This window comes from Scleropages formosus, chromosome 22 (genome assembly GCF_900964775.1).
Source record: "Scleropages formosus chromosome 22, fSclFor1.1, whole genome shotgun sequence".
NCBI classification, from domain to species: Eukaryota; Metazoa; Chordata; class Actinopteri; order Osteoglossiformes; family Osteoglossidae; genus Scleropages; species Scleropages formosus.
The window spans coordinates 22,707,575-22,763,278 of record NC_041827.1 but is presented as its reverse complement, the minus strand read 5'-3'; the positions used below and the strand labels follow the sequence as shown (position 1 = coordinate 22,763,278).

Below are 55,704 nucleotides of genomic sequence, written 5' to 3'. Positions count from 1 at the left end.
GAACTACGCAGAGAAGATAACGCGCTTTATCTTCCGTTATCAAAACTCCACTAAGAACTTGGCGATTGGTTTAGAGGTTTTTCACGCCCCCTTTTATTCATATCAAGTAATTGTAAACCTTTCACAAGTAGCATGTCGTTATCAAAGTTCAACAGAGAGCTTGTTGATTGGTGTTCGTATGTTTTCACCACGCCCTTTCATCGGCACTCGGAAAAAGCAGACCTATCACAAATCGCGCATTCGTTGCCAATGCTCCACAAAGCGGTCTCCCATTGGCTTAGACGCCACGAGCCCCGCCCCTGTTCGTTGCTTCGGGCCTCCTCTGCCGGTTAGCGTGACGTCAGGAAGGGGCTGGTCGGCTGGAGCCAGTTTTCCGCGGAGGGACGGGGCGGAGAGCGGAGACGCGCGGAGGGACGAGGACGGATCACAGCTCCAGCGTTGTGCAGGTAGGGACGCTCTGGGCTTCTTCGCGTGCATGCGATGAAACTGCACTTTGCTCTTTATAATGCAGAAACGTGTAATATTTACGCAGAGAGATGAGTAGTTTGCGTGATAATTAACGGGACTCGTGCTGTCGCTGAACGCCGGGCGCGGGAGCGCGCACTCGCAGCGCGGATGCGTGGCTGTATCCACATACTGATACACAGTGAGTAACCGGAGCAGAGGCGGTGTGGTCCGCAGGTCGTAATACTGTCACTAGACAGGGCGATCGGTGGGGAAATGAAATATAGCAACATGATCATGATGATGATTTCGGTGCGGTATTTCGGCTAAATATGAACGAGCGAGCCGGACCCATCCCTCCCCGCGCCACTCCGTTTTTGGCATCAATAATTGATCGATTGATCGGATACCGTTTTGGTGCCCGCGGTTAACCAGTCTAGTCACAACGTGGGTGGTAGTTGCAGCGCGCGAGCCATGCAGCGAAATAAAGATGTGCCAGTTAGTAGTAGGTTCAGTACAATGAGCTAAAATTGAATCTTTCGGGGTGGCAGTGGTGCTTGAGGGCGTCGAACCCTTTCCCGATGCCCGACGAGCACATCCACTCACTGTGCCGCGCTGTCTATCCAGGTGGCGGCGCTGTGTGCGGGTGTCGCGTGCGCGTGGAGGGACGATGAGCGGTCGTCCGCGGGTCCGAGTCGCGCCGCGGCGCAGTCCTTCCTTTTTTGTGCCATTCATTGTTGCTGTTTTCGCTGTAAGAGCCGATATAGCGCGCCTTCTTGTTATAAATAAACAAATAAAATAGCGAGCAGGGATCGGATTTATTGGGCGCGTGGAGACAGAAGGACAATAAACACATCCATGATGTCCTGCTGTATGACATGCATGCGGCGTGGATACATGTCAAGGGGCAGTAGGGGGGGAATCGAACGTGGCGTGCGCACACAGTGACAGTCTCATTCCCACCAGTCCCAATCCACTCCCCCAGTGCCGGTCCAGGTGTCATTATGAAGACAGGTGTAAGACAGGTCCTGCTCCTGTCCAGTGATGCTGAAACCGACGGCCCTTCCCGACTGGCTCCGAGGGGCTCGGCGTCAGCGAGGGGCCCGTCGAGCTCTTATCGGTGCCCCATGGTGACCCCATGGTGGCCGGGTGGTCAGTTCACCTCACAGGAAGATCTCCAGTGGATGTGTCCAGCGCGTTCCGAGCCGCAGCCCCGGGGACACCTCTTCAGCCTCCTTAATACCTGGAGCAACAAACACATCACTAGACAGAAAGACCTGTATTACAATGAAAAGCACAGCTATTCCCTTAGCTCCCCTTTAAATGTGTTGTATTTGTAGTAACGGGCACATCGTTGCTTCGTGTCCTGCAGCGGAGCGTCGCTCTCTTTGTAACCCTCCTCTTCGGTGTTCGACCATCTTAATAAATCTTCTTTCTCCAAGTTTTGACTATCAAGGCACCGCGGTAAAACGAAAGTATATGTTGGCTGCATCTTGTAAGACATTGTATTTGTAGTCCTTTCCAGGTGCCTGTGTTTTCCTCCTCATTTCTGCTGCCTGAGTTTTGGAAGGGAACATGTTAATTTTTCTCAATGAATTATGCAGGAGCACTTCAGTGCTTACAGTTACAAGCGCAGAGATGTTCATAATGGGGGGGGGGAGGGGGCTGCTGATGACACGCACCGCATTTTATTGGGATTTGCCACAGTTTATCATCATCATTGGTGTTTCAGTATTATTGTTTAAAATATTGCGACAGGTCGCCTTGCGGGACTCCTGTAAAGAATACCGAGGCTTCCTCCTCCTCCTCATCAGTGGCTCTCCTTGCTAAATGTTCCATGTTGCCCGTTGTTGTCAGTGTCCATCACAGGCGGAGATCAATGTCAGCCTTGGCAATATTGATTGATTGAGTGAGTGAGTGAGTGAGAGTGATTTTTACCCGTGTGTGACTGTGACAGTGTGCCCCGCACACACAGGTAAGAGGCGAATGCCCTAGTGACACATGCTGCATACGTGTTGTTGCTGTCACATGTTGTCCACTTGTGCCAGGGACTGCTGGGGAGAGCTTTAAGAGCTCCGCCCACCCCTTTGATGGGCTCGGGTGGGGGCTGGGGGGGGGGCAGGGACCAGGCAGGACTGAAGCTGAACTGTCGCTGTCGCAAAGTAGGGTGTGTCGGTGCGCCGGAACCTCCCGTAGCTAGAAGAGGTGGCTGTGATGTCACAGTGTGTGTGTTTCTTCTGTCCACTGTGCAGCGATGGGAAACCAGTGAGTACACCTGTTTTCAAACGTTTCATTCTGCGCATTATGCCTTGCCAAGTACATGTTGCATGTGAAATACATACCCGTATCGTATGTGTGTATGAACACATCGTTCAGCTGCAGCTGTGTGTGTTTATTTCCTCAGTACATGTGGCCCCTTTTCTGCGTGGTACTTAGCGTTTCCCCCAAGTGCGGGAACACTAGACGCACCTCTTTCCTTTCCACTTTCTCAGCCTTGTCCACCTGCATGCGCTCCATCTTTAATTTTTATTTTTGGCGAACTGTGGGCTGCGTGCCGGACCCGTCTTAGCGCCGGAGGGTTTTATTTCCGAGACGTGAAGCCGCTGTTCCTGCAAATAGAATCTCCCCACATCAGCCTTGTATGTTGTACTTGACTTAAATTATGGTGCCATCATAAAGAGATCAGGGTAAAATTAATAAAGGTTGCTGCTGGCCTTCCTGTGCATGAGACATGCATACAAACACGAATATGGAACAAGTGCATTCGTATGCTGTCACGCACGTAAGAGGCTTTTTCTCTTTCCTTTTTTAAACATCGGTGGTTCCTCTGTTTAATGTTTTATTTCCTTCATGTTGCGACACCGGCATTTTCATGCTCTTGGAGCCCTCTAGTGAAATTGTCATCAGTCTGAGATGAGGAAGCGCTCAGTGCTGCGAACACATGGTGCTGCATTCAGACACACGGTTGCTCTTTGCCATCCTGATACAATTTACTAAGAGGGGCTTCATCGCATTTCCAAGTGAGCGATGGGCTCGATATGTGCAAGTGGTCGTTATAATTCATTTGTCTACTTTTCCTTTCAAACCCGGGGTCGCCGTGCTGTTTGCGGAGGCCCATCCGGGACGAGCGGAGCGCCCGACGCTCCGGTACGATTTTCGGAGACGAGTCCTTCGCAGGAACCTCGAAAAACGAGAACAAGCGCTCAGGGTTTTAATGGCACGTCGGGAAAAGGTCGGTATCCCTAATAAAGTGGAGAAACGCTCGATCTGGTAGCCTTAAGAAAAGTTGAGTGCAGCAAATGAAACGGGTGCTCCTGGCTGCGGGTTGCCTTGGATACAAGATTGCGCCCAGGAGTCGCTTCCTTAAGCACTTCCACAATTTTTCCAACATTTATTTTCAATTCCCTTGTGCTTCTAATAACACAACGTACCAGAACATTCTCGAAAGTAGCAAGGCATCAGATCCTAAAAGGTACTGAAATATTCGGTGCTTGGAACCCGGTGCCAAAATTTACTCATTTCCAGGATGTGGAATATTTTTCTCAACCCTGACATATAGTTCAAATTACTCTCAAAAGTGTAATTAATCTAACAAAACGGAGTGGGAAATGCAGAAAAACCCCCATAATAAAACTTGTTGCGCTGTGTAATCGGCCCAGACTTTTTCGTGGCCGAGAGGATCTCGCTGCTGCTGCATTTCACTTTCTGTGGCTCTGAAGGTCAGATTAGAATAACTGTCTGAGTATTTCGCTCTTAAGAGGGAACTTTTTTTTTCTTTTGACATGTTTCTCTGTTTCCTCTTTGCCTCGTTGCTCTGATGGCCCGAACCCACGGACGTGCATGAGCCGCCGTTGAGGTTTTACGGAAGCGACCCGCCAGCCTCCGCCTAAGCGCCCGTGCAGTGTCGCTGGGCTATTTCGGTTGCATGGCCTCCCGTGAGGAGCATACGTGCGTTTACCGCCAACAAAGCGACCAAAATAAACATTGCTGCTGCAGCCTTTATGCAGCAGCCATAATTCCCATTGGGTTTCCATGGAAACGTGCGCAGCGCCAACTACAGACAAAAGGAAGGCAGCAGACCTCCAAGGACGAGCAGCCGGCGGCAGCATCAGTACCCTTGTATTAGCGGTCGCCATGACGAGGGTGCGCTCCACTTCAGATCTGCGGCGGCGGGGGGACGGGGGACGGGGGGGTTTCATTTCTGAGTGGTCCAATTTAGGGAAAAATTGCAATTGACAAAGTCATCAATATGGTGTCCTGTTTCTGGCAGGAGCCAGTTGTGCACCACACTCAGAGGAGTCCTGTGCGTGTATGCATATATAAATGTATATAAAGCATGTTTTATATATATAATATATGAATGTTGAGTGCTGATGAGGGGGTTGACTTTGACCTCACTGCTATCATAAGCTCCAGCTCGCTGCATGTTCTCAAATAGTATGATGTCAGCTGAGACGTGCTGCTTGGAAATGTGGACGCCGCTCGTTCCGGCTAGGGAGGCCGAGTCGCCGTTGTGGCTCACGTTACCGTAGCAACAGCAGAGCAGCAGCGGGACCCGTGCCGAGACAGCCCGTGTCCCCCTCCTTCGAGCGGAGAGCCCGTGGCGTAAACCCGGGTCGCCCAAGTCGGCCTCGGCGTCACGTCCCTGCCGCGGGGTCGTCCGCGTGGCGCCTTTGTGAGCCGTAAAGGATGAGGACAGTAACTCCGGATCTTTCCCGGGTCCAGTTGGGTCCGTCGCTGAAACGTGGAAAGCGAGTTGGGCTGAAGTGTAGGACTCGGCAAGTTAAATCCTATCGGCTGTAACACGTCTTTTTTTTTTTTCTTCTTAATCAGTCAGAAATAACGTAAGTAATACGGAGAGTAATAATGGAGAAAAGTGTCTGCTAAACGAATAAATGTAAATGTAATGTGACGTTATTTGTAAACCTAATTTACTGCTGGGAATCAGGCGATGAACTCAGTTTACTGACCGAGGAACTTTTTAAGAAGTTCCTAACAGACAAGTCACGAGCTGTGTGTTGTAATCCTATAGCTGTCCTACAGCGGAGACTTCCGGCAACACGAGCCAAGCCTAAAAGACAGTGGACAAAATCCACTTCGTCCCACAGAAAGGCAAACTTTGCTAATTGCAATCGGCAGTTTTATTTTGGGACGAAACTGAGAATAAACATCCCCGTTTCCCACGTAATTTCACGTCGTTTTCTGCTCTCTGCTCTATTTAGTCTTCAGGCCACATGACTACTGGAGTAGCAGGTAGCGCAGGGCTTGGAGCGCCTTCCTTATACCGCGAAGGCCTTCGGTTCGAAACCCACCTCCTGCTCTAGTACCCTGAATTGATACGGTAAGAATACCGTGGTGTTCACATGGGTAAATAACTTAATTCTCTAACAATGTGAATCACCTAAAGCAAAGTTTTCTGCTGAATCGATAAATGAATAGATATTACGGCAGCAGGAGGCGTAGCGGTTAGAGCACTCGCCTGGCTCTTAAAGGACTCGGGTTTGAATCCCCCCTCCAGGTGTAGTACTCATGAGCAGGGCACTTACCCTGAAATGATACGGTAAAAATGACCCATCCGTGTAAATGGGTGAATAACTGTAGGCAGCTCAACATTGTCTTTTTGGAGGGAAAATTCAAATAAGTGTAAATGCGTAATAATATTCTTTCTAGCATGTAATATAGATATATTACTGTGCCACGGTGCTTTTTGGGTGCACTTGTATGGTTCCAGAGGAAAATGTGATGCTGTCTTTACTCTCCACACAGAACAGCTTCGTATCACCGTGGATGGGTGTGCGCTTGTCGCGAACGTTTTTATTTAAAACGTTCACTTTCGTTACGTGACGCTACGTCTGCTGGCGATCGAGGCGCTTTAGTACCCCCTGGACAGTTGAAAGGTCGTCCTCGTCGGCGCGGTGCCGCCGTCTCGCCGAACGCTCGTTATTTTGCACTAATAACGTTCGGCGAATGCGACTTCTTCTTTTTGTGTTTTTAAGACGGCCGCACATTCGGAAACACTTTTTATTTGTTCCATTTTAAACAGTTTGATACAGATATGCCTGTATCTGTAAAGTATGCTGTAGACACGCTGCCCATGCTTTCTGCATTTATTTATGGCCTAATACAGCTGGCGTCGTGCCGCCGAGAAGAGCTGTGGTTGATACGAGCTCCTGGGATCCTTCACGTTCTCTCAACAGCACTAGATTTTCCCCCTTCTGCTAGGGTTTGCCCAGTGCAAATTCCCGTGCGCTTTACCGGAGGTAAGTCTTTTTTTGCTCAGATCTCTTTTTAATGTCCTACCGCTGGCTCCTTCTGGTCGCTTCCTGAGTTCCGGGCTCCGTAGCGCCGGCGCTCTGCCGTGCCGCGTGGATGAACGTACCCGCCAGGTGTGACCAAAGTCAGTCACGTTTTCTCGATCGCAACCCGAAAAACCAATCGGACACCGGGTGCGGCAAAAGGCGGCACGCGGCGTCCACATTTTTCTCTTATTCAGCGACACGTGTCGCGCAAAACCGCCTCGGACCAGGTGCTCGTGGGCTGATGCAGCAGAGAGCGGCGCCGTACCGCTCGCTCCCGGACGCTGCTGGACACCACGCTCGGTGTCCCTGTCACGGCAGCTCGTCTCTAACGTGTCCTTCACGAGAGACTGGCCTCGCGGCACACGTCGGTGCGCTCTCCTGCCGGCGCCCGCGTGCTGCCCTCACCTCTTGGCCGCCCGGGGTCGTTTTGGGGGTCGTTCTCCTGGTGGAGACAAAGTGGTTCTCTGCGACTCCGAGTGTTCACGTGCATCCCCCTCCCCCGCTTCTGCCCTCTCTCTCTCCCAGCTTTCCCGTGGGCGACCGCAGCAGTAGCAAGATGCCTCTGGGTGAGGATGGAAACGCCTGGAAGAAGAAAACGTCCGACATTAAAGAAATGTACGACTTCAAGGAAGTTCTGGGCACGTAAGTACCTGCGCCGACAGGACAGGTGTGTGAAGTGCGCTGCTGGGCCTCGACGCGTCACGGTCACGTCGTACCCTGAAATGCATAAAAGGGTTCTCTCTCCTTCGCACGACACCCGTTTACGTAACCGGTGCGTGTCGCCGGGTTGCCGTCCTCGACCGTTCCGTTTGGACCGCTTTGTCATGCCTCGCAAACCCCCTGGTTCCGCGTTATATAAACCGTAAGGATGTATAAACAACATGCATTAATGTGACATTGTATAAGGGCTTTTTTATTCCTTTTTGTTAATTTCACACGTTGTTCACATCGATGTAATACTAATAAAGAGAAATACGGGCAGTATCGTAATTATATTTTCATCCTGCATGTCTGTTTTTACTAAATCTGTTTTTCCCCCGCCCCACCGAAACAACAAACAGTCACTTTTTCACTTGCGGGACATTGCTGTTAAAAAGCGACTGGGGCGGAACCACTAATGAAACGTTTTGTACGTGGAACGCGGTCACTGAGAGACGCACTGACTGATTCGGTAAGTCATCGGTCGACGTTCTCTAGCGGCAGGTGGAGGAGCGGAGCCCCCCGAACGCCGGGACTCGGAAACAATATAACAACGTTAGGGGCAGGCGTTGTAACTCTGCGTGTTCGTAAGTGGCATGTGTTGTAAGTTGGGGATCAGCTGCGTTTACTCTACTGGTTTTGTAACTGCAGTGTTTCCCACCCTTTAAACATTTGTCATAGAACCGCATATATCGGTCGCGTGGTCGTCGGCTGCAGGGAGACCCCTCCTCCGGTCACTATTACCCTGCGGCGTGGGGGTAGGGGCCCATCTGGAAGTCGTTAATGAGTTGTGCAGACCGGCGCTCCACTTTCCATCATGACAGCTCCCCGGGGCGTCTCTCCCGCAACCTTGCGTGCGCAGCAACGCAAACAAATGGCCGAGCGTGGAAGAGGAATTCGATGACGGTGCTGATGAAGGGGGTCGTGGGTCACGTGATCAGACCGATGGCGAGACGGAGATCGCAGAAAGCTGCTCGTGTGCTTTCGAAGTCCGGGTGCCGTGGTTGTCGGAGCCGCCGCCTTTGGACTCGACGAATCCAGGTTCGAATCCCACTCCTGCTGTAAGGTGCTAATTTGATTTTGCTCCTGTCTGTTCCTTGAAAGAAAACTTGCAGAAGGTTTTGTTGTCGAAGTCGTTTCCGTGTGGGAGCACGTGACGCACGGCTTAATATCTCGCTTAATATCGCAAATAATTTTGCGCTCCGTTACATCGCGGCCGCAGTTGTGCTGATCTTTAGGGTTTATCGAAGCTGTGAGGATTTGGGGCTGTAGGGCGGAAACTGCGTGACAAACATTTATTTGGTCTCTCGCTCTGATTTCATTCATTTGTTATTTTAATTCTTTAATTCCTTTCTATTTACGTACACATTTTCTGAACAGCTTCTCCCATTCGGGGTCACGGGGAACCGGAGCCTACCCGGCAACACAGGGCGTAAGGCCGGAGGGGGAGGGGACGCACCCAGGACTGGACGCCAGTCCGTCGCAAGGCACCCCAAGCGGGACTCGAACCCCAGACCCACCGGAGAGCAGGACCCGGTCCAACCCACTAAGCCACTGCGCCCCCCTCCTCTCTATTTTTTTTTCAAATTAAATCGGACGGTTTCATTCCCGATTCCACACTCCCGCTTTGCCCGAGCGAAGATCGGCTGACCCGGCTCACGCTTCCTTTTCCGAGGCTTCGGGGTTCCCAGGAGGCGATACCATCAGCAGATCGGCGCCTCGATCTGGACTTGTGCCGAAAGGCCTTTCCAGAGAAAAGGTTCTGCACAATAATTGCTCTTGTTGTTCGGGGGGTTGCTGCCTGCGCAGGTCCCAACAACTCGAATCGCAAGTTGCGTTTGTGGCCATCGCCTAAAACTTGTGGCTTCTATAATTAAATATCTTCGTTCCTTGTAACGAAGTGCCGGGGAAGATGGTGCACGCTTGTGCCGTGCCCCGAATCGGAGCCCTTGTTCCTTTTCTCGGTGCGACGCGCTCAGTGCGTTCTTCTCTCACTTGTGCGTCGCTGTGGAGGGAAGCGTCTGCTAAATGAATACATGTGCGTGTCAGGTTACTGCGCTGAAGTGTGTGTGTGTGTGTGTGTGTGTGTGTGTGTGTGTGTGTGTGAGAGATCATACTGTCCCTGTAATATAGTTCATTGTGAGGTCCTCACAGCTCAGCCCACAGACACCCACCTGCACCAGGGTGTAACCTGTTCTGATTTGAATATATCTCCTTTGAATATTATTATTTTTTTTTTCTGTCACCCTTGATGCCTTGTTAATAGAATCTGCTTAAGCCCATTATCCAGCGCAGGCGTTTAAAGGGCTTACATGCATCACTACCTTTCTGAAGAGTGCAGGGCTGAGCTTCGCGTGACTGGAAATACGTGTCTTAACTCATTCCGTTGAATCTTCCCCCTTGTGCGTCCCCGTCATCGCATGGCCCCGGGGGGGATACGAATGAGACGCTTCTTTTAGCGCTCAAGGAATTAGTTTGAATGAGTGTGAATTTGCTTTTGCTGCAAAATGTGCTGTGTAGTTCTCTTCTGTGGGTGACGTGGAATTAACAAAAAAAAAAAATCGACTCTGGGCTGCGTTTGACTGGTTATGTGAGCAGCTTTGTGTTGCAAGTTGTTTGCGGCTCTGCGTTTATTTGCAAGCAGCAGGTGGCGCAGTGGTTAGAGGCCTCGCTCTGCAGTTGAATGACCCAGGTTCCAATCCCTGCTCTTGGCCTCAAGAATAAATACATTTGAGCTAAAGGAGCAAGTAACAAAAATAATTTTAACCGTCTGCATTACATCTGCAAAATCTGCCCTTACCTCACAACTGACTCTGCGCAGCTACTTGTCCGGGCCGCGGTGACGTCCCGTTTGGATACCGCAACTCTGTCCCGTGTGGCCTTCCTGCTACTGCCATCAAACCTATACTGCGGTACAAGTTGTTTGACTTGCCGAAGCGTTCTCGTGTATCTCCTCTACTCGTTTCCCTGCACTGGCTTCCCGTAGCTGCCCGGATCAAATTTAAGACCCTAGTAATTGCCTACAAATGCATCAATAGAACTGCTCCTAGCTATTTACAAGACTTGATCAACCGCTACACCCCAACCAGACCGCTTCGCTCATCTACCTCTGCCCGCTTGGTGGTCCCGCGCACGAAAGGTAAAGCACGGAGGTTCTCGGTTCTGGCTCCGTTGTGGTGGAACGACCTCCCCCTCTCACTCAGAACTGCTGAATCTCTGCCCACATTTAAAAAGGGTCTGAAAACTGACCTCTTCCACACTCACTTTGCCCATCATCTCTTAAGTTCACGTAAGGTATAAATGTTCTTGATGATGCTCGGATCAGTCCTTTACAGAGCCACTCCTGCAATGTAACGTAAATGTTAATATGTATCTCCAAAAAAAAAAAAAAAAAAAAAAAACTACTAGGAAGGTGATTAGGAATCGACGATATTCTGGTAAAGTTTTATGCAGCTACTAGTGTGATGAACATTGGTTCATATGGTGAACGAAACTAACTGTACTTAAGAGTCACATGTCTGCAGCTATGTCTCGTTCTAATGTAATGAACGCATTTTCTATGAGATGTGCGTCACTTTGGAGAAAAGGCTGATAAATGAATCCATGTAAATGTAAATTTTTGCTCTGATCCACTCAACTTCGTACAGTGAGTTACCAGCTCTGTACAGTGCTGCTTGTGAAAGTATGTGAACCTTACAGGGATTGTCTTGTTCAAAATATAAAAATACATTTGTGAAATTGAAATGTTAAATCTTAAATATGATGATAATAAGATTGATTTACACCCCTGACTCTCTACTCTCCTACTTGGTTTATCCAGCTCAACTTCACTTATTTTTACACCTTTACTTGTGTGTTTCCACTACACATGCGATTTCCTCTAAAAAAACATATAGAATTGATCGTTACACACCTCTTATGTCACATGAGAAACACTGATTCTCAGTAAATACCCATTTTATGGTAAAAGTAAGGGACACAAGAGCTTCACATACTTTAAAACAGTGCTGTGTATGGTAAATCAGGGTGGCACGGTGGAGCGAGAGGACATGGGTTCGATCCCTGCTCAGCCTGTGTGGAGTTTGCATCGGTTTCCTCTGGGTGCTCTGGTTTCCTCCCACAGTCCAAAGATATGCTGCTCAGGTTCCCCCATAGTGTGTGTGTGTGTGTGTGTGTGTTCCACTGATGTATGGATGAGTGAGCCATTCTAAGTAGTGTATCTAGCAGTGTAAGTCACTGCAGTGAATAAGGAGTGTGAGCTGATAACGCTACAGAGAGTTCATTGAAAGTTGCTTTGGGCAAAAGCGTCTGATAAATGAATGTAAATTGGTAAAGTAGGGAACAAACCTGACATGAGTAGCCTTGGGGAAACGGCTTAATGAAAATACTTCAGTAATAATGTTTAGGCAGTAGTTAGATGGAGTTAGGGTTAGTGAGAATGGGTGTCTGCTTCCAGCTTAGAAAGCCAGTTTGCTTCAGGGTGAGCTAACGGAAAGCGCGGTGTTCGGGTCTCCGTCCTGCCCCTGCAGAGCTCGGGCTCCGCAGCACCGCACGCGCTCCGCCCTCCTTCCTGATGACTGCTCTCATGCTCTGCTCCAGCGGCAGCCCCCTCCCCGGACACGCCGAGGCAGAGCCGTCCGCCTGGCCCGTCCTCCCCCGGCCCTTTACCGTAAACCTTTGTTCGCAAGGAATGCCGTCTCAGCTCTCCATCGCTGTTCAGGTTTAATGGAGCGCATCTTCGGCGCTCCCTTTTCCCTCCAAGCTGTGTTTAACTCCAGCTTTACATTCATGCCGCATGAGCTCTAATTCTACAAAGCGTTAGAAACATTTACTGTAAAAGTTGTATTGCAGTTTACATTGTGTGCCTGTCAATATGAGCGATGTCAGAAGGGTCATTTTAATTTTAAATTGCCTGCACTTCATATTCAGGGCTGTGCGACATGATGGTGCAGCGGGTTGCACTGCCACCTCATAGATGTGGGCTGTGGGGTCAAATCTGACTTGACCTGGGTGCAGTTTGCATTTTTCACCCATGTTCATGTGGCTTTCCTCCAGATGCCCTGGTTTCCTCCCACACTTCAAAGATGTGTTTCTGGTGCATTGGTGACTCCAAACTGCCTGTAGTGTGTGAGATTGCGATTCAATGGCTTTCCATGTAGCGTGTGACCAGCCTAAGTGTCGCACCTTGCGCTTCCAGGATAGGCTCTGGGACTCACTGGACAAGCAGTTTTTGGTAATTTATGGGCTAATAAATATTCAGGCTTTCGTTCGACCAAACGATTGATTTACATTTAATTATCTGGCACTTTTTTTTTTTCCCAAAGCAACTTACACTGTTAAGCTACTTACGATTATTTACCTATTTATACAGCTGGGTAGTTTTTATCGAAGCGGCTTTAGGGTAAACGCCTTGTTCAAGGGTACTACAGCTCAAGGCGAGACTCGAACCTGCGACCTATGAGTCCAAGGGCAGCAGTTCTAACCGTAACGCTACCAGCTGATTTGTTGTTTCCCTGGACATTATTGCTATGCTGACTCAGGTTCGAGTGTTACCTCCATGCCCTGAGCTACTTGCAGTGATTTACCTTGTATAAAACAGGTAATTTTTACTGGACCAGTTCAGAGTGTGGACCTTGTTCAAGGGTACTACAGAAAGAGTGTGGAGTCGAACCCCAGTCATTCTGATTGTAGGACCACTACGCTGCCTTCTCCCCGCTGCAGTGTACATGAATACACCAATTTCCTCTGTAGGATCGAAGTGCCTTGAGATACTGTCGGTTGCTTTACTTTGGGTGAAGTCTGGAATTTGGCTGCTGCATAAGGACACCCGCCTACTTTCGCAGCCGTCCCGATCGCTGAAAGCTCTCTGTTGTGCTGCGAGGGGTGTTGTGGAAGAACCTGCGTTTTCTGGAGCCCCACTGAGTTGGTGTCCGAGATAAAGGCCCTTATTTCACAGTCCTATTTATTCCAGCCAATTGGTCGTCCGGGCTCGTTTATGGAACGGTCGCGGCTCGTACGTTCGCAGTTGCTGGTTGTCGTGGCGACCGGAGGAGACACTGTCCATATGGATTGTATCAGTTGCTATGGAAACAATTAAAAAAAAAAAAAAAAAGGGGGGGAAAAATTCTATTAATAATTTGGTTCTGGAATGTTTAAGCCTCGGTGCGGCTCTCAAGTCCCTCTCGTGTTGTGCTAGGTTTCCAGCGGCAGTCTGGACATTTGGGCTTGTTTGAATTCCTGGAATAGCTCCTCCTCCTCCTGTTGTGCTCCCCAAGGAGAAGCGGGCTGAGGAGGCGTGAGGATATACAAGTGTGTCTTCCAGGGTGATGTAGTTGTCATGACGAGGAGCCCACCTCCGACCCCGAACCTCCTCCGCGCTCTTCAGCGTCCAAGGCGACGCCGCCGCCTTACGTCACCACAGGATTTCCTCACGGCTCCTTCTCCGTGACCATGGGCTCAGATCTCCTACAGCTCAGCGACTGGCTGATCGCATGGAGCGGTAGCAGCGACTCCTTCCCGCTCCCCCACCGCGTGACGCCGGCTCGTTTCCTCCTTCCTTTGCGCTCTCTTCATTTTCTTTTCCGGAAGCTTCGGCTGCGTTTAATCCTGATTTATCGTCCCCGTGACGGTGCGTCTTCCTTCGCCGCTTTGCAGCCGACTGGCAAGTTGACCAGGAAGTGAACCGTGTCCTGCCCGGTCCGGTCCGGTCCCAGTGGTCGGGGCACAGGCCCGGTGGAGAATTAATGGCTTTGTCCCGTTTCCGTTTACTGAAGTGTTTATATGGGCCAGCAGGTGGCGCAGTGGTTAGAGCTGCATCCTTGTACTTCAGATCCCGCCTCCAACTGCTGTGCCCTTGATCAAGACACTTACCATGTAAAAAAGTAAAAATTACCCAGCTGTGGAAACAGTTGTCATTTTAAGTACCTTAACATAGCAAGTCCCTTTTGCAGAAAATGAGCAGCTAAAAAAAAAAAATAGATATAAACAGGTTTATTCACTTATTTGCTTTCATACCTATTGTTTTAGTTCTACTTCTTGCTGTAGTACGAAAAGTATTTAAAGTACTTTTCTACATTTACTTTCAGTTCTGTAGCTCATGCTTTTCTCTGAAAGGAAGTCGCATCGTAAACCTCCTTACAAGTATTTACCTGTTTATGGCGTGGGGTAATTTTTCTAAGTGGAGCAATTCAGGTCGAGTACCTTGCTGATGGGCACCGTAGCAGGAGGTGGGCTTTGAACCTACAAAGGCTGCAGCTTTGACTTCTGTGCCGGGGTCACCTGTTTCGAACTTCCCGACGGAGAGCTGTATGAGAACGAATACTACGGTACAGTATGGTATCATGCACCGGGTCCTCCTTTTGAAATGCAGTGTGTGGAGGTGGGATGTGGGGTCTGAGTCCATGGTGTTCAGAACATATGAGTTCAGAGGATGTGAGCAGGCAGTTGAGATCATGTGTTATTTAAGGCGTTTATCAGCATAGGCTGATGAGTGGTACGGTCCTTCTCCGGGGTCTCTCTCTCTCTCACACTCGCACGCACGCACGCACACGGTGCGGGGTGAACGAGCCAAGTTTTCAAGTCATCCCCAATGAACGCCGACTTAACGAGGACATATTTATCAGCCCTCGAGTGTGTGCGTTTGCCAAGGATCTAACGAGTCAAAAAAGTAAATATTTGCTCTGCACACAACCGTTTACACTCCAGCATGTGAATCACACTTCCTGAATGAGCTTCTTGAGCGGAGCCGCTTCAGAACGACGCTGCGACTCCACGTTGAAAATTGCAGAACGAGCTTCAAGAATGTTCCGTGGAAGTAGTTTTGAGAATTATTTCCTGGGGTGCGTGTGCGTGTGTGCGTGTGCGTGTGCGCGCATGCCTCTTGGCTAAATGACAGATTGTTGTGTTATTTCTGCAGGTAATTAGAACTTTCTGCAGGACGGCACAAATGCTGGGAGTTTTGCTCTAATTAAAACGGAATATTAAAGGAGCGAGGCCAGAACAGCAGCTGCGCTCCCACGGGGGGCGACACAAGCTATCGCTCGCTCGCCGTTCCAGTCCGCACGCTCCTCGTTTTCTTCTTCGCTCGTCTGGCAGATGTGTTCGCCCAAACTAGATCGGATAACCAAGCTCGGTAAATTTTCACGTTCGCCCGTTTTACCCGGAGCCAGTAGGTGGCGTAGCGGTTATAGCTGCTGCCGCCTTAGAGTCCTTGGTTTGAATCCCACCTCCTGCTGTGTTGCTTGTGCGTAAGGTACTTACCCTGAACTGATAGAGTAAAAACTCCTGAGAAGTCATTGTAAGTAGCTCAGCTTATAAAGCTAACAATATAAGTTCTCTTGGAAAAGGCGTCAGATAAATTTATGAATATCAATTTTTACACAGCACAGTGTGTATTGATCTCCCTTCCTGATTTTTGTCTTTGAAATCTTAATGACTGCGCCGCCTGCTGCCCTTTTGCTGCCGCGCCGAGGAGCCACTTTAGCGGAAACGGAAGTTCGCCGATCGATCAGGTGTGTAACCTGTCGGCGGAACTCGGCAAGAAAACCGGAGAGCGGCAAACGCACGTCGACATCGAACGCGAGGACGCGGGCTGCTTCGTCCAAGGGCGGTTCCGAAGCAAGCCCTGGAAGATGAACCTATCCCCTGTTACTCAGTCATAATTTGTTCTCGAAAATGAAGTGAATATTAAAAAGGCAGAAAAAGAAATTGCATTATTTTTCAAAGGGGAAAAAGAATTAGTTTTCTCCAAGCCTTCCAAAGTTCGTGTCAAAATCACCCGAAATGATGCCCAAAGTCATAAGTAAAAAGTTGTGTAACACATTAAAATAGAATTGCTATTTATAACGTCATATTGAAAATATATTTTTTTTAAATGATTTAATAGAGAAGGTAAAGACGTGTTTAACTGACGAATTAGAAAATTAACGCACGGTGGTGCAAAACGGAGGATGCCGACTCAGACGCGAGCGCGCGAGACCACGGAATGTTAGATTGTAGCCGAGAGCGTGGGTACGTGGTTCCCACAATGCAATGCGTCTCGGCCTCTCTCGCTCAGACTCCTGGCGCAAGTTTCAAATGCGCTTTCGGTTTATTGTGCTCGGTGAAACATCTGAGCCGGAACTCCTGAAACTCGGGACGGATTGGCGGTCGGCGTTCTTGATAACGGTGGGCTGGATAACCGAGAAACGGAGTAGCGGTAGTGCGAATCGTGGCGACGAGTGTATTTGGAATGGGTCCGGATGAGCGTCTCCTGGGGCGACCCGAAAACGATTAACGTTTGCCGACTTTCGTTTTCCCAGCAGCGCAGCGTGCTCACGCTGTAACGCCCCCACCGCACCGCGCCGTCAACGTCGACTCCTTGCTCATCGCGGCTGTCGATTTGCGGCTGTCGATTTACTGCTGTCGGTGTCGGTCAGCGGAACCAACAGGCCGCTCTCTGTCCGCGATCGAACGAGAGTCCGCTCCGGATTGCCTTTCCCTCTTGCGACGCCGCAGCTCAGCGAACCGGTCTGAGGTTCCAGAAAGGGTCGCTTGGGGTAACCTGTAATGGCAACGAGGACGATGTTTGGTAAACGAACATGAGGAGCTCAGCGTCCGCCGTGTTTCCTGAGATGATTGAGTGTGCGCTGGTGGAGGACTTGTGGAACTGTATGGTGCTGCAGGTGCGTGTGTGTGTGTGTGTGTGCGTGTGTGTGTGTGTATATATTTGTGTGTCTGTGTTCACGCCCGCATGCCCTGTGGAGGCTCCCGAGAAGCACTTCTCCCAGAAATGCAGACCAGACCTCAGGAAGCTGAGCTGAGTGTCACTCCCTCCCGTTTCCACCCCGTCTGTCTCAGCCAAGCAGCTCCTGTTGGCTTCACTGTTGTTCCCTGTAAGTAGATAAAAGTATGATATATGGAAACCTGCCATTATAATGAGTCACCTTGGAGATTGGCTCATCTCGATGAAAAACAACATTTGTGATGATGAATACGAACGCCGCCATCCCGGAGCAGCGAGTGGGCCTGCGGTCGCTTCCTCCAGCTGCCCGGTCGGTCCTTTTGTTCGCAGCCCCTCGTTTTATTTGCTCGTGTGGCTTCGTCCGTAAATTCGGCCATAAATGGAACGTGCAGATCGAACGTTGATATTCGCGCTGTACGGGGGAGGATCTCGTCTGGATTCCTGCTCCATCCTGAGGTTCTGCGCTCGGTCGGGGTCCTATGATGCGATGCGAGGCCCTTGAAGACGGGGAAAGGAGCCCGGGAACCGTGGCAAATCGATGGAGGTTATGGATCGCCGAACCTGCCGCGGTTTTTCAACGGCGGCACCGCGATGCGAGCGCAGAGCCTGGTTCTGGTGACTGATGCCGCCAAGAACTCCTGGGCGAAAAAAACATCCGTAGCATTTCATATTTGCTGGCTCGGCGGTCAGTCCGCAGTCTATAAAACATCCCGGAACCGAGTCTCTCGGCAGCTTTGTCTTTGGTGTGTCGGTTGGAGATGAAGATGGAAAGAAACCTCTCGCTCCTCTGCGCTCGTGTGAGTGGTATTTCCTGCCCTCGACATTCTGTTCTTCTTCCCGTATCGCCGGGTGCTTTTTTTAATCGATGTAGATGTCAGCAAAGAAAGAGCAGTTAAGCAGCACAAATTGCATTCCTTTGTCAATGAAGATCTTGGTAGCATGACCAAAACTGTCAGGTTCCTGTGCGTAAATTCCAGTTAAATACTGGACGCCCCACCCAATCATTCACCCCTTTTTCCTCGAACCGGTGGGATTAAAAGGAGTCGAACGGCTGTTAAAGCGCACTCCGCTGTGAGGGCGCTCACCTAGAGAGCCTCGAGGATGTCAATTCCTCCCTTCGCAATCTGGGTTGTAGGGAAGATGCCCTGCAAACATAGATCTTGGTGTACTAGATCTGCTGCGAGGTTGAGCTTTGTGCTGTGTACTGCTGCGTCAAACTCCGTGGGCAACGTAGGTAGAAGCGAAATGGGCCGAAGGGCCGACGCACTGAGCTCGTGAGAACATTTAGAGCTGATGCAGGACTGCGTCGTGATTTTAGGAGAAGCTTATTGCTACAGCTCCCCTTGTACACATTCCATGGTTTATTTGCAGAACAAACCGCTCTAGTTCCTGCTTCCGTTCCCGAACACGTTCTGCTCCACGGATGTCGTTTGTGTGCCGGTGGCTCCGTCAGGATGCCTTGGCGGAGGAGGGAGGCGAGGAAGCAGCTGTCTCTCCCAGCGTGGCGAAGACGAGGGGACGCGTCTCTCCCCATCAATTATTCAGCTTCCGCCGTTCACATCCAACGCGCCGTATCGACCGCGGCGGCCGGGCGCGAGGCGCGTGTCGTTTCCGCCGCTTTGAGCGGCACGCCGTGTCGGAAGGATGTTGCGGCCCGGAGAGGCGCGCCTTGGAACGTGTCGGCCGGCAGAGCCGCGGGCGGAGAAACGGGACTCTCCGACCAGGTTGCCGAGAGATTTTGCCTTTTCGCTTCCCTCGGCGCTCTGTAACGATGAACTGAACGGAATCGCGGGTGTGCACATGCAGTACGCAGGGGGGTTTATTCAAAGGTGTGCCAAGCTACAAACCACAGCAATCTGCAGACCCACCACCTGCTGCGGTGGGGGAAAAAACATACATTCTAACAATTGGACTCCAAACTTTTGACTGTAAGCTAAATATGTTTGAATTAAAGAAGCTTATGTGTGTATTTGGGATTCTGCTTGAAGGTACACATGCATGCATGCATGCATACATACATCCTTCCATCCATCCATTTTAACTGCTTTGTCAGGGTCATGGGGGTCTGGAGCCTATCCCAAAAACACAGGGTGCAATGCTACATGTGTGTGCGTGTATATATACTGTATATGTATACATATGCGAAACAATTTTTTGCTATAGATATACATTGTGCAGATCATGAAAGAGGGGAAATATATATATGACCAAATTTAATCTTTATATATATATATATATATATATATATATATATTTTTTTTTTTTTAAATGTATAAGACATATGTGAACATTATAAATGCATAGAATGCAAATATACACTCTAATGACTGGCAATGGCCCGAAACACTAAACTTACTTTCAAGACTGAAGTTGGTTAAGGGAACAAATAGATATATGACTATATTTACTGTGTAGAGCAAAAGCTCTTAATAGAAAATATTAACTGCAACATTTCAGTGGGACGTGATGTATCGTACTATATTTATGTAATACTGCATATAAGGCAGGAGATCTTATTTAGTTTTTTCATAAAAATGATTCTTTATTACTATGTAGTTTTATCTAAATGTTCCCTTTAATTTTTATTTTTAGTGGCAGCATTTGGTTCCCACAAATTTTGGTATCAGTAGGTGATTTCCTGGCTTTACAGGCCATGCATGCAGCAGATCCAATAGATGCTGCACAACCCTAAAACTGCAAATGATTCGAGGGAAAACCCTGACTTGTGTTGGTGCAGAACACGGCGGTTCACATGATCAGGACCGTGGCGAACCGCACTTTGCGGGTGGGTGCGCGAGCTGAACGAAAAGCCCAGTTCGCCTTGGGGTCCCGGTGACCGAAGCGCTGAACTTCAGCCCCTTGTTTGCAGAACCGCGCAGTCCTTTGACCGTGTTGGTCCGAGGCTTTGTGACACGCTTTGGGACACACCGTAAATACGGAAGGATGTTGTTTTGCAACAGCTGATGCAACTCTGCTGGTAAATGGACTTTCGGAGTCCAGTGTGACTAGACAATGCCCATGTGCTGCCGGGGCGGCGTTTGGTGTGTTTTGCTGGGACGACCATCTAAGTTGTCTTGCTTTGTGAGAGAGAGAGAGAGAGAGAGAGAGAGAGAGAGAGAGAGGGAGAGAGGGAGAGAGAGAGAGAGAGAGAGAGAGAGAGAGAGAGAGAGAGAGAGAGAGAGAGAGAGAGAGAGAGAGAGAGAGAGAGAGAGAGAGAGAGAGAGAGAGAGAGAGAGAGAGAGAGAGAGAGAGAGAGAGAGAGAGAGAGAGAGGCAATGTGTATGCAAGGGTTGTATGTGGAGACACACAAGCAGCAACTTCTGTTTTGGTAACAAGTCGATCCTGGGGGACTTGGCCTGCTCAGTGTGTTTCCAAGAATAAGTGTGTGTGTGAGAAGCCAGTGCCATTACTAATAACTATACGAAGCTGCTGCCTCATGCGAGTCGTCCAACGTGCTGAACAGGCCCTGCTTTGGTTTTTTAAAAAGAGAAAAAACACTCTCTGTGGTTTCAAAGTGTTTCTTCTGCGGAAGCAAAGCATCCAGTGCGATGTGAGTAATGAAGATGTCGCATGTTTTGAAATGCCTTTAAAATGACACCTTTTTTTTTTTTGGGGGGGGGGGGGGGGCAACTGGCCTGAAAGATATTAGTCAGTGTGTGACATTTAAAGATGCAGCACCTGCACACATTACAACTCTTACTTATTTTAAAGTCAGTCCATACATGAACTGAGGCCCTGAGCTACAACTGGAGCAAAGAGGATTAAAGAAGAGATACATGAACTAGATGCACATTTTGACACTGTTGCCTGCATTTACATTTATCCATTTAACTGACATGTTTTCCTTGCGCTGCAAAGGGGGATTCAAACCTGCGACCTTTGGGTCCAAAGGCAGCAGCGCTAACCGCTACACTGCTGGCTGTTATTAACTTACTAATGTTAATTTTATCAAATATCACCGGAGGTCATTGGTACGGTTTTGTGCGTTTTAGGGTTTGGCTGCCAGTGCTTCCCCCTTGGTGCTCAGTCAGGCCCTGGGGATTGTAAAGGGACTAAATGTGACTGCTCCGATAGCCTCCCTGGTGGGTGGGGATTCATCGCTGACCATCTCGAACCCTGGCTGGGCGGTGCCTTCACACCATTTAACTCATTCTGTCTGAGTAAACATTGAGGAACGCCCGAGACCCATGGGAAAATGGTAACTAGCGCCCCCCCCAACCCACGGTGTCCCGGCGGGGGGGCCGAGCGGCGAGGAAATGTAAACCCCACCCCTCTCTTTTTTTAGCCACTCCCCCCCCCCCCCTTCTGGCTGTGAAGTGAAGGGTCGTTTCCATGGCGACGCCTGGACGCAGGGAGCCAGCGAGCCAAACGCCCCACAGGTTTTCCATCATTTTATTTGTTTACTTGACAGCCGTGTTTAACCGCCCCGGGAGGTCTGCGCTTGGAGGACGTGGGCTGTCGGCGAGCGCAGACGCTCGTGTGGACAACGCAAACAGACGCACGAGAGCGCGGCGGAAACCCGCTCTGTTTTCCATCCAGGCGTACCTGCTGTGCCCTCGAAAGGGGCCACTTTGCCGAATTCTTTCCGAATGAACGTAGCGCTAGATGTTTGTAGGCTCGGGTTCGAAACCCACAACTCCCGCGATCCGCGTGGAGTTTGCGTGTTCCCCTCTGTGTTCATCTGGGTTTCCTCCAGGTGCTCAGGGGAAATGGTGACTCTGAAGTGCCCGTAGTGTGTGTGATTGCGATTCGCTGGCATCCCATCTTGGGCATACCCTGCCTCACGCCCTATGCTTCTGGGATAAGCTCTGGACCACCATGACCCTACACTGGACAAGCAGTTTTTCATACTGAATGGATGACGAAATATTCAGGCTACTGTTTCCTCTCATGGTTCTGTGTAAGGGTTTCGACCAAATGACTACTGGTTTGTTGATGTTTTCACCTGATGTCGTTCTTAACCACTGAAATCGTTGTTGGCTGTTGTGTAACTCATGCCTGTGCTCAAGGCGACTTACAGTGTTGGGTTTGGGCATTTGGCTACTTAAGTGACTTACCCATGTAGAACATGGTGTTTTTTTACTGGAGCACTTCAGAGCAGGGAGCTTTCTCCAGATGTCAGCTCAACACTAGTTAATGAATAAATGCAAAGTAAACTTGCACCTATACAGCAGCCAGACGTGGTTTGGCTTTAAAATTGTATTTTATGCTCCTCTAGAGAGTTGGATTAATGGAGGCTGAATGTTATGGGCTGAGAGGTTTATGGTGACGTTGCTGTGTGTGTGTGTGTGTGTGTGTGTGTGTGTGTGTGTTTGAGGCTGTCCAAACAGGAAGTGGGTCACAACCTCAGCATGTTCGCCGTCTGGTCCGAGTCCCGCTCCGACCGGGTCTGTGTTTGATCCGCAAGGCTGTGAGGCTAAACGTCGCTGTTCCTTAGGAATTTGAGACATGCGCCTCTCGTACCGTGTTCCGCTGTTTGGATCCGAGGAGACGAGACGGCTGCAAAGTCATTTATCTCCCTCCAGTCTTAAGTCCTAAATGGGGGGTTAAGGAGAGAGTAGGAATGTTTGTGCCCTTTTCTTGTTTTTGCCGCTTCTAAAAGTCTTGGAACGGTCCTGGAAGTGACAGTATGTGCCATCTTGTGTACCCTAGTTTTTTTTTTTTTTTTTTTTTTTTTCCTTCTTCCTTCCCTTCCCACGGTGCTCTGTTCTAGGTGGTGTCGCTTTTCCGGTCACTTACTGCGCCCAACCATCTGTCTTTGGCGCACAAGACCATCCCATACCGGCCTCTTTTCTTGTTGCTCTTCGTTGCCGTGGCAACGGGGTCCCGGTGGGGCAGAACCCGAAAAGTGATGTTTTTGCTGGACTGTTGTTGAACAAATAAACAGGAAGTAGGAGGTAAAGAGTGTACGCCGAGCTGTAGAAGTTTCAACAGAGATTCCAACAGCCTTGGCGATCGGTGGTCAGGGCTCTCCGAGTGATACACTCAGCACCCCACCTTCTGGCCGTGGACCGCTTTTACACCTCAGCTTCGAACCCCTGGGGCCCTTGATGGCCCCTTTGTGAGGGTGATTCTAATGATTTTGGCACTTTTTTTTTTTTTCTGCTTCTGCTCAGTGAAGAGCAACTTCATCAAAGTACTTAATTCAGTACGTGGTCACGACAGGCTCTGTGTCTGTCTGTCTGTCTGTCTGTCTGTCTGTCTGTCTGTCTGTCTGTCTGTCTGTCTGTCTGTCTGTCTGTCTGTTTCGGAGGCCTGTAAGAAAATGTGCAGCAGATTCACTGACACAATCTAATTATGAAAGCAGGGTAAAGGATCAGTGGGTTTCTTCACTTTGTCTGTTTTTCAGAACATGAACTTACTCATCAGAGTGATTTCTTTCTCATTCACTCTTTCACCAAACAAACATTTCTGTGATGCTTTTTTCCAAAGCGACTTATGGTGTTAAGCTACTTATAATTATTTATTCATTTATACAGCTGGCTAATTTTACAGAACCAATTTAGGGTTAGTACTTTCCTCAGTGGTGCAAGAGCTTGGGGTGGGATTCAAACTTGTGACCTTCGGGTTCAAAGGCAGCAGCTTATCCGCTACGCTCCCAGCTCCCCCTGTGTGTTTTGGCACTTGGCATAGAGCCAAAAAAAAAAGTGTCGGCCTTTACGTAACACACACGCATTTACTCGAAAGTGTTTTTCCTGCTTCGAAACTGCATCCGCGTCTCCAAAATGGGACTATTCACTTTTTCCGACTTTCCACGCCACGTTCCCGCGACCCTCGCGGCGAGACCTTCGGCTCGCAGGCCGCCGAGAGCGGAAAACAAGATCGGCGAGCCCCCTTTCCGCAGGCCTTTTCGTTCCGAGGGGAAGCGTAGGCCCGCGCCTTCGCTGGCCTGTCCGATGGAATCAGTCGGCGCTTCCGTCGGCAGCCTTGGCCAGCGCTGCGCTCGCTCCTTCTCCTGCATCCTCATGTCACCCCTCGCAGTGCGCCCCCTAGCTGGAGCTTCCTGTCAAAATCCCGCCTTCCGTGACTCCTTGAACCGGGCCTTCCAGCAGCGCAGTGGTCCGGGGGGGGGCGAAAAAAACAATCCAAGGGCACACTTGATGCCTCCTCAGCCATGCTGTATGTTATAAATAAGGCCTTGGACTTAATGTGACCAGATGGTTGTGAGTTTGAATGTTGGGTTCCTGCAGCCCGAATGCAGCTTTGTAGACCTGAAAGGCTCCAGCCTTATAGGAGGAGACCACGTAAAGCCCGCGTTTCGTTTCTGGAGCCGCTGCAGTACCCCCGTTCAAGGCACTTATCCTGTATTGATGCAGTGAGAATTACCCTCTTATGTAAATGGGGAAATAATTGTACCTTCGTGTTCAAACTTCACATTGTAAGTCACGTGTATTAATTTTGCTGGTCTTTTTTCAAATGACTTGCACCGTTAAGCTGCATATGATTATTGACCAATTTATGTAACTTTTTTTTTTTTGAGTAATTCAGTGTAAGTACCTTGCTCTCAACGGTGCTACAGCATGAGGTGGGGTTTGAACCTATAACCTCTGAGGCCAAAGGCAGCAGTGCTAATCACTTTGCCACATGCTGCCACCTTTCTGGAAAAGCAGGGAGTGCGAGGGCCAAATGGTGGGCGGCTGGTGGCTGGAGTACGAAGAGGGGCTGGGTGGGGTCCAGACCCACAGGCTCCCCTGGCACCGGTGGAGCCGGAGAGGAAGTAGAACTTCCGTAATGGGTCTCGAATTATGGAAGGAAACCGACCACATTTGGCACAGCTTTGGCACAGTCTGTTTCAATTAACTGTGAGCTGCTGCAGAAATTGATTTGTGAGATATAAAATATTTTCTTCCTCTACTGGAAAGTCTCCTTCAGATTATGCACCAGGGCATGACCTCCTGAACACATCTCTGTTTGGAGACTAAAAGCCCTGCTTGTCTTTATCAGGAAAATCTTTCACTTCATTTGCAAATGTGTCAGCAGTCCATGGGTGTGCTCATCACTCAGTATTTTGTCTTTGTTTTAAATCTTAATAATGTTTTTGGAATTTAAAACCTTAAATGGCACCGGTAGTTGTTAAACACCTTTTTTTTTTTTTTTTTTTTTTTTTCCTTTTTCCTTCCCCCCCCCCCCCACATCTAGGGGAACCTTCACCAGAATGTGCCGGAAGAAGGTCGGATCGTGTCCGTGCCCGTTTGTTTTCATTCTATGGCACGGTTGCAGAATTGAACCATAAATACTGGAGTGCAATTCATATTCAGTGCAGACCTATAGATATTGTTTGCAATATGTGTTACTTATTCATTTATTTGATGCTTTTCTCCAAAGCAACTTCCAGTGCTAATCTACTTAGTTAGTTGTCTGCTTCAGCAGCCAGGTACTTTTTACTGGATCAATTCAAGGTAAGTACCCTGATGAGGAGTACTACACCAGGAGGTGGGATTCAAACCTGCGACTTCTGAGCCAAAGGCGGCAGCAAGGACCCCCGAGCTGTGGGCCTCAGTTTGTGATCCTTCTGATTCTACATTATTATGTATAATATTCTTACAACTGTACTTTTGGTAAGAATTAATTGAATTGCAGTAAATTGTAGAGAGTATTTAAAAAGTCCCATCTTCACCGAGCTCATAACTGAAGTGTTAATGTTTGAGCAAATATTTGGATATTCAAATGCGCCCCATCAATGGATCCTTCCAGAAGGATCGGCTGCGGTCGGCCGCGTGTATGCGGGACGTTCGCCGTCTTCCGCGCAAAAAAAAATCGATGACCGGACAGTGAAAGTAAATAAGGCGGGGGATGAGAACTACTCTGTAACAGAGTTGTGTTTTCGGCGCGCGCTCTCGCGGGGGTCCCTGCGGACACGCGCAGGCGGAACAAAAGTGAACATTGGCGTCGTGGAGGGCCCCCCCAGCCTTTGTCACCCACTTTAATAAATTCACTGCAGATCCATGAGCATTGAGAACCTTCATCTTGGCACCTGACCTTTATTTCCAGCGAAAGACGAGTCTCATTAGCGCCGAAAGCCCCCACCCCACCAGCCCCGGGGTTATTTTGAATTCTTTTGATGAACGGTACAGTTATTAAAAACAGGAGGGAGCACGAGGCGACCTTCTTGGTGGGGGTTGGGGGAGGGGGGCGTTGCCATTGGCGACGGAAGCCAAGCAACGCGCAAGGTTCCCCCCACAAGGGCCGTTTTACATCCGAAACGACGAGGGGTTGAAGATGATCACGAGTGCGGTGAAAGTGCGTCTGTGCCCACACGCACACGGTCTCCGAAATGCGATGATGGCAAGCCCGAGAACAGTGCGGCCTGGCCGCCTTCAGGTGCGGTACAGGATTGGGGGACAGTGTATAAGTGTAGTATTGTATGCGGACGCTTTATTATCCACACGTAGCCTGTTTTACTAGAGTATCTCGGTCATCCTTCACATTGTGCGACGAGGTGATCTTCTTATGTTGCGATTTTTCTTTATTTTTATTTTTATTTTTTTTGGGACACGATCGTGGGATTGGAAAGCACTGTTCTGGGTGGTGGTGGGGGGGGGGTGCAGCCCGGAGGTGCTCTGAGCGCAGGGAAATGATGTGAAATGTGCTCAGACAGAGCCGGGCTTGGATTCCAACCTGCTGCCCACTGTCTTGTCATCAGAACACTGTAATTGCTGCACAACAATAATCCACATTTAATAACCTTTAAGACCATGTTGCGCTTTATGTTGTATTATATTGTTTTTAAAAAAAAAAAAAAAGAAAAAAAACACTGGCTTCATATGGGGGCTTCTCGACTGGCGACGGACTTCCAGTAACCTCGTCGTAAGTCGCAAACCCCCTTATACTTGTTTTATAAAGCAGATATAAAGAATGAACTGAAACATTAACGTTTGATCATAGGGTTAGTTTTTTAAGCCAATTTAGCACATTAAAATAATGATATGACACATGCAATGAATGCAGTATTTTCGCGATGCGATATTGTTTTTTGTTTTCTAAAGATTTTCTACTTTCTAAAGTCGTTTTCTTTCACGTTTTCTTTTCCGCACCACCAGAAATACTTGGTTTTCCCCACTTTGTAGACACTGTAAAGGACGGGAAGTTGAATGGAATCGTAAAGAAGGCGTTCTGTGAACGAGGCGCGGCGATCGATCCATGTGATCGAACGGGTGGAGGAGGAGGAGGAGCCGTCGGGACTCGAACGCGGTATAATGAGGAGGTCGGTGGGGCGGCCGTCGTAAGTGGCATTAGCGGTAAGTCGAGGAGCGTTTTCCGCTTTGTCACCTCACCCTGCCTGTCCGCGTTCGTGGGTCGGAGCGGTACGCGCTCGTCGTTGATACTTGTTCGCTGAATTTATGCGAGAAAAGGGGGCGGGGCGGCACATGAGTGGGAGCGAGCGCGTGACACACGCAGACTGTCCCTCCCTTCGTTTACGGGCCGATTGGCCGCGTTGTGCCCACGCGGACTGGACCGGACTGGATTGGATCTCCCCCCCCCCTTTATTTCTTTTATTAAACGGCCGGGGCTCTGCCATCCCCACAGGTTAAGGACACAGGGACGGTGCGGGTTATGCGCGTCATCAGCTTTTATTATATGAGACTTTTGGCACATCATTCAATAAAAAAAAAAAAAAAAAAAGGTGTCAAAGTAGCGTGCGGACCTTGGGAATGAACATTCGTTCATTTAGCTGATGCCAAAGTTCCTGACAGTGTTAAACTACACACAGCTATTTACCCGTTTACACAGCTGGGCAATTTTACTGGACTCATTTACCGTAAGTACCTTGCTCAAGGGTAGTACAGCTGGCGGTTGGATTCGAACCTATAACTTTTTGGGTCCGTAGGCAGCGGCGCCAACCCCTGCGCTGCCCGCTTCCCGAAGCCTCCCCGTTACCGCTCCATCTTCGCCGTACAAGGCCCCGTTGACGGGCCGTCCTCGAGGCCCGAGTTCGCCCGCGCGTCACCGGACGAGGACCGTTTACTCGGGATTTACTCCCGTGTGACCACAGCAAGATTCTCGCGGCACGCTGGCCCGGATCCGGCCTTTCGCGCTTATTGGTTGTGCGCGCTCTGTCGACAGCTGCCGTTGTACTCCTTTTGCAGGCAATTGTACAGGGTTGCATGCAGCCACGTACGGATGATGATGATTTCCCTTTCGTGCTCAGTGTCGTCTTTGTCCTTGTTTTCTTCTTCCTGGATGAGTGAACGTTTTCCTTTATCTTCAGCTGATCTCTTGGCTTCGGGGCGTGATGTTGGCATTTGAATGTGCCTTTTGATTCGTGGGCTGAGTGAATTATTTTTATTTTTTAAATGATTTTGGTGTGTGTGTGTTCCACTGATGTATGGATGAGTGAGCCAGTGTAAGTAGTGTATCTAGCAGCGTAAGTCACCGCGGTGAATAAGGTGTTTGGGCTCATAACGCTACATGGAGTTCATTGGAAGTCCTTTTAGAGAAAAGCGTCTGATAAATGTAAATATTACAGTGACATTTACTCTTTCAGCTGACTGTTTTCTTCAAAGCAACTTATGTTTTACCCATTTTTACAACTGGGTAATTTTTACTGTATCAGTTCAGAGTAAGTACCTTCATGAAGGGTGTTATGGCAGGAAATGGGAATCGAATCTGCAACCTCCAGGTCCAACTCTAACCACCAAAAAAAAAAAAAAGTTGTTTTCCATTTAATGCCACAGCTAAACAATCACTCCTTCACTAATGCTTCTCTAACTGAAATGCTGGATTTGCGTGCGTGAGTCTGGGTGTGTCAGTGTGTGTGTGTCTCTTCTGCTCTGCTCTCTGCACTGCCTTTGGCATGAGCCACACTGGAGATATAATCTCGTTTTACAGCTGTCCCATACAGGCCAGAACATGAAGTACTTATACTTTCGTGTGTGTGTGTGTGTCTGTGTGTGCACGCGCATGCAGATGGTGGGTCTCTGTTTCAAACCATTTCCAAATGGTTCTGTATTTCCCATCAATCCTGCTGCGTCTTGGGTTCGGCGGGGGGGCCTCGGGTGCCGCGGTTCTCAGACACACTCTACCATGTCACACGCACGTTGGCGGCTCCACCTTCCCTCGCGTTGATTTGCATCCCGCTTTTGACACGTGCCAGGCTCTTACAGCACAGCGTTTTGAAGAAACAGAAGAAATTCCACTTTATGTATAAAAGAGTAATAAATCACTTTCACTGACAAGTTACCAGGCTTTTTATCACTAATTGATGTGGCACCTTTGTCCAAGTGAACTGGCAGTTAGATGATGAATTTCACATTGGTTTATACACCTGGGTGTTTTTACTGTATCAATTCACTGTAAGCACCTCCATCAAGGGTCCTGCAGCACGAGTGGGATTTGAACCTGTGATCTCTGAGTACAAGAGCAGCAGCAGCAGCAGAAGCCACTGCACCACCTGCCTTACGGGCTGTTGCTCATTACAGTATGTGTTATGTAATGAGCGCTCGCACTGCCGGGGTAGTGACCTCTCGGCGGCCGACTGCTACTGAACTGCGTGCAGCGTACCGTACCGCAGTATTTCACATCCCTTTCTGTCTCCGAATGCTTCCGTACTTGTTTATGTCTCCCTGCTGGGTGTATAAGTGCTGTATGCTGCCTCAAAACGGCTTGGTTTCCTTTTGCGGGCTTCATTCATTCATTCATTTTTCATAGTACAGGGTGACTGCGCCAATTCCACATATTTAAAGTTAGCGTCTCATTTATTTTAACATTTAATTCAGCCAAATTGCTCTCCGGTGCACCGCTTTAAGGTCGTCCAACTGCTGTTCTCCGCCATCCACCGCACCTTTCGTAGCGCGTCACCGTCACTGCTGGTTTATCCGGCTTTTCTGGGTTACGGTGTTTTTCTCACCCGCTGCCACCTCCTTTCTGATGGTGATTGACAGCGAAAGGAACGGGGTTTCTTTGCTATGTTCCTAGAGGTCACGTGGCCGGTCTTGGTCAGAATGTCCACTTGGACCGCATCACCAAGCACCATCAGAGGGGATGGATGGATGGATGGATGGATGAAACAAGACTATTACTCACAGAGGGAAATTCAGTTCTGTTGCAGCAGCAGTGTACCATACACATACACACACGCGACATACGTGTACACACATAGATGTGCAAAGAGAGCAACCAGATTAGTTATTACTTGAATAAACAAACATATTTTGTAGACAGAGGAAATGATGGAAGGAAATGTGGTGGTGCAGGTTATGGTGGAATACAGGACAATACCAATGTAGCATCTCTACCCGTATGTCAGTGAGCAAAAGCTGTGTGTGCGTTTTGTGTCCTTATAATATCCATTTTTTTAACGTGTGTGGACAGTGAGAGGCGTAGTGGTTAGAGATTTTATTTTCCAATAAAAAGACAAGGGTTTGAAATCCCACCTCCTGATTTAATTCTGTTGGTCAAGGTACTTACTCTGAATTAATAAGTAAAAATTTGTAAAGTAATTATAAAGTTCGTCACGTTGTAATATCGTACGTCACTTTGGATACAGGTGTCTGCTAATATACATGTAGAGCTGTCTTGCACTTGAAGGATGTAGGTTTGAATCCCACCTTGGGTTCTTGTACCCTTGATCAAGGGACTTGGCCTCAACTGATATAGTAAAACGTACTCTGCTATGTAAACGGGTAAATAATCCAAAGAAATTTAGTGTACAAACCTAAAGGAGGCATGTGCCTGTATGATGTTGTTATGATGAACATAGTTTGTGTCTCGTCTGTGGTCGAGGATTTTCTCTTGTTCCCAGCACCATATTTGGGCAAAGAGCCATTTTCCAGTGTTACTCAACACACGCGCAGTCTGTAAGCTGCTTGTGCATCTCGGTGTCGTCCACACACAGGTGTGTGTGTGTGTGTGTGTGTGTGTGTGTGTGTGTGTGTGTGTGTGTGTGTGTGAGAGAGGTGGCACATGGTCTCCCCTCTGAGGATTTGCACCCGCTGCCCTCGACTGCGACCTGCCCAAGAGGACCGCCCTCGTCTCCATCCCCACCTGAATACCGCTGCTCTCTCCATGTGCTCCAGGAAACTGTGACCGTGTCCCTCCTGACCGTGTGTGTCCTCTCGCACACTCATCTGCCCGCACGCGCTGCTCTCCATTCGCGGAGCCACGTCGGCTTTCCTAAAAGTGCATCCGCATCGAACGTTTATAACAATAAAGCTGTCCTTTAGAAATCAAGTGAAACCTTCTGGAAGGTTCCTGTGGTCTCTCCCGTTCCTCCCTTTCCTTTCTCTTCCTCGGTCTCACTGGGTCTTGCTCGCAAGCTTCCGATCTCGTTTTCCCGGCTGGTCTCCAGCGCTCTTCTCCGTGTGTCAGTCGCTGCACTCAAGTAGCTCATTGAAAATCAGCCGCTTAATTACATCTTGCTTCAAACCTGGACCCCCTGGGATGTATTTTAGTCACGCTCCTCCACCTTTGGCAGCTTGGTGGTCCCGCTAACAAGAGGTCCCAAAATCAAAAGCTGGAAGGTTCTCCCTTCAGTGTGATGCAACGAGCTCCCTCTGTCCCTCAGAGCTGCTGAATCCCTCCCAACATTCATGAAGGGGAGCAACATCTGAGGACCACTTCTGTTCTGATTTCCTGTCTGTTCCATAAGCTTATTTACATTAAACACTGACGAAAATAACAACCTTGTATTCATGTCGTGTGTGGGTTCAAATCTCAGTCTGTCGGACTCGGTGACTGTACTTGGAGAACCGTATTTCTGCGTCTGTATCGTAGTCTGTTGCTGAAGCGCATTTTTGTTTCCTCTGAGTTTTTCGTCGTTTTCTAGAAAATCGTTCGCCAAATGAATACCTGAGTAAATGTCCTACTTTCGGCTTGGTCAGGTTTCGGTTTGAGGGAGGAGACCGTTTCACGAGTCCTATATTGACGTCCTGCGTTGGAGACGATTCTCCGGCTGCACGAACAACTCTGTTTATGCAAAAAAAAAAAAAAAAAAGAAGGATTTTGTTTGTTCAAAGAGGGCGCGTTAAAGCCTGAATTTCAGGGAATTCTGTTTTCGTTTTTGCTGATTACCAGGAACCGCGAGTGATTGAAAGGTGACTTAAATTCCACTTTTAGTTGGTCGGAATGGGCATGTCCTTGCGCGACACACAGACTTAACTGAGATCTTTTTGATCTGTGATATCAGATTCTTCTGTGGACAAAGGGTGATTTGTGTGGGAGAAACGGACAGCGGGTCTCACACACACACACATGGCCTGAAGGAGATAGTAAAGCCATTACAGATGGAAATAAGGGCCATTGTTGGCTCGCATGTGGTATCACTTCAGCTGCTTTCCCTAAAGTGTGTGTGTGTGTGTGTGTGTGTGTGTGTGTGTGTGTGTGTGAGAATCCATTCAGCTGAGGCCGTTGTCCAAGGCAACATCAGCTTTGCACAATAAACCTCCTACAGTTATTTTCCCATGTCCACACCGTATTTTACTGTACCGCTTCAGGGTTGGTACCTCGATCCAGGCTGCTGCAGCAGGAGGTGGGATCCGAACCCGGATCCTTCATCCGCAGCGTGACGTTCCTAACCCCTACGCCACCTGCTGGCCTCTCCTTCCGTAATCTTAGCGTTTGGATGCGGCTCTCGCCGCTCAAGTGGCACATGCGATACGGTCGTTAATAAACGCGTGTCATGGCGACCCCGCGAGCGCGTCGCTCGTGTCGTGGTGCGCGGCCTTTATCCGTCCGTCACGTCGAGTGTTTAGCGCGTGGGCGCCTCTCTCTGTGTTTGGGTGCCTGTTTTCTTGATCCCCCGCTTTGGTTGCCAAGGCGTTCGCCCACCGTTGCCCCCCCCCCCCCCCCCTCCCCAGTTACCTACCCAACGAAAGTGACTTTTAAAGAATTTGAATATATTGTTTGTTGCTGCTGCTCCGGGGGTGTTTGTTTACATCCTCGTCCCGTGTGTACCGTTGTCGTGAGAGGCTGCTTTTACACAGTTACGAGGCTGACGTATCCCACTTGCATCACCTAAAAATGTTGTATTTCGGGCTAACGTTTACTTTTCTCTGTGTTTCTTCTGATGGGTCAGGTAGATGTTCTAAGGGTCCTCATCGCAGGAAGTGCCTCGGGGGCCGTGACCTGCACCCGCACTCCAGACCCCACCTGATCGCATTTGTTTTTGCGCGCGCGCAGGGGAGCGTTCTCCGAGGTCGTCCTGGCGGAGGAGAAGCGAACCCAGAAGCTGGTTGCCATCAAGTGCATCCCCAAGAAGGCGCTGGAGGGGAAGGAGAACAGCATCGAGAACGAGATCGCCGTCCTCCACAAGTAAGCGGCAGCACGCACGCACGCACGCACACACACACACGTGCTCAAAAGCATAAGCACACATGACCCCTGCCCCGTCTCGCACGGTCTCGTGCGATCGGGGGTGAAGCCGGCGCCCCCGCGAGGCGAGACGCTGTAACTGCAGCCAGGGCAACAGTGAATCGCCTAAAGTATCTTTTGTTAAAATCTCTGGAATTATGTAGCGGAAATGTCAAAAGGAAAGGAGCCACTTCTATTTTTAGTGTCCCTGTTGCCAGGGTTACCGCAGACATTGAGGGCGGAGGGCTGGCGGAGGGCTGGCGGTTGCACGGGGTTCCCTACAGCGCTGCGGAGGGGGAGACGGGGGTCGGGGGGGATGTGGCTTGACTGCCTTTCTGCACTTCGAATGTGGATGTGTTTCCTCTGAGGCCCCCCCCCCCCCAAAGCCCTGGACAGCGCTCGGCGTGCGATTATTGCTGTCAGACCGACCCACCGACCGAACATTGAGTATTTATTATTTTATTATTAAGTATTAATTATCGCGGGGCACTTGGTCCTATAAGAACAATTTCGGGCTCCTCTTTTCCAAGGTGACCGGCAGCGATACGTAATCAGCTTAACGCGATTAAGCTATTTGCACATTTAGGGTCATTTTCACTGTACCAGTTTGCTCTAAAGGGCAGCACGGTGTTACACGCTCCTGGGCTACGGGTTCAGGCGTGGGTTCGAATCCAGCCCAGATTCTGTAGCGTTTGCATGTTCTCCATATTCGTGCGGGTTTCCTCTGGGTGCTCTGGTTTCCTCCCACACTCAAGACATGTTTCAGGCGAACTGGCGACTCCGAAGTGCTGTTTGTGTGTGAGCGTGAGAGACGGAGTGTGAATCGCTGTATTTGATGCACTGCCCTCCTGTCCATGGTTTACCCGCCTCGTGCCCTATGGACCCCATGTTACTGTAAAGGACCATTTGTTGCCAAATTTATTGTTTCTGATGATTTATAGTGTAACTCTTCTAAGAGATTATATTGCTGCGGAGCTCCCCTATGATGATCCTACTAGTACTTACCTTGTTTTTACACTGGTTACTTTGTTATGTGAAGCAAGGAAATAGTTCATTGACCGTCTGTCTGTATGTTAATTTTATTATGACACATTTTTATTGCACATTATGACAAAAAAAAAATATTTGGGAAAAATGTGCTTTGTAAAGTGAGGAGTGTCACTTGAGAATGGATGTGGAGTTACGGTAATAAATGTTGGGAAAGCGGATGGGTCTGAGGTGCTGTTTGCGTGTCCCGATGGGCGCAGTCGAGCTCCTCCCTTTGTTTCCCTTCCGTTTGCGTCTTTTTACTCCTTAATTAATGTGCGCAGCATCTGTTCAACAACACGGCAGCGATGCTTGCGAGGCATTGCTGGAGGGGGGGGGCTTCATCACTGTGGTTACACCACACAGGCAGTGTACACACACACACACACACACACACACACACACATGCATGAGGGGATGGGGTTTCTCTCTGCTGGGGGCACTTGGTGTGAAAGATGTGAGCACCCTATGAGAACCCCCCCCACCCACACACATACAAACCCACCCACGGATCCCCCCCTCCCAGGTAGCTGGTTCTGTCTCCTGTCTCACACTCCTTCATCACCTCCACACACTACCCCCCCTACCCCCACCACCTTGTGGAACTCAATTAAAAAGCTTTTGATTTTTCAAACGTCCTTCTTGTGCTGTGAATGATTGGCGTGCTGCCAGGGGTAAAGCAACACCTCTTCTGTGTGAGCCCAGTGACTCAGCGCAGGCGCACACACACACACACACACACACACACACACTTCATACTGCAGACATACCCCTGAATCAGATGGTACTGTGGGCTGAACATCTTTGACCTTCTGTTCTCCCAGCGTGAACATCTATACAACGTTTCTCACTGTCCGTCTCTCCATCTGTACATCTCTCATTATTTATTCTTTACTCATTTAGCTCCTGTTTTTTTTTTTTTTTTTTTTTTTTTTGTGTGCTGAGCCGCTTACACTGATTTACTTTTTCATATAGCTGGGTAATTTTATGAATTCATGGCAGGTACCTTGATCAGGGGTTCTGCAGCAGGAGTTGGAGATTCGAATCCAAGCTTCTGCAGCTTTGATCATCATGAGACCCACTACTCTGTGCTGTGTTGACTGTCCACCCCCCCCCCCCCGCCATGTACACCCCCGTTCCCGGCTCTCCGTCGATCAATAATAGAGTATTAAAATGGGTTAAAATCCTGCTTTCTCCCACCGTTCCTGGCGGGTCGGTCGCTGGAATGTGGAGCCAGGGCTCAGAGGCCCGGTCTGCGCGGCTCTGACGCCAACGTGCCCCACTTCCCTCCGCGCTATCAGGCTTGACCTCATGGAAAACACACACGTGTTTGTGACACACTGCCCGACAGCAGCTGCGAATAACGAGAAGCATTTCAAGGGCCTCCTCGGTCAGCTTTGTGCCGTACGGCGCAGATTTGGGTCCAGACCTACGCTCTGCCGCACCAGCCATGTGTAGGGAGGAGGCCCAGAATCAGTCTTCGCTCCCCTGGGGTTTCAGTCCTTTGAGGTTTCTCACCCTTGTTGCTCCAGTGCCTGAGTTGCAGTGAGCGTTGTGCTCGTTGAGTCTCGTCATTTCTGTTTATATAATTAGTTTGAAATAAGTGAAATAATAAAATATAAGAACTTACTGATGGCATTTTATTGAAGAAATCCTCTAATGATCACTGCCATTTAATCTCGGAAATGTTAAGTTGCGCTGATTCGTTCCCTAAGTCTTCTTGCACATCTGTGCTGTATTTAAATATTATTCAGAGTTTGACAGCAGGTGCAGTCAGAAGGTTGTTGGTTCAAATCTCCACCCCTTGGTCAAAGTACTGGCTCTGAGTACATTTAGATCACTTTGCTGTGCACATGGGTAAATCATTGTCAAATTGCATTTCTCACATTTACAATGCCTCGGAGAAAGAGTGAAGATGAATAAAGATTAATAAGTACATTTTGGCCTTTTTGGTAGCGCTGCTCTTCGCTGCAGTGACTAATCTGTGTGTGAAAACACTGCCATCTGGTGGCGGCTTGTTGTAACGACATATAATAGTTGCCCCACACACACACACACACACACACACACACACCTTCTCGCAGTGCAGGGAGAGACACTGTTCATTTTCTAAAGAATTACCTCTAAAATCAGTTCTCAGATGTGGAGACCTTCTTGCATCGAAGGGTATCTTCATTTCATTCATTTCATTTCATGAATTTATGATCCAGTCACTTTATGAATCCCATGAGGTTCCACAGAGGTTAAGACTTGTAATTGAAAGGTTGTTAGTTCGGGTCCCGCTCACCACTCCTGCTCTGGTGCTCTAGAGAAAGGTACTCGCCCAGAATTAGTCTTATTTGAATGGGTCAAACACTAAGTTGCTGCAGACAAACATCAACTTGATAACATTTTTTTTTTTTAAAAGAGAAGCACATTTATGATGTAGTTTAAAATTCAAATCCAAATTTTATTTGTCACATATACGCTCATACACAGTACGACGTGCAGCGAAATGCTTTATACGGCTGTCCGACATAATCTAGAAAGACAAATACACACACACACACACATTTTCAGAACCGCTTGTCCTATACGGGGTCACGGGGAACCGGAGCCTACCCGGCAACATAGGGCGTAAGGCCAGAGGGGGAGGGGACACACCCAGGACGGGACACCAGTCCGTCACAAGGCACCCTAAGCGGGACTCGAACCCCAGACCCACCGGAGAGCAGGACCCGGTCCAACCCACCGCGCCACCGCGCCCCCTCTCGAAAGACAAATAACAGGTACTAAAATCTAAAAAAAAAAAAATAATATATATACAATCTATTTATGCATATGTAAGACCAAAATATATAAATATCTAATTCTAAAAATTTGTGCAGCATAAGATGTAGTGCAATATGGTGTGCAACAGTGCAATGTAATGTGCAAGGTCGCGCAGGTAGTTCAGTTTGTATATGAAATGGAATAGCAGAGGTGGACAGGTTCCTGGAGGTGACTTGATTTTCAGGCCTTGGTGTTGTATCGGTTGAGGGCCCGAACAGCCTGAGGGAAGAAGCTCCTCTTCGTCCTCTCTGTATTGGCCTTCAGGGAGAGGAAACGCTTCCTTGACCGCAACGGAGAGAAGAGTCCGTTGCTCGGATGGCTGAGGTCTTCCGCCGTTTTCCTCGCCTCGTTCCGGCACCGCTTGCTGTAGACGGACTGCAGGTCGGGGAGCTCCGTTCGGATGGTACGTTCAGCTGAGCGCGCCACCCTGCTCCGTAGAGCCCGTCTGTCCTGCCGGGTGCTCTTCCCAAACCAGGCTGTGATGCTTCCTGTCCGGATGCTCTCAATGACGCAGATGTAAAAGTTTCTTAGCACCTTAGAGGGCAGCCTGAAGTCTCTCGGGCGTCTAAGGTGGTAGAGATGCCGTCGGCCCTTCTTCGCCAAGGTATTATGTTTAGTTTAATGAACTGCCGGCTCTGATTTTTTACTGGAGTTCGGTAATAAGATAAGTGAGCGATATAAGAATTCTGAGAACGTATTCCAGCAACTGGCTGCATTAGAGGCAGCCTTTGGAAGTAAACGGCTCCTTCTCCGGTCTCGCCGATCCGGTTTCGGTACGTTACGGAGTCGCATTTCCTCGCATCCCGTGAGTCGCAGTTGTGGAAACGGGGACGTCTGGCGAGGACCGGGCGCTGCCCCCCGAGCCGGCTCGGCTCCGACGTCACCGCGTGAAGCACGGCGTCATCGTCCTTCCGCTGGAGTTACGGCCCCTGCGGACACGGGCGTCCATGAGTCACGTGGGAACATGTCCTCGGCCTTGAGCCGCCCCCATCCCTGCTCGAACCAGCAGCCTTCCGGGGGGTCGTACCTACTCGCTGTCGGGTGTTGGTGTGAGACGCCGTCTCGACCGGTTCTGGTCCTCCCCGAGGGCGGTTTCACACCCTTCGCTCACCTGCGCTCAGCAACTCCTCACCTTCACCGTTTCTCCTCTTCACGCTGCTGACCTTACATTAGTCACTTGTCTGACACTGTCATTAAGCTGCTTAAACTGATTTACCCTGGTACGCAGCCAGGTGAATGTTACCGGAGGAATTTAGGATGTGAACCTCGGTCAAGGGTATTATAGCAGGAAGTGATTTGAACCTCTGACCTTTGGGTCCAAAGGCGAGCAGCTTTAACCACTTTACCACATGCTTGTCCACTGCCCCTCCCCTCCTGTCACCTGTGAGGTGTTTGTCCAGCTTTGCTTAATTCTCTTTAAGACCCGAGTGCCTTAATCAGTGTATAACTTCTACCTGAATTGCGATTGATAAACTAGTGAAGTGAAAGCGAAATGGAGAGAACGGCATTTTTTTCCCCTCTGTCCTTTCAAAGTGTGGGATGTTTTACTCTCCCTGTGTGTGTGTGTGTGTCTCTCTCTCATTCCCCACTCAGAGCCCTGAAGGTGTTTCTTCTCTCTTCCCCTCTTACAGAATAAAACACGCCAACATCGTTTCCCTGGAGGACATCTACGAGAGCAAGTCGCACCTCTACCTTGTCATGCAGCTGTGAGTGTCCACATCCACCGTGTTTTACCCCCTTTTCCGGCAGCTTCCTTCCCACGGGGCCCGGAAATTTAGGCTTTGCGAAGCCAGGTGGCCTTCTCGTTCAGAAACGTGTCCCACAGAAGCTCCCAGACTGTCCGGGTGGCTGCGGTCGGGAGTCGGGATGGACCTCCTCGTGTGGGGGGTGGGGGTGGGGGTGGGGGTGGGGGGGGGTGTGTTCACAGCAGCACTAGAGCCAGTGAACTTTCAAAAAGGTCCAGATACCCTGTAAAGTACATTTTACTGTGCTGCTGTTTTTTTTTTTTGTTTTTTTTTTTAAAAAAACCACAAGTACAGGGTAAATAAGTGTAAAGAATACAGTATATAGATATATTTTATATATATATATTATACACATACAAATATAAGCAAAACATATAGAGGGTAACATCACCAACCTGTTTCTATAGGTCTGGATTAAGGAGCACAAGCGGTCTGCAGAGCCCTTCCAGTGCTTTTATATTCTTTTTAACTAGAATAACATTTTGCACCTACACGTAAAGTACAGATAATTGATAATAAAAAAAAAATATATATATACACACACACACACACGGCGGCACAGCGTTGTGAGAGAACGTGGATCTTGATCCCCACTCAGCCTGTGTGGAGTCTGCATGTTCTACCCATGTCTGCGTGGTTTTCCTCTGGGTGCTCTGGTTTCCTCCCACTGTTCAAAGACATACAGTGTGATGAATTGGTGACTCTAAATTTCCTCTAGAGAGTGTGTGTGTGTGTGTGTGTGTGTGAGAGAGAGAGAGAGACAGCAGAGCATCACCAAATGAACATCTTACTGTGATCTCAACTCTGGAGCACTGGATCCCTCAGTGTGAGATTACCTCTTTTTACCTGTAGCTGCTAATGGCTCCAGGTTCGAATCCCACTCTGGTTAAAGTACTCTTGAGCAAGGCACTAACCCTGAGCTGTTTCAGTAAGAATACCCACCTGTATAAGTAGGTAAGTCGCAGTAAAGTTGTTAATAATAATAATAATAATAAATCCTGTAAGACATCCTGGAGAAAGCTTAATAAAATTAACAATAATGAAGTTATGGAATTTGTATCACGCTTCCCTGCTCTTCGTTGCTTATAGGACCAATTGTGACCTTGAATAAAATCAGAGTAGCGGGTGACTTGACTCTTCCTCAGGTTCCACGTCTCAGTGTGACTTGCAGTAACTCGTGGAAAAGTTCCCTTTCGATACTGACGCTTTCGTTTCGGCGGGACGGGGAAGTGCTCGGCGGCGCTCTTTCCGTTCCGAGGCGGGTTGGAACGCGAGACCCGACGCAGATGGGCCGAGCTTTGCGGGCCGAGCCGGGAACAGGTGGCGAGCGGCGTGTCGCCCGTCGGCGCGGCCTGCGATCGCACGCTCGGGCCCCGTATTTTTAGCTCTGACGGGGAAGGAAATGAGAAGGATTGCGAGGAGCACAGAAACGCAGGCTCTTGCCAGTTTTTGCGGATGTGTCCCAAAACAAACTTCACTTTTTCAGAGTTTAATTTTGGTCTTAAAGGGACGCTATTCCCAGCCGGAGCGTGAGTCACAACGAGCGGCAGGGCGGACGCACGTGGACCGACACCTTCGGCGTTTGGCTCCGGACAAACGTTGGATGCGAAGAAGAATTAAAAATAGCTGGATTTGCCTGGCGTGTGTGTTCAGAGTAACTCATTCAATATTTACACTCAGCTGATGCTGTTCTCCAAATCCACTTACAGTGTTAAGCTTCTTTACAATTATTGACCCATTTATACAGCTGGGTAGTTTTACTGGAGCAATTGAGGGTAAGTACCTTGCTCAAGGGTACTACAGCCAGAGGTGGGGATCAAACCTGCAACCTTTGGATCCAAAGGCAGTATCTCTAACCGCTACGCTACCAGCTGCCCCGTATCATATACTATTGCTAATATACTATATGCTACTATACTATATACTGTATACCATACACTAATATGCTGTGTTATACTATATGGTGTACTATTACTAATATATACGAATATGCTATTTGAAGGTGTTCCAAGGGCTCAAACGATCGTTACCGGTAGAGACGGGAGCTGGAGGTGCCAATAACACTGGACTGATCAGGGACGTCCACCTTATAAGTGCTGTTCCCAGTGCCGTCCCCATCCCTCTACCGCTCTCTGTTAGGCAGTTTCCATCTCAACATGAGTCTTTGTCCATCTCTCCCCGTCTCAAGAGGGACATGTCAAAAAAAAAAAAAAGTACACATTTGACCAGAAGGTATATTCTAAGGTTGATTGCAGAACCTTAATCCACAAACAAAGGTTTGACTCAAGCGTTTAGCTTTCTTCCACTAGAAAAGGTGACATTCCACCTGCATCATAGTTCCAGTAAGTTTTGGAAGATTTTGTCACCTCTTTTGGAACTTCTTGACGCTTCAGGAGCACTCTGCTAAACATGGTAACCTTGGATCTGCGTGTATTTGGATTTGCTCCAGATTGTTGTGACCAGGTTCTCTGGTTTTCCATCAGCTCTAATTTGTAATAGTCTTTTCTGTCATTGTGTTAATTCCTACTTTTTAACTTATTCATTTTGTCGGGTACAGCGGTGCACCTTGTTGTTACGTGTCACGTTGAGCTGCTGCGGGTGTGAATTTCCCTGCAGGGATTAATAAAGATCCCTTCCCATTCCTTCCCACCCTGCGAAGTGGGTAAAAAAAAAAAAAAAAAAAAAACAGGGGAATGGTCCATACCGCGGCGAGGTCTTTAACACGGGCGAGGTCTCCTCTGCACAGGGTGTCTGGCGGGGAGCTCTTCGACAGGATAGTGGAGAAAGGCTTCTACACGGAGAAGGATGCCAGCAAGCTGATCCAGCAGATCCTGGACGCTGTCAAGTACCTCCATGACATGGGCATCGTCCACCGGGACCTTAAGGTGAGGGGGGCCTGGCTCGTAGGGACTAGAAGTTTCTGTGGGTTTGTGTTCTGACCGTTTCCTCGCGTTCTAGAAGATGAAACCTTTTACCGAAACAGACGGGCGGCTCACCCTCACGCTTCCGTACACAGTTTGATCGACTTTGTGCCACGACAGTGCGACTGGACTTTGTCTCTTTCCCGTGCTGTGTGTCTGGCGTCCTCGCTTTTCGCTCGCTTTCGGAGATCTGACTGGTTGTTTGGACTCCGCAGGAGAGACTGGACTATACGCACAGTTCAAAGGTCGTGGTCACGTTGGTCTCGTCCATGATGCGTCCACATGTCCCCGCTTACATGCCGCACACAGTCCTGCAGCTGAGCTGTCAACTGTGATATGAGGAAGACGGTGCGCAGAGCTCTTTGTCCCGCTTCGACGGTACGGGAGGTCCTCCAGTTACGACGTATCACCCAGGCTCACATCAGCCGTCCTGTTAACATTCTTATGTAATTTATTTATAGAATAAATTTCTTTATTTCTATTAATTTCGAGTCCCGATGTTTGGCCGTGACGCACAAGGACGACCGCTGCATGTGCCGTGCGATGACGTCGGCTGTGTTTTATTTACAGAAACTTTATTTTCGCTGAATTTTATTTGTGATTCTGTTCAAGTTTTTTTTTTTTTTTAAATTTACCAATTAGTGTTCCAGTGGTGCGGAAAAGAAAAAGTTAAAGAAAATAGATTTAGAAGCGAAAATGAAAATGACAGTGGAGCACGAGAACGCAGTACTGCGTTTCGTTTATTTTTTTGTTCTCTATCACTATTATTTTAACACGAACAGTGTGTGAAATTAGGGCAAACGTATAACAAAGCCCTGTTGTGCAACGTACTGTTCGTGTAAACTGTTCATATGTCCTTTCGGTTTATATAAGGGCATCTTTGATTTACGATGACGTTCGCTTCCGATGATGAGATCGTAAGAACAGAACTCCGTCGCAGGCCAAGGAGCACCTGCAGGATCTCAAACTGGGAGCGTTTCCACACGACTCGACGTGGGCCTGCATTTCCGACACGCGTGACAAACCAAAACTATGAGTGGGAAAAATACCCTCCGAACACCTCCTCCAGTCACACCTGCTGCAAAAGCTGCCTGAATGGTTATTCCTCCATCTGTTGGAAAGCGGAACCTCACGGAAGTGGGTTTGCGCTCGTCGGTTGCCATAGAAACAGTCTGGTCACATGACCCGTGTTCTGTTTGCAGCCGGAGAACCTGCTCTACTACAGCATGGAGGAGGACTCCAAGATCATGATCAGCGACTTTGGCCTGTCCAAGATCGAGGGCTCCGGCAGCGTCATGTCGACCGCTTGCGGAACCCCCGGATACGTGGGTACGGAGCCGACGCGGAGAGATCGACCCGCTCATTTCCGCTGCTCTTGCGTTTCCTTAAAATGCACCGTCGGCCGTGGGGAATGTTGTTTGTAACATCTTCGTTTACCTTGCGGTTCGAACTTGATTTACACCGGGTGAACTTGGTTTGCGTCCATGTAACGACTTCACAGCCACTGAAGAACTCGGAAGAAAGCGCACACACCGCATCCTTGCACTATATTCAGGGACATTTATCCATCCATCCATCCACTGTTAGTAATCGCTTGTCCAGTGTAGGGTCAGAGTGGACTGGAGTCCATCACGGAAGCACAGGGCGCCAAGCGGGGTACACCCCGGATGGGACGCTAATCCATCGCAAGCCGGCATACCATGGATATTCAGAATTTAAGTGCACCATTGATACAGTTGTGACTGAATAAATAACTCTGAAAGGAAAATCAGTGCATCCAGGTCACGTTTTAGTCGTGAGTCCCTCTTACAGTTTTCTGTAAGGGTGAGGAGTAGAAGTGTTTCTGTGTTCGCTGTGGTCTGACAGTCAGAGCCGTGCTGCCCCTGTGCTGATGAGAAGCGAAGCAAAGTGACACTTGGGCGGTTTTTTTTCTTGCCAGCTCCTGAGGTCCTGGCCCAGAAGCCGTACAGCAAGGCGGTGGATTGCTGGTCCATAGGAGTCATCGCCTACATCCTGTGAGTGAAAAGAGCAGCACGTGTCTCCGCTCGCGCCATCGCGGCTTTGCTAGCGCCGCACTTCTCCGTCTGCTCTCTCGCCCGTCGTCCTCCGCCAACGCGCAACCTGTTCTCCAACAGGGTGGGAACGGTGTGCTCCCAGCTGCCCCCATTCAGACCTCTTTTCGGTTTGCTGATATACACACACACACACACATTGTCCGAAACCGCTTGTTCTGAGCCGGAACCTAACCTGGCAACACAGGGCACCCCAAGCAGGACTTGAACCCCAGACCTGCCAGAGAGCAGGACCTGGTCAAACCCGCTGTGCCACTGCGCCCCCGATAGATCGATCGATCGATCATCTGATTTATAGAGACTCATAGATAGTGATTATTAGACAGTGATTATTAGATAGTGATTGATCATTTGATTTATAGATTGATAGATGAGAAGAATTTCATGATACTTCTACATGGTATTTGTACCTATGACAAACTTTAAACTTGTAGATACATAGATAGTGATTGATCATCATAGACAGACAGACAGATGTAGCTCGGAAAAGAGCAACAGGAGGCCGTGTGTGATGGTTGCCATTGAGATGTATTGGAGCACTAACTGAGAACCGATGGCCCTCGTCCACACAGCTTATGCGGCTACCCCCCCTTCTACGACGAGAACGACGCCAAGCTCTTCGAGCAGATTCTGAAAGCGGAGTACGAGTTTGACTCTCCATACTGGGACGACATCTCCGACTCAGGTAGTGCCGCTGCTCTCGGACCTCCCGCGCTCCAAGTGGGGTGTGATCTGCGGGCTCTCGTACCCCCGATCCCCGGCCTTTCTGTAAACGCACGTTCCTCCCCCCCAGGTGCAGACGTATCGCTTTTCCTTCTCTCTCTCTTAACGTGACGGTAACTATATAGCTGGAGTGATGTTCGTTGAACTGCTCAAAAGAGGATGAACATAGATCTGTATTTGTTCCCCTCAGTCCACACTGAGAGCTCTTCTCATAAATAGTCTTTGAAAGGTCAGTATTTGATCTATGGGATAATTTGAGGGAACTCTGGAAGCTTTTTGTTTTTTTGTTCCTTAGCGTAACCCTTTATTATACTGATACGTGTCCATATTGTTGTGATCCTGGCCAGCGAGTGTGGTAGTGATTTGAAGGGCCACCGTTGGGTTCACATCCTGGTGCTCTTGAGCAAGGCACTTACCCTAAATTGTGTCATTAAAAAAAAATTACCCAGCTCCGTTAAAGGGTAAATCGTTGTAAGTAACGGTGCAACTTGCTTTGAAAAAGAGCATCAGCTAAATGAAGCATAGAGGCTCTCGGTTCTGACTCTGTTGTGGTGGAACGACCTCCCCTCTCACTCAGAACTGCTGAATCTCCACATTTAAAAAGGGTCTTAAAATGCTTCTCTTCTAGACTCACTTCACCCATCATCTCTTAAGTTCACGTAAGGTGTAAATGTCCGTGCTCTATAACTTTAAGATCATCCCCAAATAAACCTTTACGCAGCTAATCCTGTAATGTAACGTAAATGTTTATATGTATCTCAAAAAAAAATTATTACTAGGAAGGTGATCAGGAGTTGTCGATATTCGGCTAAAGTTTTATGCAGCTACTCGTGTGATGAACGTCGGTTCATATGGCGGAAAGAAAGAAAAACAAACTGCACTTAAGAATCACACGTCTGCATCTAAGTGTCTCTTCCTGCTCATGTAATGAGCACATTGTATTTTCCATGAGATGTTTGTCGCTTTGGAGAAAAGCGTCTGATAAATGAATACGTGTAAATGCAGATGAATAAAAGATGTAAAGAAAAGAGAAAACATGTCTGCAAGCATGTGGGATTTAGCCTTTTCTGTAATCACAGAAGACAGTACTGCCCTTAGCGAGACATCATGTGTCACTTTGTTTGTTTGCGATATGAACGTGACACTAGTGCCTTAGCTGGAGCTTTTCTGCGTTTGTGTTGAGAGGCTGTTGGACGTGTATAAAAGCAACAGCAGCGGCAGCAGCGACGGCCTTTTGTTGCAAAGCCCTGTCAAACTGTCACCGTCTCACGTTAACGCTCAGAAATAGAGCCCGGAACCCAGCGGACGCCGTCTAACAGATTCCCGGACGATTCTCAAGTCCAGCTTGAGGCGGTTGCTTTCCATTATGTGGGAACATATGTGCATCTTTTTGGACGGCAAAGGTGCCACTTGAATGAACGCGCTAATGTTCCACATATGCACGCGCCTACATTAGCAAAAAAGAAAATATTTCGCCGCATAAATTTTTCCCCTTTCCGGAAATAAGCGTCTGAACGTCTGAGTCGTGTGCTCTGTCTTCCTCTCGCAGCCAAAGACTTCATCGTGCACTTGATGGAGAAGGACCCCAGGAAGCGCTACACGTGCGAACAGGCCCTGCAGCACCCTTGGTGAGACGCCGCTCCCCCGTGCCCGACGTCTCGTGGGCTTCCGGTGCCTTCGGAGCCTTGATCGCTGCCCGATCCGGTGGTTAGATGGTGGCGGAAGAAGCCAGCTGGAGAACGAGTGGCCCCGGACCAAATCTCGAGCAGCTCGGACTTTTAAACGAGCCCGGTTTGGACTTAATTACATTGACGTTTATTCGCTTAGCCGATGCTTTTAAGGTACTTACAGTTATTTACCCTGTTATTTACCCGTTTGTACGGGTGGGTAATTTCTTGACTTGCGCTCAGCAGACAGCGCACACTCGGCGTATTGAAACAGTTTAAATTATCGGGGCGTGAAAGTCGAAACGGAATGAAACCGACGTCCTGACACCGTGTGCTCCATCACCGGGGGTCGTCGGCCGTCGTCGCGGGGTGGCCGCTGTCCCCAGCTGTAAACTACCCATAAGGCACTTGGGCAAGCGTGTCTCCGGCTGGTGTGCGCGCCGTGCATCTAAACTGTCGATTCCCCGCAGGATCGCTGGAGACACGGCTCTGGACAAGAACATCCACGAGTCTGTTAGTGCCCAGATCAGGAAGAATTTCGCTAAGAGCAAGTGGAAGGTGAGCTGCAGCCTCTTCTTTCTCCAGCGTGATATCCTGCAGCCGCACTGCCGACACTTTCGTGACGGTGTTTTTCTGTACAGTAGGGAGCCAACGAGGTCCCGCGGCCCTGAAATTGTTCCGTTACGCAGTGTTGTCCAGTGTTCTGCCATCCCAAAAGCCTATTCTTTACTGAAAAACCCAAATTACATAAGCCCAATAAGGCCCAAATTTACTTATTTGTAGTATTTAGTTTGAATTTATTTTAGCAACACGCCTGTCCTTTCAGGGCGGCACTAATTTGTTGTCACAGTGAATTTTACTGGTCTTTCCTCAAGGTTACCTTATTTTTATTCACACGCATTTGTACAATAATAGAAAACATTTCACAAATATGGTGGAAAAACCACACCTGTGGACTTGCTGAGTAAACCAGTATCACGTGCGACAATAAAACGCATCTTTATTACAGACGAGTGACGTACTTAACAATCAATAGCTGTTGCATTATATTGGAATTTGGCTCATATCAGTTTTATAGTAAAAGCAAAAATGAAGGGATGAGGTGGGGGAATTAATTTTTCTTTGGCACCGTATTGTACACTCAGCTCTCGTATAATATTGTATTCAATCACTGCAATGGCTGATTATTCAGATCCACGGCATTTTTGCCTGTTACCACATCATTTTAGTCACTGCGTACTACGTCCTTCACTCTGAAAAACAAGTAGATGTTACAGTTCTTCCTATAATATCATAATTTCCATAAATAGCACATCCAGCACTGATATAATGATCAGTTCACTTCAACGATGCAACACAATATCAGTTATAAGAGCGTTAAAAGAAACGGCACCAGGGAGAACAGCAGGACAAAGAGGGTAACGGTTCGAACTGGTCTGACAGGAGCAGGTGACCAGCAGGTAACTCGCACTCCCTGTCTGACAGGTGACATTTTTAATGACCCCCAAAGGGGGGGGGGTGGACTTGGCATTTTGCTGCACATACATTCCACAGTGAACACACTGCTTTAAATGGTTAATGAACATCAGTGCACAGCTTGGAAGGAACATCGGTCAGAACACTGCATTACAGCAAGAAGTTATTGATAATAAGTGAATGAATGAATATGAGCATATTTATCTGTGTTAGTGTGTTTCAGAAAGTGCCGTAACTATACATATTAGTATATAAACTACATAGACTCTATATTAAAAGATGAAACAGAAAAATAATTTGTTACAAATACTTTTTAAAAATATGTCGGTGTTATTTCTGTGTGTTAAAAATACCTTTTGTCATTTTAATGAATTTTAAGTGAAACCTTTTGTCCCTAAGACCGGTTGCTTTTTAAATAATCAACTAATGAAAATCACACACGCACATATTGTCTGAAACTATTCGTCCCAAGTGGGGTCGCGGCGAACCGGAGCCTAACCCGGCAACACAGGGCATAAGGCTAGAGGGGGAGGGGACACACCCAGGACGGGACACCAGTCCATTGCAAGGCACCCCAAGCGGGACTTGAACCCCAGACCCACCGGAGAGCAGGCCAAACCCGCTGCGCCACCATGCCTGCTTAATCAAAATTAACTAATGGTAATTCAACCCTCTCACAAGAGTAAATTGCTAATTATGGCTATATTTATTAATTCTGGTGGGGAGAAAAGAGTCATTGTCCATATGCTGATAGGTGTTTGTTTTTAGTTGAATTTGTGACTATAACTGTGATTGTCACGTTGGATGGATGGATGGATGGATGGATGGATGCACACAGATGACGCCCCTGAATCTTGACCTTTGACTCATGACACGTGCAGCAAGCGTTCAACGCCACCGCGGTGGTCAGGCACATGAGGAGGCTACAGCTGGGCACGAGCCAAGAGGGCCCCGGTCAGACCACGCCCACCAGCCCGTGCCACGGCGATCTGCTGCTCCCCGAGGGCCACGAGAACAGCGGTGAGTGTGCCGCACGCAGGCGTTAACGGTCACTTTTTCCAACACGCGTAGTAACTCCAACTCCGTCCCTAATGAATTCACGCGGCCGCCTCCGGTCGTGCGCTGCATCGACTTTCATTTCCTTGTCTCCCGCTGTCCCCAAAGCCGCAGGGTGCGACGGCGGCTGCGGCAAGAGCGCCGACGGGAGCTCCGGCCTGCAGAACTGCACGTACCGCTGCCACCCCGCGAGCCGTGTGTGAGGGAGAGGGCGCGCGCCGCCGCGGCTGTCCGTTTCGCTGGAGCGCAGAACCCCAGTCTGGCCAGGAATACAGAGCTATTCCAGCTGCCCCCACCAGGGAGCGCTGCTGTGTAAAGATTCCAGGGTGGGGTGGGACACTATGCCATTGGAGGGAGTCGCTAGGTGAGCGTGACGCTGAGGGGAGTGGCGAGCGGTGCCCCAGGTGTATTATGGGTAATATTGCATCCGTCAACGCATGGATAGGTTTTTTTTTCCTTTTTTTTTTTTTTACTTTTTATTTCTTTTTGTTTTATTTTTGATGCATGTCTGCTTGTATTTTAATGTGTATGTTTTTAATCCTATTTCCCCACCCACTGTGGGGAAAAGTAGCAAGAACATGATATTACTAGACTTACCGAGTTTCTCGTCAGGTTTACCTAGTTGGAGTGTAAATTTACACCGACGACCACTTGCGTTTCCCCCGTCGGGTGAATAACATGGACTCCTTTTTAAGTGGGTGCGCAATTTTGAGAGGGAATTTCTCTGCCGTCAACGTCTCCCCTACGTTGTGCGATGAAAAGCGTCGAGTCCGCGTTTGTAGCTCGTTGAAACGCCTCGAGTCGCGTTCGCCGTTAAACAGGCAGCGAAGCGCCACTAGGTGTACTCGCTGTGTATGAGTTATTGTTCAGTGCCTTGGGGAATACAGTATCAACGTGTTTTTTTTTTTTTTAAATTCAGTACGTTTTCTGTCTCTCTTCATACCCATATGAGATTAAGTTCCTCATTTTTATTGTGTTTCACATCACATAAGAGAGGAGGACTCCCGAAGAGTATTTTTACTGGTAAAAGCAGCAGTTCAGACATTTTTCTCTTTTTGTTTCTTAACCCAGAACTGTTTTACAGCCCCCCCCCCATTGTATCGTCAGATTCCTGCATTTTTCCTCCGAGATTCACTGTACATTACAGCTCCTTTTAATAGTTACTATAATGACCTGTGACCCCTCCTCCAGGCCATACAGTATACTGCTTTGTACGAGATCTTCAAGTTGTGTCGATTCGTTACTGTTTATGACTAGAGACAAGTGGGTCTGCTTGTGAGGAACGTCACTATTTCTTTGGAGCTAAAATATAGCACGTGAGCATTTTTTGAACGGTACGTTACAGATCGGCAGCAAACCTTGACTATTTCTTCAGCTCCATCATCTTTCAACATGAAGCCCAATATTTTCTTCTCTTCATGAATTCTATATGTTCTAAAATCTCACTAATCCGTGTGCGTTAACTTTAAGGAAAAACTTTCGGTGACTTTGCTTCCATTAGAACTGATGATTTTCCTTTTGCGCCGCTGCATCTGTACAGAATGACTTGAATTAAAGAATGTAACTGAACGATTTTGGCATCCCACTGTCTCATTTCCTCATTTTCCCATCAGTAAACCAGACTCCTCCTCGTACTCATGTTGATGAGACAAGCTCATTCTTAAGTTATTGATCTCTATTCATTTGCTTTGGTTTAACTTAGTTTTTCTGCACGTTTCCATATCATTCTGTGTGCTGCTCAGCATCCGAGCAGGAGGCCGCTCCCTTTGCTGGTCTTCCCGGTGGCTGGTGGGTCTCGGTGCGTCCTCCGCTTTGCGTGATCAGGAAATCGGTGCAGTGTGCGCTGGAACTGCGGGCCTCGATCCCTCGGCACGATACAGGGACTTGAATTCCCGCAACACGGTGGATTCCAACCTGCCCGGACGATGAGAGGGTTAGGGTCGTCTCGAGAGCCGTGATGCAGCTGAGCTGAGCGCTAGTGTTCCTACGCTGTCTCTCTGCCTCCTGTTCAGACCGACACGCACTTGGATCAGGTTAACAACCCAAATATGAGACGGGTACGAAACACGGCGCCGTCCGTGCTGCTGATCTCCCCTAAGCCCCATTTCGCCAACAGTTGATGTATCTGCATACGCAAAATTCTCCTTGGCACCTTTGTAAACACAGACATGCACACACCCACACACCCACACACCCCCGTGCACACAGATAGAACCACTGAATGGGTTCTGAGTTGGAGAGACTAATTCCTGCATTTGACCCATATGGTCCAACTCAGTGGCCTGTTCAGGTCCAGTAAGACCTCACCGTTTAGCCCGCAGTCTTTCCCTAGCTGAGCTTTTCACCTGTGCGCACGTTTCCAGTTGACCGATGGGAGGTTGAGGGTCCTGTACATGGGTTAAACCGACTGCGAATCCACAGCCTGGACTCTTTATTCTGCGTCAGACTGGGTCTGGAACACATTCTGGTTCCAAGCATCTGCATGTATCTTGCGGGACTGTGGTGTAAATTGTGGGTGGTGGTGGGGCGTGGTGGGGTGGGGGTGAAGAACACAGTGAAAATTTCTATTTTATTGCTGTTTGTTGTACAGTTAAAGAGATTTCTATGGCATCACTTTGTATTGTATAAATCTCAGACCTCTTGGTTGTACACCGTGCTGGTGGTGAGTCAGTCTGGCGGAGGGCGGGCCTGTCGCCCGCCAGTCGCTCGAAGGGAACCCGGCCGGTGGAGGACAGAGTCGTAAGGACGGGGGGATGAGGCTTCTCAATAAAACTATGTGTAGCGGCTGGAACATTGTCATTTCACTAGTCATCCTACCCTGTACCGACTGCCCCAACTACAAGAGGCCGAACGAGTGTCTCGCATACATCCGCTAACATGCCCTCTACAGAGGACATACTTTACGCTTGTTCTTTCTAGAAGGGCTTCTGTTGTTTTCATGCAATCCAAGTGTGACCTCTGGGTTTTGACCTTCCCCACATGCGACATCGCGCTCTGCGTGTTCAGAGGTGAAGCCGCTGTCCTGTCGCGAAGGCCGCGCTCCTCCGGTCCCCCCCTCCGCTGCTGTCGGCCGGGCTCCTCCCTCCGCGCCCGCGGGTGTTTTCCTTCGTGCTGTTTGTTTGCATATGCTATGTACCTTTCGTGGAAGAAGTGGTGATCAAACGTCTGCATGGCCTGGAATCTTAAGTGTCAGTTAACGATAAAACATATGTATACACACACGCATTAATGCACGCACAAGATACACACTTGTATAATTATGCTCTCGTGAAAAATCAAGAGAAGGGAGGAGACCTCAATAGCAGAAGACATCTTTATTTGGATTCCTGCAAATAACACGGTTCAGCCTCGGTACCTGAATGTCTTTCGTACCTGAGCTCGGAAGGTCAAAGGCTACGGGCCGCTGTGGGTCCAAGGTGCTCCCTTAGGGCAGTACCGGGCTGTACGTTGTAGCTGATGTGTTATCTACTCTTTTGGCTCTTAGTGTAGCTCTTGTTCTACAATAATATTTACTGACCCGGAGGATGCAGCGCCCAGGGTTCTCGCTGTCGCCAAGTCGCATCCCTTGGTCATCCGGTCACTTTTCTGAAAGTTGCTATTTGTTGCCAGAAGCAGGCAGGGTTTCGTCGCACACTTCTCTCACCTCTTCCAAATGCGCACTCTTTCTTTATATTCATCTTTAATATTTATTTCACTGGAGCAGCTGGTGTGCAGCAGAAACGGAATGGTTTGGACAGGTTCAGGTGTAACATGAGTTGCTCCCTTGCCACACATATAAATGCAGACACGTATCAAAAATATGACAGGTAGAAATAAGACCAGAGAACACCACCCCACCCAGTAACTTACTTTCAACTGGTGTATATAGTATGCGTCCTTAAAATAAGGTGAAGGTACAGCTATACATATGTAGCATGAATAAGTATCAATGTAATTCTACATATACTTAGCTGATGCTTTTCTCCAAAGTGTTTTACAATGTTAATCTACTATAATTATTCATCTATTTTTACTAGAGCAGTTCAGGGTAAGTACCTTGCTGAAGGGTACTGTAGTCAGATGTGAGATTTGAACCAACAACCTTTTGGGTCCAAAGGCAGCAGCTCTAACCACTACACTACCAGCTTTTTACATTTCAGATACTTTTGTGTCATCTTTGGTCAAGAGGAACCTCCTAAAAATATTTGTCAAATGACAATTCCATTAATTAATTTTCAGTACTCAATAGAAAAGCCTATTGTATTAATATGAATTTGCTCAAATACAGATGTCCTCTGAAATTTAGTTACCTTGATGTGTGATAGTAATACTCTTTATTACTACCTTAATCTAATTTCAGTTTGATAATGCAGATCCTGTATTTAGATAATCAGACTGAAATCAATTTCTATTAATTATTATGATTTAACAGTAATTTAATTCGTAATTCCTGTATGAATGGGCTGCTTTTTTGTTTAATAAAGTTCTGCTGCCACCATTTTTCACATGTTTAATATGTATGTACTTTTTTAGTATTTAAAGGTTATAAATTCTTAAAAATCCAAAAAAGTCAGTGCCTCGAGAGCATGCACCTTGGAAGTACTTTCCCAAAGTGGACATTTCACAAAATTGCTTGATGGTCAAGGGATGCAAAAAAAAGGGCGCAGTATCATTTGAACTCCTCCTACTACCATCTGCTATTTGAAGTACATTAAAAAAAAAAGAAGAAGAAATAATTAAAAAAGAAAAAAAAAAAACCAACAGATTTTTCTGGCCGTGGAGTGTTTTGCAAGCCTGAATTCGCTTCGGTCCTGCTGTGCGAACACGTTTAAGCTGTTTAGAAAGGATTCTTCTTCCTGTGCTGTGGGGGCAATGAGTGGGCAGGGTGTACGGGTAACGCTCTGCCACCGTACCACGCAGCGTACCCTTGTGCCTGGGTGATACCGCGGTGAACGCTCAAGAGAGCTGGAGAGACACCAAGCAGACAGACAGAGAGAAGGCCACAGTGGTACCCGCTTGTCACCTACCTACCTCTTCTTCCTTCTTAGGCTCTGTTTATCCTTCCCTGCCACCACTGCTGCTGCATCACGTGTGTTCGAACTGCCACTCCGAAACCGGAGGGATTTAGTTTCCCACCTGCCGAGTTCAGCATTTTGCCATTTGAGCATCAGAAGGTGTGGAAAGCACTTCCTATTCAAAGGGAAAGAAGGCTAGTGTGGCTGGGCGTTGGCGGGAATCGGCGATTACATCACTGCAGGAGAATCGTTGGGGGAGAAAAATAGGGATTTCTGAAAAGTACAATCTTTCTGAGGACTCAGCCGAACCGCTGCTTCCAGCCAGTGGAGCGAGCGCTCTCGCTTATCTTTCGTTCCGGAAACTTCTGCACGCGCAATGCAGTCATCCTGGCCGATATGCAAAGTGTCTGTGAAGGGCTTACTCTTTCCAATTTGATGGTCAGCTACTCATTAGAATCGAAACCATTTCTGATTTGGCTCCTTTTAACCAAAACATAGGACATATGTTTGATTTGGTCACAGAGCTCAGTTTCAGGTTTGTTCTCAAATTGCTTTTGTGTTTCTCTCAGTTTTACCGAAGCAAGCTCAATATGTTATTCCTCTAACCACATATAAATATATAAATATATATATATAAAATATATATATATATCTCCTTTTTTATGAGCTGTTTTGAGCTACTAATGTATGGATGCAATGCATCGTGGGTTATTAAATATTACTATGGAGTACTGCTCAATATTAAAGCCAATGATTTGTACTTTTGAAAATTTGTTAATGGCTAATAAAATAAATTTTCCTTGTCTATGCATTGTGAGTTTCTTGTCTTCCTTTAGCGACCCTCTCCCTGACTGGCCCCAGAGTCTCAAGGATGCTTCTTCTTCTCTGTAGATCAGTTTCCAGGGTAACTTTTTACTGCGTTACCTTCGTTTATTTAGCTGCCATTTGGGCCACATATGCATTGATTTATCTATACATACAACTGGGTAATTTTTTTTTATTCTATCAGTTCAGGGTAAGTACCTTGAACAGGGGTGTCATAGAAGGTGGTGGGACTTGAACCTGGGTCCTTTAACTCCTAAGGCAGTGGTGATGCTAATGTTGTAAGATGGAAAATCTATTTACACAATGCTCAATGTCTCCACTCCTCACTCTTCGTGCCCTGTCCTTGTCCGACCTCCCAGCTGTTGAATGAGTTGCCTCGGAATATTAAAGCTGCTATCTCTCATTTTCTGTTATCTCTTAAATCCCTCACTCTGAGTGATACCTATTAATCAACTCCAGCACTTCATGTCTTCCCTATGTGCTTTCTATATAATCTATACAGGTAAATAATGTAAATGTCCCTATTTTACTTCCTTCAGTGTTTTCCTTACATGTCACCCCTCCACAGTTACTGTGCTATTATTGTTTTTACCGTTATCATTTTCAGTGAAGGTGTACAGTGGAGAAAAGCAGTGGTTTAAGTCTAATAGGCCCAGTAGCCCATTTTCAGTATCACTTTCATACCTACACAGACCTAGTGGTGGCAGAAGTGGGATGTCCCACTGCGGCCTCGGTGGACACGTGTGCTGGCGATGGGACAGACGGTCCCACTGTACGTGTGTGGCAGCTCACAGAAGCAGTGGCAGCCAAACACTGGGGTTTGGAGAGGCTCCTTGCAGCCTTGGGGCGAATTGCTGCGGCTGCCTGGCAGACGTGTTGCGGTGCGACGTGCCGACAGGGTGGCTCCTCTGCTGTGATGAGGCCCTTCTGCAGGAGAC

General features: G+C 48.4%; 1 protein-coding gene across 3 annotated transcripts; it reads left to right on the top strand.

Moving 5' to 3' along the window:
* The first annotated feature begins 380 nt into the window (after window positions 1-380).
* On the top strand, window positions 381-54,653 carry LOC108923402 (calcium/calmodulin-dependent protein kinase type 1-like). Of its 3 annotated transcripts, none has more exons than XM_018734102.2 (13): window positions 418-446; window positions 2,697-2,709; window positions 7,269-7,385; window positions 33,280-33,411; window positions 38,919-38,993; window positions 41,779-41,917; window positions 43,156-43,282; window positions 43,893-43,968; window positions 44,598-44,710; window positions 46,298-46,376; window positions 46,886-46,973; window positions 48,773-48,911; window positions 53,975-54,653. In XM_018734102.2, the coding sequence occupies exons 2-13, from the start codon at window positions 2,699-2,701 to the stop codon at window positions 54,052-54,054; spliced, it is 1,176 nt and encodes a 391-aa protein (XP_018589618.1). In that variant the 5' UTR covers window positions 418-446; window positions 2,697-2,698; the 3' UTR covers window positions 54,055-54,653. The 3 variants fall into 3 exon arrangements, with proteins under 3 accessions (XP_029103529.1, XP_018589618.1, XP_029103528.1); XM_029247695.1 differs by lacking the exon at window positions 53,975-54,653 and adding an exon at window positions 49,056-50,516; XM_029247696.1 differs by lacking the exons at window positions 2,697-2,709; window positions 53,975-54,653 and adding an exon at window positions 49,056-50,516 and having other exon boundaries at window positions 381-446.
* The last annotated feature ends 1,051 nt before the right edge of the window (window positions 54,654-55,704 follow it).

Excerpts from the sequence above, each read along its gene's own strand:
- LOC108923402 (XM_029247695.1), top strand. Across the intron at positions 44,711-46,297 it reads GGACGACATCTCCGACTCAG|CCAAAGACTTCATCGTGCAC; the intron begins GTAGTGCCGCTG and ends TTCCTCTCGCAG. Across the intron at positions 48,912-49,055 it reads CGAGGGCCACGAGAACAGCG|CCGCAGGGTGCGACGGCGGC; the intron begins GTGAGTGTGCCG and ends CTGTCCCCAAAG.